Source organism: Solea senegalensis, linkage group LG20 (genome assembly GCF_019176455.1).
Source record: "Solea senegalensis isolate Sse05_10M linkage group LG20, IFAPA_SoseM_1, whole genome shotgun sequence".
NCBI lineage: Eukaryota > Metazoa > Chordata > Actinopteri > Pleuronectiformes > Soleidae > Solea > Solea senegalensis.
Genome location: NC_058039.1, coordinates 17,982,971 through 18,043,918, shown reverse-complemented (window position 1 = coordinate 18,043,918; position 60,948 = coordinate 17,982,971). Strand labels below are relative to the sequence as shown.

Here is a 60,948-nt window from a genome sequence, read left to right as displayed (position 1 = left end):
CACACTGAATCGTGTGCAGCCGACGAGGACGTAGTCGTGCTGGTGCAGCTGCATCCGCGTGTCAGACTGATCCGAGGTCAACTCAACCAAAACGTTTGCACAGGAGCTTCCTAACCAGCCGCATCTCTGCTTTGGGGGAATCCTTTAGTGTCACTGCCTTCTGCTGGTAGGATAAGGAACAACGTTTGCTCCCCCAGCCCCGCCCCCACCACCACAAGATTTACTACAGCTGAACCCTTTTCTATTGTCACTGCCTCCGATGACCTGGTCTGTTTCGTTGGATAAATATGACCGTTTCTTCCCTTCCTTTCCTCCCTGACCTCTTCCCTTTCCTTTCCCGTTTTTCTGTTGCATGAAAACCTCACGTGAGGATGTCATGTTTGTTGGATCTGAAATTGAAATATATGTGTTTCAAAGCTGCACCGTGTGGACTGCGTCCTCATTTCTGCTCGTCGGTGATGTGTATGTTGAGCCTTTAGGCCCACGTCTGACATCACTGCGGTCAAACCAATTATTTTTCCAGTTTCTCAAGACTCACACGAGGTGCGATCGACATACTGTACACCTGGCACGACGTGGTAGAGCGTGTTTGTAGTCACCTGTCAGTGTGTGTGTGTGTGTGTGTGTGTAACCAGTCATACCTGTTAGGTCACCATTGAAAATTATTATTATTTTTCCTCACTTCCACTTTGGTTTCACTTCAGAACACAAGGGCTGTAGTTTTTTTGAATAAAAACTTTTATTTACTATGGCAATAAATACAAAATCTTGGAGCACTAGTTTCACGTGAAACTAGACGATAAACACACTAAAAAATGCAAACGTGAGGTTCAGAGGAGAAAAAAACGGTGGATTCTGTGCTGTTGTGGTAACACTTTCATATCTACTGATCAATTAGGTTCAATCAAATAGCAATCATCAGCAATCAAATAAACCAGGGCCTAACTACAGCCAATTACTCATAAAGCTTTTTACTCAATCAACAGCTAGAGCTGCATGCTCACAAGTGAGGATTGGCCTCAACTTTCTGTTGTGAGCATGAAACCACAAAAACAGACACGCACGCACACATTCACATCACTGGTTTCACACACACACACACACACACTCACTGTAAATCTTATACATCCGGTTCACACACGCTGTTGTCCTTCAGACGTTCCGGCTAAATCCAGAAGCTGGACCTCTCCAGCGTACCTCTCTCCAGCAGCTGATGTTGCTCCGGTGCACTCTGCTGGCTGCTGGGCCTCGAGTCTCTGCCGGACCTCGAGTCTCTGCCGGACCTCGAGTCTCTGCCGGACCTCGAGTCTCCGCCGGACCTCGAGTCTCCGCCGGACCTCGAGTCTCCGCCGGACCTCTCCCTGTGCGGCGGGTGAAGAGGCCGTCTCTCAGCGGGCGGGAGACTCTGGTACAGACGTGGAGGATGCTGTGGAGGGGGAAGAGGTCTCTGCTGCTGCTGCCGCTGCTGCTGCTGCTGCTGCTGCTGCCTCGGAGGCGCGGCGCTTCGTTGCGGAGGTTCAGCGTAGCGTGTCGGGGGTGCGTTGCTGCGTCTCGGCGGTTCAGAATAGCGAGAGGGGGCAGCGCTCTCAATAGGCCGGACCACGTTGATCTACGTAAAAACAGACAATACTTAAGTGTTTTAAGGAAACACGGTGATAATGTAAATCTGAAAGAAGGAAATACAGCTACAGTGTTTATTTACAGTGTATAAAACAAATGTACAAATATAAATAGACTATATCCACAAACTAATTACACAAAACCAGCTGACACTTGTTTCTAGACTTCACTCACAAACTCCACATGAGACTGAGACAGAAAAGCCTTTTGTGTATATTTCGACCAAAAAGTCGTTCAAACTTCCTCCAAATCATCGCGGGGCCCCGCCCACTGCTCCGTTGTCTTCCAGAGACACGAGCTTCCCTGGAAGTGGCGTTTTTGCTGCATTTATCTTATCTTCTCGCTCAAAACCGTGTATCGTGTGCTATCTCATAAAGATCAACTGAGACGGAGCTTCTACTGGTGTGAATGTGAGGGAATGAACAAGAATAAAATAGCATCATGTGATCTGTGATAAACAGCTGATTGTGAACAAACAAGTCACACAGTTGGATCAAGTTCTAGACAACTTTAAGGGAAGAAATGTAAATAACTAACCATTTATTTTATGGTGGTCTCCTGAAAAGACAAAAGTCTGGTGGCGAGTTGGGCGTCCCCTGAATTCCGGAACAGAATAGAACAGACGGAGAGCTTGTAGAAGCTAAATCCACCACGCAGCTACTGTTGTTTACTTCTGCTTTTGCATTTATGTAACGTGATGACGATTTAAAGCGATCTATCGCTCATCTTTCATTCAGTGTCTTGCCCAAGGACACATCCGCATGTAGGTTAGCCCAACCGACATCTTTGAAGTTGAAAGAGGACTCGCTCTACCACCGAGCTAAACGCCGCTCCGAGTGCTCGCCGCCGTTTGTTGAGAAGTGTTTCGACGCAGACGTTTAGATCTCACGGAGTCAAACAGCAACATTGTGCTGGTAAACAGAGTCGTCTGCAAAGGTTGGAAGTTTGAGTGTAAACACAACAAAGTGAATTCTCCCGCTCAGTTTGACTCGCCCGTGTTAAGGATAAAAAAGTCATGTTACATCATTTCTGTTCACTGAAACCAGAGGCATAAAAATGATAATAATAATAATGATAATAACAGCCGCTCAGTGTCTCACCGCTCTGCCGTAGTCTTTGGGTGTTTTCCTGTTAGTGCAGCAGGACAGACCGAGGAATCTGACGCACACAGCAAAGCACTGGGCACAAAACACCATCTGGACGACGCAGGTCACGATCAGAGGCAGCCACAGGATCAGAGTGGTGCTCTGAGGAGGGAGAGAGAGACGCAGTTAGTCACCAGTCACCAGATGAACCATCCAAAACACAATTTAAGGCAAGAGTACTCAGCGGCCTCACACAGATGGAGATACGAGTGTGGGTAACGATGCCACACACAAACATATTCTTCTGTAGTGATGCAATAAACACAGCAGCAAACCATGGGAACACGGCGAGCAGCGTGTGTCAGAGTAAAAGGGAAAAAACAAAAAAACAACAGAGCTGCCTTTGATCGCTGTGGGAACCCCGCGGTGAGAAAAAGGCAAAGACACGCAACTGGGAGAGAATTTCACTGAAGCTCCAAAGATCCTCAGACGATGCAGGAGCTGCAGCAGTAACATGAAAGTCACTTGAAGCGAGTATAGATGATGATGGAGTGATGGAAACCCACAGGCAACAGATGGTGCTTGTGCAGGGGTCGCTACATATCAGGTGCAGACGTGACAGAAAGGCTCAGTCGCTCTGTCTGGTTCTGTGATATTCTGCTCGATCTCTGTAGACTTTAAGTGCACAGTGGACACTGGCAGCGTGACGACCTTTGTGTTTATATGCATTTTAGAGTCTAGGTGGATCCTGGTCATGCTCACACACACACACGGCAGCCATTAACTGACATGTCTGTTTATATTCTGAAGTCACGTTTCTGTATCTGTGAGATCCCAAATCCCTGAAACCGATTGATTTACAAAGGTCATTGTGCTTGTGGTCACATCGAATCAAAAGAGACACACACAGAGCTCAAGTTCCACCTTTACACACACACACACACACACACACACACACACACACACACACACACACACACACACACACACACACACACACACACACACACACACACACACACACACACACACACACACACACACACACACACACAGCTCAAGTTCCACCTTTACACACACACACACACGTTCGACATTCATGACTTGAGGGGACATTGCATTGACTTACATTCATTTCTTGGAGACTTACTCTAACCTTAACGTTATGGGGACTTGCTTTTTGTCCCCACAAGGAGGACAAGTCCCCATAATGTGACTGTGTAAACAGTTTAGGTCCCCACAACATTAGTAATACCTGGACACACGCACACGCACACACACACACACACACACTGCCTTACGCACGCGCGCCGCCGCGCACGCGACACACGCACACACGCACACACGCACACGCACACCCACACCCCCGTTTCACTCACATAGATACGGGTGGGGTCAAAAGGACACTCGTTGGTGATGCTGGAGTAGCCAATGGCGTCGGGGAAGCGGCAGTGAGTCAGGAGGCTCCGCCCACCGTGCATGATGGCCCTCACCACAGACACGCCGAGTCCAATGGCTGAAGCTGCCGCCACGAGCGATGCGACCAAACTGACGATGAAAAGCGTCCACGTCTGCGACAGAGAAGATTCATTCATGAGGAAATGGAAAATATTATGAAACATAGAAGTCTTTTTCCTTATCATCCAGGTTTCCTTCTTAGGCTTTGAAAACAACTGTAAACGTCTCACTGTCAAGTTTCAAAACATGTTAAAGTGCAGGATAATATCTACTCACTTACGCTTCAAAGTCTCCATAAAAAGAAAGTCTGATAAATACGTCAGAAAAAATATCTTTATTATTCTTATGTTGGTCACACAAAATAAGACATTTAAAGTTGTGTTGAACAATTCTTTGATTAATCCCACATACGCTAACCTGAAGAACCTTCTGTACATTTTAAATCCAGATTAAAGAAAACGACTTAACCGTTTGATTTATAGATAATCTCCTAACATAAAGGAGAATTTATTGGCAGTACAAATATAGATATCACTATATAAGAATCACTTTCTTTTAAATTGTTACACACATACAAAAAATATAGGTTTTCAGGGGTTTAAAAATGAACCAGTACGAATTATCATTCGGTTAAAAAGCCAAAAACATATTTATTTATAGTTATTTTGTTAGTTTAACAAAGCACAAATGATCACTGAGCTGAAACACAGATCTATGTCCAATTATATTTTAATAGAAGAGCAAATGTTTCTTTAGGTTTATATATATATATATATATATATATATATATATATATATATATATATATATATATATATATATATATATATATACATACATACACACTAGGGCTGAAAGATTTACTCCAATAATCGATTATTAAACACTTGCTTAATTCATCGTCAACTATTTCAATGCTCATTTAATCAGTTTGAGGGTTTTTTCATTATTAAATCAGTCCCCATCAGATACTGAATATACTCCCTGTACTATAAGTGTACTTGTATGCATGTGTAAATAATCAACTTTCTAATACAAATCATTAGTTTATGCAGCCTTACAATAAGCCTTTTATATGGACTTCAGGTAAGGGCCTTTATGGAGTTCTTTCTCGCCTTTTTGAAAGGAAGGCGTGAGCCGAGGAGGAAGAGGAGGAGGAGGAGGAGGAGGAGTCACCATGAGATGTCACTAACTCTTACACCTAAACGTTAAAAACACAACTATTTAAATGTGACCTCTGTTCATGATGCAGTGGGAGTGACTTTAACTGAACCTCAACTAAACTCAGCGTTCAAAGCTATCAGTGACGCACGATTGTGATTCACGATAAAAAACATTAAAGCTATTGTTTATGGAGTTTACAGAAGGCGAGAGCGTGGGCACACAGAGTCTACACAGCGTCGCCGCGTCGTGACGATTGGGCATTTAAATCGAAACCTGATAAGAGCAAAAAAGACAAGTTTCCCCAGAGATCAGCAGCTCCAGCCCAACACTTAATAATAATAATAATAATAATAATAATAATAATAATAATAATAATAATAAAAAAGAGGAGTGTTGAGATTACGTTATTCATCTCATATGAAGCATGAAATAAATGACAAAGAGACAGAGGAGGAGGGAACCTGCATCCTGTCTGCCCTGCCCTGCCAGATCCTCAGCTGCTCGCTGCAACAAAAGCCAAACTGGGAGTGGTTTCTGGCGGCAGGTTTTTTTACTTTATTCAGATGGCTGCCTCGTCAGTCTCGTCTGAGAAAGGTGACAGCTGACTGAATAAACAGAGGAAAAGCCATGCTGTATGACAGGTATGAGGGAGGGACCGGAGGGTTTTAATGAAAAGTGTAAGGCAGCTGGAAACAAGTGTCTGTGCAGGTAAACAGATTATTAACTGTCATATAAGAGAGTCGGGAGGGGATCGGCAAGATCACACGTTCACAACATTCAAAGGAAGTATCAGGAAAACACAAGCGATACCGACCAGAATTCTGCTCCTCTTGTTTTTGGACAGAACAATGGCCACGATGCCCACAACTATTCCCTGCAGAGACAAAGACAAACGCAGCTGAGAGACGAATACAAACCTGACAAAAAGACAATTCAAAGAAACTCAAAGTCCCGCTTCTGTCAACAGCTGCTGCGCTATCATCACAAGCACTTCAAATATGTATCTGTGTGGTTTTTCAAAGTTGTTTTTGTCGAGTCATGATGGAGAAGAAGCTTTAACTTCACACTCACTTCAGACGTTCACTTTGAAATACAAATATAGATATCACTATATAAGAATCACTTTCTTTTAAATTGTTACACACATACAAAAAATATAGGTTTTCAGGGGTTTAAAAATGAACCAGTACGAATTATCATTCGGTTAAAAAGCCAAAAAGATATTTATTTATAGTTATTTGTTAGTTTAACAAAGCACAAATGATCACTGAGCTGAAACACAGATCTATGTCCAATTATATTTTAATAGAAGAGCAAATGTTTCTTTAGGTTTATATATATGTATATATATATATATATATATATAAATATACATACACACTAGGGCTGAAAGATTTACTCCAATAATCGATTATTAAACACTTGCTTAATTCATCGTCAACTATTTCAATGCTCATTTAATCAGTTTGAGGGTTTTTTCATTATTAAATCAGCTTTTTCAGTTTCTTAAATGTGAATATGTTCTGGTTTCTTTGCTCCATGTCACAAAGAAATCATTAAAAGTCAACATTTTTGGTTTTATGGACAACACATTTGAGAACGTCATCATTTACAGGTTTGAAAAACAACATTTTTCAACATTTTCTGACATTTTCTGGACCAAACTAGAGCTGCAACTAATCGATTAATCTGGCGATTATTTTCTCGATTAGTCGTTTGGTCCATAAAATGTCAGAAAACCTTAAATAATGTTGATCGGTGTTTGTCCAACCTGGAAATAATGATGTTCTCAAATGGTCCACAAACCAAAATGATTAACATTTAATGATTTCTTTGTTATCCAGAGTAAAGAAATGAAGAAAATACTCACATTTAAGAAGCTTAAACAATCAGAAATCTTGTTTTAATCATGAAAAAAGCTTCAAACCGATTAATCGATTATCCAAAAAGATTAATAATCAAATCGTCGTTTAACTGTTTCAGCTCTAGACCACACTATTTATTTATTTTATATAATTCCAATCTGCACCATGACTGCAGCACCTGGGACACGCGTGTGTGTCAAATTCACTTAATTTGCGACGTCAAAAATGTTTGTTCTCATTGTGTCTAAGCAAACGCGACGACAGGCAGCTGGTTTCCTCACATTCAAACATCTGAAAACAAACAAACACAAATCAAACACGAGCCTCTGGTGTTTTATGACCATGGTGTTTTATGGTAAACAGTGATTCTAATTTTAATTCAAAATGAATGTTAACATTAAACAAAATGTCCATATCTTATCAAATCACTCCATTGTAAAAAGTATCGCGATGCAAATTCTTCTCGCCGTGTGCGGTGCATTGCTTTCATTCTAGGAATTCTTGTGCAGACACAGACTGACGATGGAAAACTTTCTAAAGTGTCGTCACAGACTCACCACCAGGCCAGAGGTGAGAGCCACTACATTGGAGATGGCATACTCCATGGCCCGCGCCTGCTTGTGGAGGTTGATGTGTCTGAGCACCACGCCGTGCACCAGAGCTCCCAACAGGAAGTTGACGTGGCCGATGAGGACCATGCACAGGCCCATCTTCATCAGGGCCTTCGGCTCCTCCAGCCTGGAACAACACACTCCTGATGGGAGCAGGAGGAAGAGGAGAAGAAGCGAGTGTTAAAAGGCGTAGGTAGTTACGTCATCCACGTGCTGCAGTTCACGTTGTATTGATCAGAGATGCACAACAGTGCGGTCACAAAGATGTCACCTGCATTAATGATTAGCTGCTGAGCACATAACTACAGGACAGGCGGTGCAAACTGGTCAAACTGACATGTTTTACTGGAAACAAGTGTTGCTTTGAAAAATAAAGCAAACTTCCAAACACTGAAATCCAGAGTATTGTCGAAATCTGAGCTCAATTTGACCCGACACGTACATACATACATATTTTTTTACATATACTTAGACGACAACGATCCAGCAAACAAGACACGACTGTCACAGAATCATTGTATCGTGATATTACTGGTATCGTGGACCATGTATCGCGTATCGTATCTGGTTCCAACCAAAACAGAGAACGTTCTCTAAAAGGTTGCATGAAGGTTGTGACAAAGTAATGTTCTGGGAACACAATGTGTAACCAGAAACTAACGTTAGGGTAACGTTAGGAAAACTTGTTCAACCACAAGAGAGCGTATGGGGGGAACCTTCAGGGAACTTCACCGCAACCAGAACGTTCTGGAAACCAAAAGAGAACTTTCTATAAAAAGGTTGTATGAAGGTTGTATAAAAGTTACATTAGGGGAACTTTCTGGGAACTTTTAGAGAACATTCTCTGAAGGTTGTTACAAAGTAACGTCCTGGAAACCAAATGTGCAACCAAAAGATATCTAGGGGAACGTTAGGTAAACTTTCCACCTTCAGGGAACATTCCCGCAAGCAAAAGGTAACGTTCCCAGAACGTTCTGGGAACCAAAGATTGTTAGCTGGGATGTCACTTAAACAAATACCTGCCAACACAGACTGAAACAACACACGTGAAAATAAGATGGATTTTAACAGTGTGGCACAAAGTGATGTTGGTGTTAAAAAAGAGTGAGAATTTACACATTATATCAATATTTAGAAAACTATCAAGACTAATAATCAAACAAATGTGTTATTATTGTTAGACACCATCACTTTGACAATTAAATCTACACAAAAACGGTTCAAATCACCCAAAACACCAAAGGAGCGAGCGTTCATCAACATCCACGGTGGTGGCTCACGAGCCTCAGCGCGCGCTACCACACCCGAACAAACAAACAAGCAAACAAACGTTGACACAAACACAGGTGTACAGGTTTCACACACTAAATAAACTCCTCAGGTGAGTCGGTTACCTGTGCCAGGCATGGCTGTCAAGTCACCATCCGTTTAAAGTCCACAGACGAGTCTTCAGCGTGGACTTTTTTTCCCTGCGCGTCCCGTCGTTGTTCTCCTCCGAGCTTGATAAACCTGTCAGTCACTCTCACACACACACACACACACACACACACACACAGGTGACAAACGCACTTCCGCTCACACACTTCAAAATAAACTCTCACCTTCTAAGGAGACGTTGTATGACACACGAGCTGCGGGGAAATCATAATAGTGTAACCACACAGATGAAAACATGAATAAAATGACGTCAAAAATTGGTCAAGAAATGACATTGTTTCTCTTAACGCGTGAGAGTCTTAGGCCTAAATATTACCGTTTACAACGTGGAAGCTTTGATGCTTTTATTTTGAAACTATGAGGGGATAATTTGCTGTTGTCTGTTGGCTTTACGATAACTTTTATGAGCGCAGGTGCACGTGCTGCTAACACGGAAGTGCATCATCCACCTGCAACTACAGCAGACACCAAAACAAAAGAAATCCACTTATATTATAATGATGAATGATAGCGAATTTATATAAATAAAGGTTCATTCATGTATTTTCTGTAAAGGTTATATTGAAAGAAACAATATGATAAGAAGCCTTATGATTAATGTTGTGCTTATTTTAGCCAATGCTTCTATTATGAAATCCAAAATGTGCATTCACTGATGAAGTAACTTATTTATTGATTCATTAATTGTATTGTTTATATAAATATAATTTTTATAGTTTATGGTTTTTCATTATTGTTTTATTTAATTAGTGAGTTATGTCACTGTACGTGTTTCAAACTACATTTTCTAAATTGTGTTGTCGTGTTGATTATATACACATTGTTTGTTTCACTGTTTTCAAAAGCCTTACAGTTTAAATAAAAAGATTTGAATACATATATGTACTAGTGCTTAAAAACAAAACAAAACCTTCTATGTGGTCACCCACTTTTTAGATACAATATAAATCGAGCAGAAAAGAGCAGATTTGTGCATAAGACTGTTTTCTGTAAAACCAGATAACCTGCCATTTCACACTATAATGTTAATAATATGCACAACAGGTCAGAAGCTGTACAGCATTAAAAAAAGGATCATGCAAAGTAGACTTTTGTTGTTACACAGTGCACAAGCACAGTTTCATTCAGTGACATCATTGACTTGTTTTCTGAAGGCTTTACTGCCACCAGGTGGAGAAATGGCGCCAGTAAATTTTCTGTGAAGAAAAACAAATGTTATTCTCAGTGCTTGTCTGAAATCTTTCAGGGAATAGAACGACAGCACATTTTCAAATTTTTCTTATGTTGACAATGGTTACAAATATATGAGCAGACCCTTCAATTTAAATGACCAAAGACATTTACGCTATCATTTTGTTTCGTTTTATAAACACACAATTGAGTTTCAGTAGGTTATCTGTTTGTTCTTTTTAAAAACCCTCTAGTTTTTGTTTTTAATATTGGAAAATGTTTTTTTCAATATTAGTTTTCGTTAACTATAATAACCTTGGTATCACATCTACTAGAGCTCCTTATTTACATTGTAAGGTTGCACCTTCATGGCCACACAGTGATGCAGCGGCTATCATTGTTGCCTCACAGCTGGAAGGTCACCGCAGACTCATCTTGGGAGATCTAACTCCCAACAATCACTGAACAGCAGTGGATGGAAAAATAAATGCACGTTTTCTTTTACAGTGTTTTTGAATATGGAACTTTAATGACAACCAGGGAGTGACAAACAACTCAGTCACACTAGTTAATCAAGTAGCGACATAATACAACAGTTTGACTGTCTGCTCTGGGTCTAACAGCTAAGGTGGAAAAGTAGACTGGCAGCCATCACAGTTCACGCGAGGGTGGACCCTTTTCGATGAAGTGTAGGCGGAGCCTCGACGTTTCAGATTCACCACTCGCGACGCAATCAGATACAGAACCTCACAAATGTTGAGCACAACACACGCAACAGACGCCCCGACCATGAAGTAGGTGAAGACGGTCTTCTCAGTGGGCCGGGACACAAAGCAGTCAACTAAATTAGGACAGGGACTGACGTCACACTGGACTCTCCTGGGCAGCTTGAAGCTATCGTAGATGTAGTGGAGCACGTAGAGAAACAGGATCTCAAAGGTGGTTTTGATGAACAGGCTCATCAGATACGTCCACCAGAGGCCGCCGTGCTTTTGGCCGGGGTTGTCATACAGCCGAGAGTCCTCGCCGTGCTTCCGCCGGTACTTGCGTTCCCGCTCTTCTCGGTAGGCCACGTGCAACACCACCATGAACGAAGGGCAGGTGACGAAGATGAGCTGGAGGGCCCACAGGCGAATGTGAGAGATGGGGAAGAAGTAATCGTAGCAGATGTTGGTGCAGCCAGGCTGGCGGGTGTTGCAGTCAAAGTGTCCCTGGTCGTCGCTCCAAACGCGCTCAGCGGCCACGACGTAGACCAACACGCGGAAGACGAACACCACCGAGAGCCAGATTCGACCAAAGGCAGTGGAGTACTTGTTGACTCCACTGAGAAGACCCTGAAGAAACTTCCAATCCATGAGTTCAGCTTCGTTTCAGGTCTTTTTGACCTGTGAGACGTTGAGAGGTCTGTCTTATACACGTTACAAACCACAGGACTAGAGGAGATTAAAGAGACCAAGGCAAAGTTAGTTCAACAACAAAAGATGTATCTAAAATCAACCATGTAGATTTATTTAAATTACCTCTCAAACTACCTTGAATCTTAACTACCTTACCTTAAGAGTTTTCACCTCAGTCCATCGCGTCCTCTCTTAGACTCGGGGGCAACTTCTCTCCTTCAGATGTTTTCCAATATTGACCGAGTAGAAGAATCTACTCCTGACCGTAATCTGGAGGTGTGGCTAGTTTTGGCATCCGCCCAGAGTTTCCCTCTGAACCTCCAGCCTCTTATGACAAACTCAGTTATCATCAGTTTATCTTCAAAGTGACACTTAGCAATTTAGCAGCTGTGGAGCAAAAAACAAGTTTCACCTAAATGAGTGAACAGAGACTCAGTGGTTAAGACCAGTTCTCTGTCTGCAAAAGAATTCATGGTTGCAAGTTCAACTCCAACCCTGGCAGGTTGTACTCAGTTCCCTTGTAAGTTGCTTTGGATAAACGCGTCTGCTAAATGACATGTACAAGTAAAAAAAAATGTAAAAAAATTACATAACGTGTGTGCAAATAACAAAGGTGACACGGCTTAAGGTGACTTCATATCAGTGCCATGAAGTGACGGCGACATGGAGATATGCTCCTTTGATTAATCAGGGCCACCACCTAACATTTATTTGTGCAAATGGTCCATTAGCGAACACCTGAGATACGAGGAGCCAGTGTCCCAACATCAGATTATCAAAAATATTCGTTTTTATCAGAATGTACAACAGGCACAGCCTTGTTAGCACACTGTACACTCAGTTTTATGATACGCGGCTTTACAAACCTGCACTTGTTCAGTCCTGACAGGAATGCAGGATTATTAATTACCATTAAGGTTGTCTGAATGTGGTGTAGGAGTGGTGAGTTTATCACCTTCTGTCAATAACGCTACTCCCATCGCATGATGATCATGTTTTTAATGATTATATTTGAAGATATAATCTAACATCTGAAAACATGTTGTTCATATTCAATCTACTCTCTACACATTTGTCTTCACAAAACACCTAAATAATGCACATGTCAGTTTAGGTAACACATTTTTTTTTAGGGATTAAAAATGGGACAACAGCAAATTCACAAAATACTCATTTATTTTAGAAAACACAGTACAATCATCTTCATCTTCATCTGTCTTTATTCCAGTGTTGTGTGTGCTTGACATTGTACATGCAGTTGCTGCCATGTCAACGTCTCTCAGGAGACGGCGATGCTGTACGCCGGGGCTGAGCTCGCTTTCTCCGATTTTCCGTCAAACATCTTGGCCGTCTCGGGGGCCGCTTCCTTGCGCAGCGAGTCTTCCTTCCCGTTTAGATGAGTTCTGGTCATCATTAAGGAGTTTTCCCTCGCGGAGGGAGACCCTCCTCCACAACACTCCCAGAACCTCTTCCCACACAGGTAGACGATCTCACAGAGAGTGAGGACGATGCACACAATGCTGGTCACCACCATGAAGACGGTGAAAATCCTCTTCTCTGTTGGCCTGGAGAAAAGGGGGTCAAACGTTAGAGGGAGTGCTGCGTTATTGCAGAACCATTGTGGTAAAGAAACACAGACGATCATTTAGAACGTCTTCTGTTCTTACCTGGCAATGAAGCAGTCCACCACATTCGGGCATGGGTCTTCACTACATTTGATGACTGGAGGGAAGAAAGTGGCCTCATAGATGTAGAAGACAAGGAAGACAAACAGAGTGTCCACCGCTACCTTGAACAGCAGGCTGAGGAAGTAGGTCCACCAGAGACCCCCTCGCTTCTTGCCCGTGTTGTGGTACAAAGGGGTGCAGTCTTCTCCGTGCTTCAGCCGGTGCTTGCGCTCGCGGTCTTCTCTGTAGGCCACGTGCAGAGTGACAAGGAGGGACGGGCAGGTGACAAAGATCAGCTGGAGAGCCCAGAGGCGAGTGTGGGACACGGGGAAGTAGTGGTCATAGCAGACGTTGTAGCAACCGGGCTGCCGGGTGTTGCAGTCGAAGTCCTTCTGCTCGTCGCCCCACACCTTCTCACAGGCCACCAGGAAAACCAAAAGCCTGAAAATGAAAACAATGGCCAGCCAGATACGACCTAATGCTGTCGAGTACTTGTTCACCCCGCTAAGGAGACCCTCGAGGAATCCCCAGTTCATGATGTTGTCTCAGATACTCGGCTGAACCCCCCACAAAGACTTAAAAAAAATATAAATATATAAACACCCCAGAATATGGGGCAGAATATATCAGCTGAGAGCTGGATAACAGACGGCTTGGACTCACTGATCTGAGCAAAGGCTCCTGAATATAGTTCTTATTACCGCTGCCTTCTTGGCACAGGTTAAAGGGGAGGGAGCAAAACTGGAGAAAGCAAACACAGAGAGAGCGAGACGCTACTTCACATGACTACAGTGTACACATGTTCATGGTTCTACAGGTTAAATGAATGAACATGACTTTGTTTGACAGTAAGTGCAAAGACAATTGGTAAACTCAAAGTGCCACTTGTCACTGATAAAATGATTTGTGTATTGTTTTGTATATCGTATCCAAGCATACTGTCCAGCACTCAGATGGGACTCCAGGACACTACAGGATCCAGTATTCCTTTGACTCTAGCTGACTGTGAAACAATAGAACCAGAGTTACTAAGCGATTACAATGAGGAAGGTCAGAGTTATACTTTATACTATAGAAATTGTACACCACTGAAAAGATGTCTATATTCTCATTCATACATGTCACAGTTCTCCAAAAGACATTGAATCTTACAGATATCTCATACAGTATTTCCTTTGCTGTCCTTATTCGACCATATATAACATTATTAACTAGGCTATTATGAGTTACATTGCATTCACTAAACCAGTCAATGTTACCAGTTTTTTACGGAAAATAAGCTTTCAATCAAAGCAAATGTCACATTATTATCACTTTTTTGTGTCCACAGTTGGAGTATCTGATTGCAATTATTTTGACTGAAATTGAAAAGTGACATGAGAGAATTTAAAATAACGACTGCAATATTTGTGATCTGTGAGATTATGTTCTTCTTTTAGTAGAATATGACGCATGTTTGTCAGAGCAGTTATTTTAATCTGAAAAGGTAATCTGACACACATTGAGGTTTTAACCAATATTACTGCATTTTGATCAAGTTTCAGTGAATTGTTCAGCCCTAATTTGACGTAAGTGCAGTCACTGCGAGAACTTGTGTGACGTCATGTTTAGACTGGTACGTGTTGTAATATCACTGTCTGTGACGGCGAGCAGGCTGCGCGCTGCTGCGTCAAGCCGCATCTATTTAGTCAAATCATTTCCTTTAGCGGACAAAATAAAAGAATAAATAACTGTTGAAAACCCATAGACTCCCTTCATAGCAGCCTAAAAACACACGAACATGTGTTGTTGGTGTTGTTTCTGCATAACTAACTCAAAAAGTCACCCTTGTGTTCACTGTGGCGAGTCTAAAGTGTTTAATTTGAGCAATGGGATTTTACAGTAGGTACAGTATAGCCGGAAATCACAGTCTCAGTTGTTGCTGGCTTGACTTGTGTCGGGGGTAATGGGTCATATATTGAGACATTTACATACACAATTCCTCTACTGCATAGAAACAGAAAGACAATATGACCCTGCAACGTTAACCCTCTCCCACGTCCGTGAACCGTCAGCTTCGGCCCGAGGAGTTAGTTTACTGAGCGGGGTCAAAGTGGAGCGACACTTTCCTCCACACTTTCCATCACCTTCCCTTCTCCGCACAGCCGGCGGCTGCGGTCTCTCCACGGCAGCGCGAGGTAAGGAGAGCGGCTCCGAGTGCCTGCGGTGGGACAATCCGGTGCTAGCTACCAGCTAACTCCGCTAGCCACGGAGCTAACTCGTTAGCAACTAGCAGGTTGCCAGACCCGTCAACCTTTACACGCGAGCGGTGTGTGCCGCGTTTATCTGCAGGGGTTTCGCACATAGTAGCTTATCTGACGTGCTGCCACAATGACGGCGTAACCTCTGTGGTCAAAGTTTCAGGTAAGTTTGTAAACCGAGGCAGACTGGACAGACTGTAGGGTTAAGTTACATGCTAGACTCGGCAGCTGTTCCCTGTGCCCTTCAAAATAAAAGCACATGTAGCCTACGTGGCTACTTCTACGGTCGTCAACAACGAAGATCACCTACTATCAATAATGAATCATGACTTATTAACTCGACTAACGTTGACTTGTAATTGTATCCTAAGTACGTGTAAACACATTTTAACCTCTTTTGGTAATGATTTTAATGTTTTTGCAAGGTTAATTATGTTGTTATAGCATCACAATATCATGTGACAATTATCACTTGTGATGTTTTAATCAGTGCACAAATACAGGTATATGGCCTTAATAGTTGGCCCCTTTTTTTAAAGGTTATGGATAGGAACCAAAATCAGTTAAGAGTATGGACAGAATGTGCCATTAATGTGTTTACATGTCATGAGCTTTCACACTAACTTTGCATAAGCTTCTTATAGCGTCATGCCCTTTCAAAAACCCCAAACGATACCTTTAATGCTATTAACTAGGCTAGTATGAGTTACATTGTACTAACTAAACCAGTTGGTGTTGAAGCTATTTTGACATGAAATTGCGATATGAGAGGGAATGGTAATTTCATATTTTCATTTTAATAACATTTTAAATGATAACGATTATATGTGTGATCTGTGAGAAGATACTTTCGTCTTGTTGTGAATATGATGACTGTTTTATGTCCAAATGTATGCTCTGAAGTAAAGTTAGGGGAAAAACGTTTTTTTTCTTTTATTGTGGATATTACATTGCAGCACTTCCGCCTTTTGTCTTTGACTCATTGTGTTGAACTTGACAACAAAAATAGTCGCTATGGATGTGGACGCCGCCGCCGCTGCTGCTCAGGGGAACCGAGGGGAGTTATCGGCATTAGCTTAGCTTAGCCACCGTAGCCAGCTAACAAGTAATGTGCCGTGTTGCGGGTTAGCCAACATGCTAATGAGAGCTCCGTGAGCGCAGCGCACACACTGCAGCAAATCACCCCCGTGTTTCTCTCCAGAGGTCCGGCCGAGCTGAAACTCTGAGCCCAGCCATGCGACAGTGGTGTGTCCCCGCTGCGACCCCACGCACTGAACCACTCCCGGGGCGCCTGTCTGTGTCACCACCTCCGTCAGGTAAGACAATACGCCCCGATATCAGGAGGGCATTTTTATATTTTAAATCTTATTTTGAAGCCGAACGCAACTTTGGTGTTGAATTAGTTGTGCGAAGTGAAAACACAGGCTGACTTTTGAAAGACTTCACTTCTGTTACTGTTAACAACACCTGAAGCTGAATTGTGTGTGTAAAAATCTACATGATCAACAAATGCACATGGTATCCACATTAGCACCCAGATAAATGATTGTCCTGGTGAATGAAGACCATTTATTATGAATAGCTGTGTATTGTGCTATGTTTGGTAGAAGTGCACACTTGATTGAAGAGTGGGTTGTAAATAAAAGACTTGTAATTAAAGTCACGTTGTCCCCGGTGTCTCACCTCTCTAACTAACCAAGGTCATGTCAAATATATAGATTCTCTAAGTGAGTTCAGAGCAGTGTTTACACTGTTGTAGGCGCGACACTTATTAGAGGATGTTAGAATTACGTTCCCCCACAGCTCTGCATCAGATAAGCGTGTATGTACAGAGAGGATAGATGGCCATGACTAAGCTGATAGGACCTGATGCTAGGCTATGTATCCCAGGGTGATCTTACTTTAATTCCACTTTGTACAAATGGAGCAAGGTTAGGCCGAAGTGCCTGTGCCAAGTGTTAAGACAGGTTGCCAAAATGTTTTAACGACCCAGGTTCTTCAGAGGAGAATGCAGTCTGTTTCTTTCCCGAAGTTAAGTTTTGTTAAGTCAGTCTTAACAACGTATTTGTTGTTGAAAAACAAATTATATAAAGTGTTGTATTCAAGATAAACGAACCCCAACAAAGGATGTGTTGTATTTTAATTCAGCTTTGAATGTGTGTGTGTGTGTGTGTATTCATCTATTAATAAATCTTTACTCGTGTGGCAGTTCTCGTGCACGATCTGAAACCTCCTGCAACATATTTAAGATGTATGAAAGGTGCAGAGAAAAGATAAATATAGCAGTGTCTGACTTGTTTATCTAGTGAGAAATCCACACAGCCGTGCACAGCTTTGGTGTATTAATAGAGCTGCAGTTGGTTCATATTCACTTTCAAAATTGGTCTTGTATTTCATTCAAAAAGCTAGTCTCGTGTTCACTTGCAAAATTCGCCCCCCCCCCCATTGTGTATTGCAGATGCTAGAATGGAGTGCTGTGAGGTCGAGCCACGCTACACCATCGAACAGATTGACCTCCTGCAGCGCCTGCGTTTGTCCGGCATGACCAAACCTCAGATCATCCACGCTCTGGAGTCCCTGGAGAGGCTGGACCCAGACCACCGCCAGTCACACTGCGATTCGCAGCCGGTCCCGTCCAATAACATCGCCCCCGCCGCCGCCGCTCCAGCTCCGTCCTCGTCGTCGTCTTCGTCCTCCTCGCTGTCCCTGGCCTCTGCCACCACGCAGACCTCCGGCCTTGACGGCGCGGCGTTGTCCCCCAGCCACAGCTACGAGGCCTCACCTCCGCCCCTGTACCCTCCCAGTGTGGCAGTACAGCGGTCGTTCAGTTATGACATGATGGGAGAGGAGGAGTGGGACCTGGAGGAGAAGGTGGAGGAGTACATGAGGTGAGAAGGGACACAAGTGTTGCTGACCGTAGTGTAGAGGGAGCCAGAGAGGAATTAGTGGTGGGTGAGAATGAGTTTAAACGCAAAGAGGAGACAAAGAAAGAGTATTTTAACATCAGATAATGACAGTCACTCTCCCCAGAGGAGCAGACTGGTTCACCAGATTTTTAGTGGAGTTAATTCAGGTCAGGTGTTTGGGGATGGCTGAGAAAAGAGAAGCAGCAGTGAATAAGGTTAGTCGGAGCAAAGGCGTCCGTTTTAACCACAGTGCTGCTCTTGCAGGAGAGACAGTAACCTGGTGAAAGAAGAGATCAAGACGTTCCTGAACAATCGCAGGATCTCTCAGGCGATCGTTGGCCAAGTCACAGGTAAATGTGCCCTCTCTGTTGTTTATACACAGTTACTACCATCGCGCTCGCCATCGCGGATAAAAACAACACACAGCATCCACCATCACCGTACTCAACCAACTCATTTATTATGTGTCGCCTTTCCATCCCTCTGTCTGTCCGCCTGTCTGTCTGTCGCTTGTTACACCGCTACAACAGTTATCATCATTCTTCAGACACATATTTCATGCTTTATTCTTAAAAAGGAAAGGTTAGCCCCCAAGCTAACTGACATGCAAAGTTATTATTCTGCACCTTCCTTGTTTTCTTCCAGTTTTCAAACTTAACTACCATAATGTTGCCTCCGTCTGTCTTGACATAAAACAAACATGAAAAAAATAAACCTTATTTCCTGCCCCTATAAGTACCTGTCTAAATATATTTCTCAGTTGGAACCTATCAATAGATTTGTAATCATTTGAATAGGTTAGGAGGAGTAATAGGCAGCTGGTGCTTCCACAGCGGCGGCTGTGCTTCTAACCTAATGCTGCACTTCACAAGTTCATTGTTTGCATCAGCAAAGTGATTTTTTTCCCTCCTTTGTCCTCCCCTGGAAAGACTTTGCATCAAATCACATGTCCTTAATTCAAGTATCGATATCGGGTTTCATTAGCTTAACAGGAGTATTCCACGGCTGGCTCGCGGCCGATCGCAATAGTGCGGATGCCGTGTTGGTGCAGCATGAAATAAATCAATGTCTTAAATGTGTCGAGAAAACATGTTGTACCTCATGTGCGCAGGGATCAGCCAGAGCTACATCTCCCAGTGGCTGCTGCAGCAGGGCCTGGAGATGAGCGACTCCAAACGCAGAGCTTTCTACCGCTGGTACCTGCTGGAGAGGAATAATCCAGGTGAGACACAGGGTGAGTTACAGTGGAGAACAGGATCATTATTATTATTATTATTATTATTATTATTATTATTATAATGGAGCTGATGATGTGTAAAATATGGACTGTCACAGGGATGATGGATGTATGGTGAGAGGAAGACTAATTATGAGAGTGCTGATGCGGGCCAGAAGGTTGAATGTCAAGTTATTGATAGTAGATAAGTGTAGTATAATGTTGGAAAGGAAGGCTCGCATTAAAACCTGATCATATTTCTTGTGTTTAATGAATGGGAAACCGCCGCTTGCTAACTTCCCCCCTTCCATCTGTGCACCCTTTTTTTTTTTTTTTAAATCTTCATCTCCCTGCATGGTAAACCCCCAAAACACACTCTTAGTACCTCACGCTAACGCCACCCCTGGCCTTCGAGGAGCTGCGAGGTCAAGGAAGGACACGAGGAGACGCGTGTCTACGATTTCAGAGGAAAGACGAATAATAAAAGCAGTCCTGTCACTGGAGATGCTAATCAATAAGATGGAAGCATCTGGTTTAGAAATGAAACTTAAGTGCGTGAATGTTGTTTGTCTGTACAGGCTAGAGTAGCAGCTGGGCTTGGTGTTGACCTCGCCGTGTCTTGGGGTACAGGTTTACGTCTACCTGCAAACATCTGGTGTAGGTTTAGATTGGACGAGTAGCTGCTGAAGGCCTCGTTAAGAGCTGGTATTAGCATGTTCAAGTGCAACTGCTCACACCTGACATCAAACTGTGTCCTGGCTGTGTCTTTTGTGACCGATAACTGCGGTGTCTGCGGTCGGCGTGTTTGTGTATGCGTGCGTTTGTGTGTGGTGGAGTGACGGAGAGAACGAGACAGAAGGAGACGAGCGAGAGTGAAAGCTTTAATCACGTCGTGATCAGTGTTGATATTGTGCTGATTAGTGTAAAATTAGAATGGAACCGCTGTGGATCAGACGGGGGTCGGTTTATCCGTCCTGAGGTCCTTAGACTGTCTCTGCGTGGTTTCTCTGATCATGTCTGAATGTGTTGAGGACAGAATGGTTTATGTCAAAACAGCAGGTGTCCTTGATAAAACCCTATCATGATATAATCACACAACAACTTCATGCTACCAGTTTTGTGAACTTGACAAAACCATCGACGGACCATCTGCTATCCCTGCTCTCTCCCTTCATCCTAGTCCTTTATTTCCCCCCCCACTCCCATGCAAAAGCTCTACCTCGGCTCCGGTGTAGTTCTCAGCCCTGATGCTGGAGGTACTCTGGTGCTGGTTTTCATTCCTACATGGCTAACAAACAGGCTTTTAACAATGATACTAACATTAACTACATTTCTCTGCAATAATATTCAAAGACAAAGCAGTTACATTGCTTTGTTTTCTGACAACGGCTCCTATTGACCTGCCCGTCACAAAACCATGTCAAAAACAGAATTGGCAAATGAAAAAAAAAAAAAAAATGTTTTGATGACTGAAAACTGCCAGACGGGTCTACAGGAGCGTGTCAGTAAATCCACTAAACTCTCAGTCTCCAACGACATGAGGCGAAACTGTCTATAATCTAATCCATGGCTGTGGCCTGCCTGACCATTGGTTTTGTCCTAACTGAAGGGCTGAGGTGGAGTGAAAGCCAGCACAGCGTGAGTCCCACACCCAGGGCCAGGGGAGGGGACAGAGACGGGACGGTAGCAGGGGCAAGTGGCAGCCTCCCCAACCCCAACACCAACCTCAACCCCAACCCTTTGTGGAGCAGACAGAGAGAGCTGCTGATGCACTTGCTGCCGTGGTACACTGCTGCTGCCGCAGCCGCCCAGGCCCAGCCAGGTAACCAGTCCCTCTCTGCCCGGGCCTCAGCAGCAGCACGCGGCGGGGAACGACGCCTGAAGCCACTCTGAGACTGTGAACTCACTCCCATGCTAATGAATGATTTTCTGAATGAATGAGTTCCTCCTGAAGAGATAAACGAGAAGAGATTACAGTAGATTATTTCTGTTGCAATTGAGTGGTGAAACTTACTGTATGTTGTAAGCAAACTTTGTTATAATCATTTTTTTTTTGCTGATACGGGCCAATTGCAGTGGGATCTGCGTCTTTTTTTGAGGATTATACACAGGCTAATCATATTTTTCAAAATGTATCCAGACAATGTTAGCTTTCACATCTGTGACTTGAGAAGTTCTGCGTTTGTTGTGTAGTCTCACCATTAAAAGTCACTTATGGCACAAAAGTCCACTACCCAGTCCCAGCACAGCTCGAGCCTTCCCTTAGCCACAGTTTCCCGGCACCTGGTACTTTTTTTGGTACCTGCTCTTGCGAGGTTCCAAGCGAGCTGAGCCGATACTATTAGAAGAGTCATGAGTGCAGCGGGCGACACTGGAATCAAAACGAACAATGCCGAACTGTAGATCAGTTATAAAAAAGACTTAAAAATCCTGAAAACATGTGTTGATCTCCAACATTTAGCACAGGAAATGTCTAAAATCTCAACATTGAACCGAGGAGTCTGGTGTATTTAGCGACAGCACTGCCGAAAGTCGTGTGTCAGATGGAGTCTGTGCTCCGGTCATGCAGGAAAGTACTGAACGATTCTGTCAACAAATCTTTGTAATTAACTGATTCTAATGATTCAATTACACCAAAAATAACTGTTTACAAGTCACTAATGAAGTCAAGGTAGTTTCATGCAGCCATGCTCTAACAACTCCACCCACATTGAGGAGGTTTATAGTAATGGAAAACCATACTAAACCGCGTAGAACTGAGCCGAGTCGTGCTGGAACTGTATAGTGTGAAAGCGTAGCATAATTCTTACGCAACAGTGGAATAAAAAACACTGGAAAGTCTCTCTGGTCTCCACCGTCTCATCTGCTGGTTCCTCTGCAAACAGAATCCCTCTGATTTCTTGTCCTTAGAAAAAAAAAACTCACTCAACTCAAGTGTCTTTGTCGCATGTGCTGCCACCTGCAGGTGCCACCTTGTCAATGCGCTCTCTGGTAAAGGAGGAGCCCGACTGGAGGACGGGGATCATGGCCGGCGACAGAGCGGGGATGGTGGGCGGTCCGTTAAGGCTGCGCAGAGGAAGCAGGTTCACGTGGAGGAAGGAGTGCCAATCCATCATGGAGAGGTGAGACTCGGAGGATGTTGTCCATCTTCAACCTTAAAGGAGAAAAAGCTCTTACTTACTTCTAGCTCTTATATGTACCCAAATGTTTAAATGCACTTTTGTAAGTCGCTTTGGATAAAAGCGTCTGCTAAATGACATGTAATGTAATGTAATAATGAAAATTGAATTTGGGAACTCAAGTCTTTGAGTACAAGTCCAGTTACTACTGATTTAGGGACATTTTGGTTTTGATTTGCAGTTTACAGTAAGTAAAACCTAACCCTAACCCTAAAAGTAAAATTAAGTAAAAATGCTGCCTAACGGTGACAGAACTGTTCTTTAGATTATTATTATTATTATTATTATTATTATTATTATTATTAATATTGTAGACTTTTTTAGGTGAGTCTTTTGTTGAGGGGCTGGCAACCATGTTACAAGTGAGAGCAAGTGTCTGGGAAACAACAACAGCATTGATAGTTTTGTCTGTTGATAATGATGATTAATCATTAAAGGGTGTTTTTGAGTTCTCTGGTTTGTCAGTGATCATCACGCCGCCTGTTCACACTGAATTTGCTGGGATGCGCACGTTGTTAGAGGAAAAGCAGCATCTCTTGTGGTTTAAGTGTCATAAATAATCGTCCCCGGGTTGAACGTCCTTTCGTGTCTCGCTGCCGCGACTCTTTGTGCCTTTTGTCGTGGTTTAGAAGCGTCTGATTTATGGTGCCGTTTTTTTTTGTGTTGTTTTATGAGGTGTAATATGTATCCCCCGCGTCTCTCAAACATCTTTTGTCCCCGGCAGTCGTTTCAGAGAGAGAGACAGCTGCTGCTGGCATTCCTGCACCCACTGGCGTGGCATTGATTTCTCTATTCCACGGCTGCTGTAAGTGGAGGGTGCAGACCGGGACACTCGCAGTGATGAGTCCACACAAGGCGCTCAGACAGCACTCACCAGCACTGCCCCCAGGATTACGCAATCCTGCTGCAGTGCTGATCCTTATGAGCTAGTTTCGACCCAAGGACGATACAGTAGAGGTGAAGGTGTGTGTGTGTGTGGGTGCTTGTGTATATATCTTTGTGAGGTCCATAAAAACATACAAACCCATCTCTGGGAGGATATTTTGTCAACTTTAAACGGCCTTTTCAGGGTTAAGACCTGGTCTTAGGGTAAGGTGGGGGTTAAGGTTAGGGTAAGGTGTCCTCACTAAGATATAAAACAAATGTGTGTGTGTGTGTGCGCGAGAGCGAGGGAGGATAGGGCATCTCGGAGGCTGAGGGAAACTGATCCCTGTGTGTTTTGTAACGCAACACGATGATTCCTCCTCGAGCATGGAGGGACATGAGCGAGGAGAATGTCAAGAGTTAGGGATAAAAGGATTTCTATCTGCTGATGTATATAGTTGTCTTTACTAAAGCGTGTTAACATTCACAAGCCTGAGAAGAGATTTAAGAAATTAAAGCATGAGTTGCCAAAATTAATCCACTTAATGCATCCATTAATCTCTTCCTTTACAGTAAGGCCCTCCCCCGGTGCTCCACTGTATAAATATAAAATAAATATTGTCCTTTCTGTCCTCTGGCTCAGTACGGCGACGACTAAAAGTGTGAAACTGTGCGACGAGCTCACTCTGCTCAGACCGGTGCCGTCTTCTCATGATGTGATTTATCGGTTTACAATAACTGTGCGTGTTCATCTTTTACAGTTTCTTCATCGAGAACCAGTATCCAGACGAAGCAAAGAGGGAGGAGATCGCCGGCGCCTGCAACTCTGTCATTCAAAAACCAGGTACCGTTTCTAATCGAAGACTTCTGTCGTTTGCGGCTCTTAAAATCTAAGGTTTAACACACTTTGGGGTTACAGGTAGTGATTAAATGGACTATTTCTAAAAATACTTAAAGTACAGTCCTTGAACTATATTTCTTATCTGATAATGTGACACATCAGTGGATTTTTCTTCTCTGTCATTAAAAAGGCTGTAAGCTGTCTGAGTTTGAGCGCGTGACAGCGTTGAAGGTCTACAACTGGTTTGCAAACCGCCGGAAGGAGATGAAGAGGAGAGCCAACATCGGTGAGGACCTGATATCCAGAGATGTTAGTTTCATGGATTCAGTTTTATCTCTGATCTGTGAACTCTGAGTAATCCACGTGCACAGTTATACTCCCACACGCCTCCTCTGTTCTCAAATCAATTTCAATTTCCTGTTTTAACACAATTCAGAGGCTGCCATTTTGGAAAGCCACGGAATCGAGGTGCCAAGTCCAAGCTGCCACTCAAACGGCGAGGACGGAGAGATGCAAGAGTTTGCTGACCAGGTGAGGCAATTGTAATTATGTGAGTGTTTGTGCTGTTTTCATTCAGTACAGAACGTTTGGTTCAGTTCTTGTTTTGATCCAAATGGAGTTTTTTGAAAAAAAAAAAGCCCACACACTATGCTGCCTTTCACTAAAGTCACGCTAGTCCTCATGGAGCCACTTCGACCCACACTGAAGAAGATATCGAAAAACACTTGGCTCCAAATTTGACCCGGGGCAAAAAAGCAGAGTAGACCTTGGACACGTCACCATCGTGTCCACTGAACATCTGCCGTGCTTTTGGACTGTGGGAGAAAGAACCAAAGTACCTGGAGAAAAAGATCGTGCAAACTCCAAACAGAAAGTTGTCGAACTGGGAATCGAACTGGTGACCACCTCGCTGTGAGGACCCGTGTTTGTGCACCTGTCACAGTTTCTGACCATAACACGTGGTTCTGCGACGTTTGTGTTGATGAAGCGCACGTCAGTGATACTGTACACACGGTGTTTTGGACCTAGATCTCTCTCTCTCTAAATCTAGAGTAGGAATTTAGAAATGGAAAATTGTTCTTTATGCAAAAAAAAGGACATTTATGGCGTCCCAGCACACCAGGTAGTGTTTTTAGTACCTTATCTGGCAGCTTAGCCGATAATACGCATGATGTCGCCATACTGCCGTCACAGGAAGAGTCACGAGCGCGACGTCCGACACAAGAATCAAACTGAACAATTCTGAACTGTAGATCAGTTAAAAACGACTAAAAAATCCTCAAAACGTGTGTTAATCTCCAACATTTAGCAAAGGAAATGTCTGAAATCTTTCAGTAAAATGAAAACAACTGCTTTACAAGTCACTCGCTTGTGTGTGTTACCGCTATAGCTACTACATTGTAATGGAAAACCACCCGAACCGCGTCGTGCCGAGGCGAGGCGAGGCAGTACTGTGCGGTGGAAAAGCCCCATTACATTAAACAAAGGACCTAAAACTCTATATCTACTTCATGTGCTTCCACAGGAAGACGCGTCCTCCCAGAGGAACCTCGAGCAACAGGAGTCGCTGGCGACGACAGAGGCGGCAGCTCTGCCGAGCCCCACCCCTCAGGCGCTGGAGCAGAAAGAGGAGGATTCGAAAAGGGAAACGGTGGACGAGGAGTGACCCGAGTGATTCGGCCGCCGCCGCCGTCTGGGATTTTTGAAATCGGAACGAGTCAAAAAAAAGGAAAACCATAAGCGTTATCGTCCGTCCTGCAGCCAGTGTAAGGTCCCCGAGGAGCGGTGACACCCAACAATCAAGAGGCAGACGGGTGCTGAAGCTCACTGAGGTGCCTCTGAGCGTAAGGAGGCCACTGTATTTATCAACAGTAATCCTAAAGCTTATATTAACGGCAATATACTGTATACATACTTATACATACGTATATATATACATATATATATATATATATAAATATATAGTGCATTCCAAGATGGTATTAAAAAGCCTAATAAATTCCTTTTGAGGGAGAATCATATAAAGGATACCTCGCCCATTTTAAGCTAAGCTTTTTTTTTGTTTAGTTTTCCGTTGCCTTTGCGACTTCTTTAAGCTTGTGTTGGATGGATGGTGCTGAGCCTGCAGGTCAGGTTGTGCTGGGTGGAGATCAAGTAAATGGCAGGAAAAGGACCGGGATGACGTGAATGTGTCTTTGACCCCGCCCCCGCCCTCCCCCGCCCTCACCTGGCTCATTAAAGACTCGAACCTCAATCAGTCGATTTGATGAAATCAGTCGACCAATCAACGTGTGCTGTTGCTATCGAAACTGTTTAAAAAAAACAAAAAGCCCTGAGGGACAACTGGAATCTCAGGTAATCCCAAACATAGTGGATAAAGACGTGTGAAGAATTGCACCAGGTTCCTTTGTGTGAGTGTCGTAGGCTTTTTTGTTTCACTCATCCTCAGCAGAGAGCGTTATTTATACTGTTTTATATTAGCAGCAGAACAAGCCTGCGACAGATCCAGTCCACCGTACGATCGTCGCAGCACAGCTCCTGTCATCGGTCTTCTTTGTTATACTGAACGCTGCTCTTTTTGTAGACGTCTCAAAATCGGTCTCAAACCTCAGCTCCGCCGGTGACGTGAAGCTACACGAGTCACGCAGGTGTTCTCCTCCTTTATTTTTGATTAGTATTATTATTATTGTTGTTGTTGTTGTTTTTATTATTTTAGTGTTTTCGAAACACTAAAACAAATGTGATCAAACACGTCGGCCCACGCGCTACACACACACACACACGCACCTTCTCTCCTATTGGAATAAGCTAAAAAACCTAAGCTGACGTTGTGTTCGTATGTCGTATGCAAAGCTGCACTTGAAAGTGGATTCGACCCGGACTCTAAACATGTACATACAGTAGCCCAGAAACTATAAACACGTCCACACGGGTGCGTTCCCTCCCCTCAGATTGTAGTAGCAGCCGATATTTGTCAAACTTGAAAATATGAATCGCTAACATTAATAACTCTGCATCTCTGTGTCGTCCTCTTATATCCGCCGGCCCAAGGCCTCGGGAGCGACGACGCCCTGACTGTTCATGAAATGGACACAGACTTTTGTTTTACTTGTTGTTCTCCGTTGCCCCCTGCTGGGCACTACTATGTTACCTCCTGTTGCCAAAGCTATGCCAAGGTAAAGATTGAGCTCCAGTAACATGGACACGATGGTCACAACACTATAGATAATACATATAGAGTATGTAATAGATGTTTTCTTTGCTCAGTACAACACTAGCCAACTCTAGTTTACCTCAGAATAACTGTGTGTCATGATTGTGTTACAGGCTGACTGTCGAGAAGAAAAACAAAGCAAACGTGCAGCCGTTCTTGTGACTGTTGACGATTATGGACAGTGTTATGTAGCATTTACTGCAGTGGGGGTTTTGCCTCGTATTGTTAACGTATACTCACCTCAGACAGGCGACTCGTCCGGCTCTGGACAGGAACTCCAGAGCTGCGCTCGGTCCCTGATTAAAACTGCTCCTCTCTCTATCTGCTTTTATCCGAGACAAACAATAACAATAAAATTAAATTGTTAACAACACGGTGTGTGAGTGTGTCTCCGTTTGTTTAGAACTTTCATTTAAGTACATTTATGTCTGGTGACATTTGGTGGATAATAGTGACTTACATTTAAAAAGGTATGAACATTAACAGTAATTTAACATTTGACTGAAAAACATGATACAGATTGTACTCCCACAACTTTAACCCTCAGAACACAGAGTATTTAGGCTGCTTTCTTTCCATTATTATGTTAAAACAAGAGGCTATAAGAATGCAATATATATATTATAAGTTTTTTTGCGTCAGTTTTTAGCCCCTCCCACTTCCAACTGCCCAGGTTTTTTTTCGCCAAGCGACTTTTCAACGACTTTGAGTCAACAACCCATCAGAAGTCTGAAAGTGTGAGCTATAAACACAACCACAGGATGTCCTTATAAGGAGTTATACGTTGCTGTGAGAGCACTAAGGGTTAAAGGGCTTCTTCAGGGCTAAGACCTAGTTTAAGGCACTTAGTTGTGATGTTTAAAGTTAAGGTAAGGGGTTAGTGCAGGGGGTCTGCAACCTCTGTTATGAAAAGAGCCTTTTTTGTTCCCTCTCCACCCAAATAAAATGAATGTGGAGCCACAAAAACCTGTTGGACCCATACAATTAAGGTAAGATACAGTTTTCTATACTGATATACTGTATTTCAAAGAGTGGGATTTTGTTGCACTTGTGAAATTTAAGACATCTGTTGACATTTCAAGCAACAATATTTGGATTTTATGTAGTTCCTTGTCTGGAATAACAGCCGGACTCCAAATGTGTTATTTCGTCATGCACGCATTACTTTATTTAAGTGAATTGGCTTTTTTTTTGTTGGCTTTGGGGAGGTTTTTCAATATCACATTTATGATATTCATAATCATAATAATAATAATAATAATAATAATACATTTTTAGTTGTATAGCTCTTTCTGTATATAAAAACATCCAAAGTGTAGAGAAATACACACAGTGCAGAGATTAAAAAATAACAAAATACAGCGCTGATAAAATAACGGACACACTAAAACATTTACTGACCCACTAAAACAACAGCAGTCTCAAAACAAACCGTTTAAGACCGACACACCACAGTGAACAAGTGGGAGGGCTACAGCAGAGGCCGTGAAGAGCTACATGTGGCTCTAGAGCCACAGGTTGCACACCCCTGGGCTAGGGAATACTTTATGTCTATGATGTGTCCTCACTAAGATATAACAACAGGTGTGTGTGTGTGTGTGTGTGTGTGTGGAGTTGTCAGAATGTAAAAAAATATAAAATTGTCTCCGGAAGAAACATGGTTGCTCTATTACCCGTGGACACTGACTGATGTAATGTTATGGCAACATGAATCCCTCGTAAAGCTGTTGATGTGCTCAAAGTTTGGCCTCGAGGCGAAAGGTTTGGATCTGCTCCAAATGTTTGTGTTTTCATTACCCAGGTGAGCTGTGTGTGTGTGTGTGTGTGTGTGTGTGCGTATGAGGCTTAATTGTGCCTTTTACAGGTTTGTACCACACTGGAATGCACAATTCATGAGTGAGCGAGCCGCTCCTGCTTCACCTGTGATTACGTCTGTCAACCACACGAGGGAGACATTGTTTGCTGCTGAGGTTTGAGCTCCAGCGCCTGATGGAGCTGGGACTATTTTATCGCTATATACTTCTACACGCACTTTTAAAGCAGAAACCTCCAAGAGTTGATACTCTTCACATGGTTTTGCCTCCTTTCATAGGTTTCAGAGGAAAAACGACAATGCGGTGAGTGAGTGAGTGAGTGAGTGAGTGAGTGTCAGCAGGTTCCAGTGATCACATTCATGCGTTTTACAGCTCTCTGTGTTTCATGCTGTTTGGCTGTTTGTAAACATCCACGTCGCAGTAAAACCTGCACCATCTGTTTGGTTTAACAACCTGCAGCAAATTCAGAGTAATCTACAAACAAGTGCATTTGAACTGAACGTGTGTGTGTGTGTGTGCGCTTGGTCGTTTGGACCTTTTCTCTGGCAGAAACGCTGACCTTGACGGGACCAGTTGTCCTCACAGAGTCTAAAAAATCTGCTCCTAATGAGGCAGAACTTCATTTGTGTATGAACTGCAGTTAGGTTAGGTCATTAACTAGTTAAGGTCAAGGTTAAACTGTAGCACTGTCATGTCCAAATGACTACAAGTCAAGTAAAAGCACTGGTATTAATCCATTAACCACTTGAATCTGATTAGTTTACATTGAAATGAAAGTTTTTTTTTAAGATTAAGTCATAAAATGATGAAGGAAACCTGCGTCACTGATAACACGAGTGCAGTAAATTCACTATTTCACTCTATTTGTGCGGGCTGTGTTTATGTTTTAGTTGTATAGTTCTAGTCCGTCCGTTCGTCCGTCCACCTCCTTCCAACACAATAACGCAGCTTGTAGCACACGGACACCCGGGTTGCCACAGTGTTTGAACACTCAGCAAACTCAGCTGTGGGTCTGAAACACTGAACCACATCAAACCTAAAAAAGCCCCACGACCCCTCTCAGAAAAAACAACCCTCTTTACCAGAGGAGAAAAAACACTGTGTGATGTATTAAAATATAAACACTGCTGAAGGCAGAGAAGAAGTTGAAGACTGAAGTCTGTGTGTCCAGGTTTATTTGAGGAGGACGTTGTACAAAACTATATTTTTACAAATGGCGGAGCGGCATTTTTAGATTTAATAACTGTCTAAACCCCCTCACCGAGCTGTGCATCACAGCCACTGATGCCACTGTTGACCATGTTCTAAGCAGTCAAACTGCTTAGCCTGTCGCTCTGTGTGTCTCTCTGTCCGTGGCTCCGCCTGAGACTCTCCACTGCCTCGTTTATGGTGTGGAAAAACTCTGGCACTCTGTGGAATCTGAACTTCCATGTGAAGCCAACGCTTTATCAGTTTAACGCTACATGGGAACATCATGTTCAATTGAGGAAGACTTGAAACTAAACTAAGACCATTAACTCCATAGACTTCCATTTATGTGAAGTTCCTTTCACCAGCAGCATACAGGTGAATCCTACTCTGTGGTCTCCATGACGTCTATGGACATTTCATTGACATCATTACATAACATTTACAAACCTTAATCATAACCAGAGGTGGAAAGTAATGAATTACATTTTCTGGTGTTACTGTAATTGAGTAGGTCTTTGTGTACTTTTTAAAGTCATTTTTAGTTAATTAAATTTTTATTTAAGTAGGTTTTTTGGAAGGACTGTGAACGACGAGGACGGGTGAATGACGAGGACAGGTGAACGACGAGGACGGGTGAATGATGAGGACATGAATGATGAGGACAGGTGAACGACAAGGACAGATGAATGGCGAGGACAAGTGAACGACAAGAACAGGTGAGCGATGAGGATGGGTGATGAGGTGAACGGCGAGGATGGGTGAACGGGATGGGTGAACGAGGATGGGTGATATGAGGACAGGTGAACGACAGGACAGATGAATGGCGAGGACAGGTGAGCGACAAGAACAGGTGAACGATGAGGCGGGTGAATGATGAGGGCGTGAATGATGAGGGCGGGTGAGCGAGGATGGGTGACGAGGACATAAATGATGAGGACAGGTGAACGACAAGGACAGATGAATGACGAGGACAGGTGAACGACAAGAACAGGTGAACGATGAGGACGGGTGAATGATGAGGACGTGAATGATGAGGACGGGTGAACGCGGATGGGTGAACGACGAGGACATAAATGATGAGGACAGGTGAACGACAAGGACAGATGAATGACGAGGACAGGTGAACGACAAGAACAGGTGAACGATGAGGACGGGTGAATGATGAGGACGTGAATGATGAGGGCGAATGGCGAGGATGGTGGCGAGGATGGGTGAACGCGAGGACATGAATGATGAGGACAGGTGAACGACAAGGACAGATGAATGACGAGGACAGGTGAACGACAAGAACAGGTGAGCGATGATGAGATGAGGGCGTGAATGATGAGGACGGGTGAACGAGGATGGGTGAGCGGCGAGGATGGGTGAGCGCGAGGACATAAATGATGAGGACAGGTGAACGACAAGGACAGATGAATGACGAGGACAGGTGAACGACAAGAACAGGTGAACGATGAGGACGGGTGAATGATGAGGACGTGAATGATGAGGACGGGTGAATGGCGAGGATGGGCGGGTGAGCGGCGAGGACATGAATGATGAGGACAGGTGAACGACAAGGACAGATGAATGACGAGGACAGGTGAACGACAAGAACAGGTGACGATGAACAGGTGAATGACAAGGACAGGTGAATGACGAGGACAGGTGAACGACGAGGACAGGTGAACGACGAGGACGGGTGATTGCCGTTAATTAAGGTCCCTGAGTGAGTGAGAATGTCAAAGAATTTGTAACCTTTGACCCATTTTGACTGATAAATTGTTCCCTTGTCCTTTTTGCACGACACAAGAAAGAACTCATTTTAAAGAAGCTACTTTTTTTAAATGTACTTAATTTACTTTGAGTACATTTTAAAACCAGTACTTTTCAGTTGTTTCAGTTGTGTAGAATATTTCTAATAACTCTTTCCACCTCTGATCACAACTACCTAATGCTTTCCACAGCTTCACGTAATCATAACTGTACCTGAACTGTCATGAGTTACATGAAGACATGTGGGTTTACTCTCCATAAGAAAGGAACGTCCTCACAATCACACACATATACTGTAAGTCCTCACGATCACACACACAGACAGTGGTATGTTTTGGCAGCATCAGGCTTTGAGAGCAGCGCATCTCTTCCATCATTCATTCCCTCACAACTGTTTCTCATCCTCTCTTTATTTTTCTCCCCCTGTGGAAAACTGAATTCATGACCCGTCACCTTTTTTGCTGACTGCATAGACCATCTGCTGCCTTGGTTAAATGATTTCCCAGCAATTTTTTTGTTGCCTCACAAAACACTTGATGACACAAGTGGCATGAATTGAATTTGTCACTGGCTGTTACTTTGTGACCGCGGACAGTTACAGTGATGTTGTGATTACGGCCATTTTCTCTCTGGTTATTCCGTCACTCGCTCTGTCAGAAAACTGACAATTTGGACTGTTTTTTCTCTGCTTTTCTTTTAAAAAGCAGAGAGAAATAAGTGTTTATTTCTACCTCTTGGCAAATCTATAAAAGTCCTCTTCTTGTCAGATTAAATTTCTTCACCTTTTTACAGAGACTTTCTTTTGTTGGGCGAGAGGAAGGAGGAGAGAAACGGAGGTGTTTCACAGACGAAGATAAAGGCAGGAAGTGAAAGGTTACCTTCAGCCTGGCAGCAGTGTGTGTGTGTGTGTGTGTGTGTGTGTGTTTTAAATAAGGCCACAGCAGCAGTCAAAGAGGCTGTTTGTCCTTGAAAGAATGACACTCGTGCACCGCTGGTCCTGACAGGGTCGCTGTTTGTGCCAGAAAGCGTCTTAAGAGGTAACAAACACAAGAACACGCCGTGCCCTGAATCTGTCACGGCCTCGGTCCCCTTTCCTCCAATCAGATAAGAATTTACACAAAGGGCTTGTGTCGCAGTCTCACAAACTCTGTTTTCCTCCCCCCTCCTCCCCCTCCTCCCGCCTCCCAACGTCTTCCTCTGATAAGTTGCGGCGTCGCTCGGCGGCACAGCCTCACAAATGAACATGAGCAGGTTCAAATAAAAAGAGCAAATTTGTCTCTCTGCTCCTCCTCAGAGGCTGCTGTCTGTCTGTCTGTCTGTCTGTCTGTCCGTCTGTGGCCTCGAAGCCCTCTTTTCATCATCACATCACCTCAGTGGGGTTGCGTATTTAAAAAAAAAAAAAACGCTTTCATGTTGAAAGAAATCAAAGCTTTTTGTTATCAAAATATCAAAAGACAGCGACACATGTATTTTTAACCTTGTGCATTTGATGCGTAGAAGACTTTATCCTTCATTTCTTAACACACTCACCATAGAGTTTGTTCTGTCCGACACAACCTCGGGTTTCTGCTGCTGCTGCTGCTGCTGCTGCTGCTGCTGCTGCTGCTGCTGCTGCTGCTGAGCCCTGGAGTTTCTTATCCATGCAGTCCTCACCACAACACTAAAAGAAAAAAAAAAAAAGGGTTTAGTTCGTGTCATGACCTCTTGTGACTGTGAGAAGACGCAGAAAGAGCAAGAAAACAACATCAGATCTGCTAAATTATAGTTATTTACTTTACATTCCTGAACAGAAAAATGATTGATTCATTTCTGACTTCTCAGAGAAGAAAACTCCAGTGAGCCGGCTCAAATGTAGCTATAAAAGAGGTGAATTCACTTTTGTGATTTGCCAAAATAAATAAGAAAAATCACAATTATAGATAGTTATACACGTAGAATCACAATAAATCCGAATGACCTTAGAACACAGAGCTTTTTTCCATTACAGAATGTGTAATATCGAGCGTCATATATCCTTTTTTACAGCACGCACCTGAGCAAAAATACTCAGCCACAGTTCAAAGTTCACTTGGCTCGTTTGTAATGAACAAAAACAAAAAAGTAAAACTCATTTTGTCACAATTATTGCAACTTTATATCAGTGTCACTGCTGAAAATGCGACATGAAATGAATCATAACTTTGACTCAACAACACATAAGAAGCCTGAATTAAAGCCTGAATATGTGACCTTTAAACCCTCCCCCACCCACCGGATGACCATATAAGGAGTTGTGTATTATTCCCATGGCAATTTATAGAGCTGTAACAATTACTCGATGAATCGGTTTGAAGCTTTTTCAAATGTGAATGATTTTCAATCATTAAAAAGTGAATCATTTTGGTTTATGGACAAAAACAAGACATTTCATTACATTACATGTCATTTAGCAATCAGCCAGGGGTGGAATCGAACTTGCGACCATGATGTCTTTCGCACACAGGGCACAGGTTTTAACCACTGAGCCACTCCACCCCCATTTCCAGGTTTGTGACGTGTCTGGACATTTTTATGGACCAAACGATTACTCGATTAATCATGAAATTAATCGACGATGATTCGACTGTGAAAATAATCGTTAGTTTGCAGCTTGGGCAATTTTCCATGGGTGCACCTGCGGCACAGATTTGTGCCGTGCGAGCACTGAGGGTTACAGCACTAGTAAGGAATCTCCATCGAGGATTTTCAGCCTTGGTGTCGTTGCAGCCTCACAAACGGAGAGAATTTGATTTCCGTGCAGAACACAAACGTAATCAGACGCTCACTGAGGAGTGCTTTCATCTCAAGTCTCCAGACACGCGCCGAGAAGAAATGGCAAATCACGTTTTTATCCCCCACACTTGGGTTGGACGGAAGTAGATCGCATATCTGACAGCGGTGGTGTGCCAAATGTCCAGATTCCGAGCCGTTACGGCTGACCAGACGGACGGACGGACGGACGGCACTCGCTCACATGATGTCACGTTCCAGACACCAACGCTGCTTCATAAGGGTTTAGAGAGAGAGGGAGAGAGAGGGAGAGAGAGGGGGAGAGAGGGGGAGAGGACACACGAGATGAAGCACCTGAGTGTGCACAGCTTCACAGGGTTACTCTGCCCCGTGACAGATAAGAGACTCCGTCTGTGCCACACACTCATCCCTCAGTGGGTAAAAAAAAAAAGATTTAAAAGGAAGATTTCCCTTGAATATTTCAAAAGCGGCAAACAGGATCAACAGCTTAGGCGGCTTTTCACTTCTCAGCAACTTCCTCGTGGTTACTGTTTATGGCTATTTATTATGCTCGTGTGTGTGTGTGTACCTTGTCTGGCACAAACTAATCTCGTCAGGACCGGTAGTCCCCATGGGGACCAAAACCAGGTCCTGAAGAAGCACTGGTTAGGTTTAGGGCAAACACATGTGATTTGAAATTGGGTTCTGATTAGGTTTAACTGCTTCATGCTTTGTCCAAATGAACAGGAGTCAGTGCAGTGTCCTCAGAAGAATAGCCGTGTAAAGTGGTGTGTGTGTGTGTGTGTAGGGAAGGGTGGTCTTGTGTAGGAATTTATTCTCGTGTGTATTGGAGTGTAAAAGATGCCAGAATGCTGTCTTTCACTTCACTGATGATGAGCAGCAGCCACATGAAGCAGGAAACTCTCTCTCTCTCTGTGTGTGAGAGACACACACACACACACACACACACACACTAACTCCTGCCTTTTTTATCATGTCACACACACTCATACATATAAAATACCCACTCAGTACATTATTATTTAAAAAAAAAGGGGGCCATTGCATCAGGCTCGCGCCGATGTCACTTTTACGGCCTCTGCACCGTCACACGAATGCAAATGAGACGCAGAACAAAAAGTAAAGAAAAGAAAAAGAAAAGAAAAACACAACGACCTGGAGATGAAAGCTCCGAAACTTCTGCTGCCAAAAACCCAGCGAGCACGAACAGATTCATTTCACTTCCTGTGATTCCTCCGTCACATCTTGACGTTTGCCTGCAGTTCCCCGTCTTTGTAAGAAAGCGATTGAAGTGATTTCCCCGACCCTCCACGTTTGCACCTAATGTTTTTTTCTGTAAGCATCGAGTTTCATCAGCAGCACCGGAGGCCGTAAACCCATCAATCAAATGAAAAAGGGAAAATACAGAAGAAGAGGAGGAAGAGGAGGAGGAGGAGGAGGAGGGCGGGAGGAAGAGAGCTGGAAGACGCAGAGCAGCATTGTGGCTGTTGACAGCTGCCGTAGTCACGGTCTCATATTCTCCAGCATGTCTTTAGCTGTGGCCTCGCCTTGAAAGCCTTTTGTAAAATTCATACGGAAACAACGGCATAAGTACAGGCTTCATGTGCTGAATGATAGTGTTTACAGGGTTCTGGTTCTGGCTCTGGTTCTTGTGCTGTTCTGGAGCCTCAGAACCTTTGGTGCTTTCTGGCAAACCAGATTAAGAGGAACCAAAGTGGGAGGATGTTACTCAATGACAACAAATATGGAGCTATATATATAGATATATATATACATATATACATATATCTATATATATATATTTATACACACATATATATATACATATATATATATATATATAGATATATTTATACACATATATATGTATATATATATATATATACATATATATATATATATATATATATATATATATATATATATTTATACACACATATATATATACATATATATATATAGATATATTTATACACATATATATGTATATATATATATATATATACATATATATATATATATACATACATATATATATATACACATACATATATATATGTATAGATATATATATATATATATAGATATATTTATACACATATATATATATATGTATATATATATATATGTGATCTACCCTTACACTTAAACAATAACACGACCCTGACTCTCTCAGGGTGCATTCACACATGCTCGGAAAGTGAATGCACAAGCGAACTCTGGTCCGCCTTAAAAAGTAAGTGGACTACAACACGGGGCATTGTGGGTAAACAAAACCAAAACATACGCATGTGTATAACGATAGCCGGGAGAAAATGTCTGAGCCCATTATTCGCATAAATGTTGGCATAAAACTAAATAAAAGAACCTGTTGAACAGAAGTTTTCTTGTTCTTCAGTAAGTCTTAATGCAGCGCCACCTCAGGCCAGGAGGGGAACATGTGATTTAAAGGGTTTGTTTGTCTGATGGTTGCAACCCCCAATTGAACCAATTCCCAAATCGCACCGAGTCTAGCAGAGACTATTACGTGTGAAACCTTAAACCCAGAATGAATGTTGGTAAAACCTGTGTTACCTGTCCTAATATTTCATGTCTGCTTAAAAAAACCCCACACACACATACAGAAAACATGCACACTCCACATAGAACCAGAGACACTCTTGTTGTGAGGCACCAGTACGAGAACAGTGCGTCTGTATCTTCTCTTGTTGTTTGTTTTGATTGAAATGGTGATGAAATTTGGTTGATTTCCTACTTTTACCAGAACAAGGTCCTTTCTGCATGGAGTTTGCATGTTCTCCTCGTTCGTGTGTGTGTGTGTGTGTGTGTGTGTGTGTGTGTGTGTGTGTGTGTGTTTTCTCCAGTTTCCTCCCGCAGTCCAAAAACATGCAGACAATCTAAATGAACCGTAGGTGTGAGAGTAGATGGTTGTTTGTCTCTATGTGTCCCTGTGACGGACGACCTGTCCATACAAAATCTGTCCAACACTAAACAAGTTGAGTGACAGAAGCAAATGACGCGCGCTGACAAATACGGACTCGTCAGGAAGAGCTGATTGTTTGGTTTAATTAACGAACCTCCGAGGATTAATAATGATTGAAACACAACATGTTTGTGACACTCTTCGCCGCTCATTTTAAAGTAATTACGCTTACAAATTGATGGCTTAGCCAGAAAGCAGTCATCATGCACTCTGGCAGCTTGTAGCGCGTTCCCACTCACGCTGCGCGCGTGAGGAGAAATGAATCACGGGTCGATCCAGTTCACCTCGCCTCAGCATTAGTCACTCGCATTTGTGTTACACATATCACTTGTAGAAGGGGAGAGAAAAAAAAATAAAGAGCTCATTTGTCCTCTGAATGTTTGGCCTTAACAGCAATGTGTGCGAATAATGACTCTAATTAGCACGACATCAGCTCACACGACTGACTGCTATTTAATGCTTTAAGGCTTTGGTGCAAACACACACTGTGTGAAAAGGAACTTTACCTAAGTGACATAGGGATGATGACGTTCGAGGACAATAGAATCCTAAAAAGCCCAAAGAACAAAAGTCATTATGAGTAAATAAGGTTCACGCAGTTAGTTAGTTAGTTTTAAATGGAATTACAGAGTGAATGGTGGAGTGATGGTTAAATTCCCCTTGAACGTTTCTTTAGGACAACGACTGAACAGTCTTTATATGTTAGCATGTTAGTAAATAAGAAAGACAGTCCATGGTGGAATAAGGAGATGAACTACAAACGATAGCTTGGCCTCATTTCTCAAAGAGGAGACTGAAACCAATATTGTCTGGGCTGCGAATAAATGATCGTTTTTTTTACGATGATCAGTTCACCAGACAAGAGCCGATCCATTTGTATTGATGAGCGGCAAATCTTTCCTAAGCTGGCGTCCTATTTGGCGTTTAATGAATGTTTTAAATGGACGACACGACAGTTTCAAATCAAAACAGCACTTTAAAATGAACGCAGTTCACAAAATAACGTGTATAATTTGTTTGTCACAGCTAGGAGGTGCTATTCCTTTGGTAAAATGGGGACCAATGCCGCTTTTCCACTACATGGTCCCGCCACGCCTAAACTTTCCATTACAATACATTCTCTACCTCCTCGATGTGGGCGGAGTCATCACAGCACGGCTGCATGAAAACACGAACACACGAAAACACACCTTGCAAAGCAGTGGTTTTCGGTGTAACTGAATCATTAGAATCGGTTCATTAAAAAAGATTTGTTCACTGAATCGTTCAGTTCTTCCTGCATGGCACATTCACTGAACTGAAATACCACTGAACGGGTTGTGTTTCAGCTCGCGATCGCCGGCTTACATGTTGGACTGTGCCCTCAATTATTTGTTTATTTGTATTTATTATTTATTGATGTTGGGAACCGACAAGCCACTTGTGCTACTGATGCTGAGTCCAATAACAGCCCTCCCGCTCTTTCCGTCTCTTTCCTTTCCCTTCGTTAAAGTTCGCAATGTGTCGCCGCTGTTTGACCTCGCTCTGCTAACATTTCAGGAGTGCTGTCGGTAAATACAAAATTGAGATTTTAGACATTTCCTTTGCTACATGTCGTAGATTAACGCAGGTTTTCAGGATTTTTTAAGTCTTTTTAATTGAGCTACAGTTCGGCATTGTTCGGTCTGATTCTTGTGTCGGACGTCGCACTCATGACTCTTCATCAGGTACTAAAAAAAGTACCAGGTACCAGGTACTAGCGCAAACCCATGTACTGGAAAAGCGCCACAAGTGTGGCAAGTTTAGTACAAAACACATCTTCCAATGTAATCACCGTATTAATAAAGTGTTCATAAAACATCTGTTTACAAAGAAACCGCCCCTCTGTGCAGCCTGCACATGTAAAGTTAGCTGCTATGCAACTCATAACAATGAAGTCTTAACTCAAAACTGCTGCTGCTGCTGAGTGCAGCCTTGTCATAGCAGCAGTGTATATACAGCAGCAGTGTATATACAGCAGAGGTGTATATACAGCAGCGGTGTAAAGCATTCAGAGGAGAAAGTAAAATCCTGCTGTTTGTTCTGCTTGTTAGTTGGGATGTGGGCAGCTCTAGTGTGCTGACCTGTGCTGACTCCTGCCTGGACGCACTGTACACACTGAGCCAGTCCTTTTCATGTCGGCTTCCTCCGGCAGAGTTTGCTGCGAGACGGCACCTTATGCCCCGACGTGCCCACAGCCCGAGATACATCCATGTCGAAATTCAGTTATCGCTGCTACCGGTGCTCGGTGTGTGCATTTGTGGGTGAGAGGGAAGGAGCAGCCGTGTACTGTACTCGTCTGACGTTTGACACTTTCTCCCGGGGACGCGGAAGACATTTTCATGAGTTTGTGTTTGTGTTTGTGCCAATCGCAAACTTTGCTCTCTGGCAAACAGATCATTTGAAACTTGTGAAGTGGAAGTGCATAACTTTTAGTGATTTCTTTTTGTTATGGATGTCATTATTTTGCATCTGTTTGGTCTTCGTGGACAGACTCAGTGTAAAACAGAAAACATGTGAAAACAGTCAAGCAGTAAAATCCCACCTGACTGAGGGAGTGTCTGAGTGTATACAGCAGCAGCACAGAGGCAGGCGGGGGGGTTTATTCTGTCACAACAGGTGTTTAAAGCAGTAGATGCTGTGTCCGTCTGTCCTAACAGTGCAGCATGAGACCTAAACTGAGATCGTGTGAACGTATTTGACAATAGTTTGACCATCAGGATGGTCCTGAGTGGGTTAAGCTTCAGCTGTGATCACATCTTCTCACTTCTCACTCTTCCTTCCCTCCTCTTTCCATTCCTCTGTCGTCCCACTTCACCTTGTAATATTCTAATTATTCTTGTCAACGTGCGTCTTTAGAGACTTCCTGTAGCAGGCAGCGCGCTCACTGAGAGAGCCTCCGCTGACCTTGGAGACAGTCGGAAACAATGATGGCTCATTTAAACCCAACGGGGACAGTCCTTGGTTGGAGCGTGGGAGGAAAGAAGGTGGGGGCCTGCGGAGGTTTGTCGGCTCGCTCCGGGAGTTGCTTTGTCTCCTCCACAGGTAATTAATATGCTTATTAACTCCTCGGCTCATATCGTAATCAAAACCACATCGAAAGAGAGTGGTGGGGGAGGAATATCTTAATGGAATCCACACTTTAACGTACAGGGTTGAGTGTGATGAAAGAAAGTGCTTAAAGTTTAGAGGTGACTGAATCACTGAATCGTATGATGGAGTGTGCATTTCTGCCTCTGGCAGCTGTGCGTGTGTGTGTGTGTGTGTGTGCATGGGGTCATTTGGGTAAACCGACATACGGGCAGTTGTAATTTCACAGCCTGTAAACGAGGACAAAGTTTGAGGACAAATATTTGATGCGCATGTCACTGCGCAGGCTAATGATGGGTACATACTGTATTTATATACTGTACTTATATACTGTGTGTGCACACTTAAATAGTAATTGCATTAATTTGGCCTTTAAAGTTTGACTAGAAATTGAAGCCTGCCCCACACTCGACAGTGTGACAGATCTGATCGTGGGCGTCTACTGATTTTAGGATGATTTCAACAGATTATCTGGACAAATTATCCTGTAGTGTGAGGGATTAGCGGACGTGATTTTAACGCCCTCAGACGCATCAGAGACTTCCCGATTTCAAATCATATTAAACATGTTTGATATTTACGACTGAACAGCGATTGTGGCGTGAACAATGAGAGCGAGTTGACCGGGAAACAGATGTCAGTTATTTGTCTTTGACTGCTTAAACACGAGGACTGTTTGGCTGTTTGAAGAGAAAAATCATAATATTATGAGAATAAAGTTGTAATATTATGATATTCTTATTTATCATTATCCAATGTATTACTATTATCATCATCATCATCATCAACAATAACAATAACAACAATAATCATAATAATGATAATAATAAATAGCAGCAGATATAACCAGCATTTCCTCCTCCAGTCCACAAAAGAGATGATTTTCTCCAAGTCTGTGTTTGTGATTCCTTCTTTCAAACAGACTCAGTTTCTTTCTCCTGATGCTAAAGATAATGTGGTGCTGATGTGCCAAAAAATATGAAGTATTTCTTTCTTTGTGAAGCCCAAAATGTAATAATAAATTTCACAAAAATGCTCCGCGTTCCTCATCTTGTCGCCGGTTACATAGTTGCATACTTTATTCTCATAATAGTAAGACTTTATTCCTGAAAGATTCTCAAAGTCTTCAGTTTGGCCCGAATGCTCTGTCGTGATACAATCATTGTGAACACTAATAACTACAATGTGTTTACCAAGAACTCATTCAATGGCATTTTAAATGAAGAAAAATCGAATCATTATACAGGATACGCAAAGAAAGATATCACATGGTGAGTTGAAAGTAATGAAATATCAGTGCGAGCAATTTAATCTCTTACGCACATTATTTATTTAATCATATTTATGACTGTATGTCTAATCTTCTATTCCACTGACTGTCATGCAATATTTATTTAAAAGGAGAATGTGTATTTCATTTTCCAGCAGCAACAGAGTACCTACAGGTGAAGGAAGACGATTGACGAGAACATTGCGAGAGCGTTGCAGCAAAAAAAAGAAGAAGAAGCTTCCTTTAAAATTCATCTATAGTCACCCCCTCGGCTGCTGAGATGGGTTGGCCTGTATGACCTCACTCCTGTAGGAAACTATGCAGGTAGTTGCGTGAGTCTGTTGAGAATGCAGAGTTTCACACGCCCGAGGCCACATCAGACCTCATCAGGCCAGCTGTCCGGATCCAGGTGTTGTCTGAATCCGGAGGCCTCACCTCTCTGCGCTCCGCTTCGCCCCCTCAGCTTAAGTGTGAGAGCGTTTCTATTCGAGCAAACGTGTGCGTGTGCGTGCGCTTTTACTAAAGGCCAAAGCAGACAGATCTGACTCGACACTCGAGAAGGACCTCGTAACCTCAAAGAGGAGGGCTCGAGCCTGCCAAACAATCACATTACCCCAAACCATGGGCGGGAAGTGGGCTGCACGGGATGTGAACTGACAAGAAACTTCCAGAGGGTTTGGATTGATGGCCTCTTTGTTGTTCACATAACAACATCCATCCAGATTTAAAAAAACAAAAAAACCAAACCTACATGTGATTTTGTTTATGCATGCCTGGTGAAGCGAGCGCAGAGGTGAGAAGCAATACAGCGTGTTTTAAATTAGCAGGTGTGAAATGATGTTTTGCTGTGGGGTCGGTCAGCGGGCTGAATGCAAAGCAGCGTGTACATAACTGACACACACACACACACACACACACACAGCTCAGGCTTCACTGTGCACCAGTGGGAAGACCAGCAGCACGAGTGAGTACATGGCTGTGGAACAAAGACGACAGACAAACGTGGACGACTTTGCAGAGAAAGCCAAATGTCACACGTGATGTGTTTCTTCACAGAGGACAGCGACAGAGAGTCAGAGTCAGAACGTGAACAGTTCCAGGAGAATGAACAGGACGATGTCTCGTCCACCTATTTACAATTTAACCCATGAGTAATTATTTTTAGCATGTACTCGTCCCTGCAATGTTCTCATTTGGATTACACAATAAGAGACTGGACTGTATCTGCTACGACTTCATTCACTATGTTTACATACAACAGTTTAATCGAGCTAAAGCTGTAGTCCGACGTAGTAAGACGTAGTAAGACGCGTCCCCACCGTCCATAAGCAAACCTGCACCCTTGCCATGTTGTCCGAGGAAAGACGGCACTGGCGCCGCATGATTTCTGGCAACAGTGCTGCAGTTTATACGTTGTCTCCTTCAACGTCCGGGGTCAAAGACCAGGGAGGATGATTTTGGGGCATGCGCAGAAGTCCGACTAAACATATGAATGAAATGCCTATGAATTTAGCATTATCCAGGTATGTTAGTCCGACTAAGACTAGCTCGACAAATGTGTTTACAGTACGTGACATTAAGAAAACAAAATTGTTGTCTTAGTCTGACTAAAACTGGACTTTCTCTCCAACTGAAAATGGGCCCAATACAAAACCTGGAGGAACTCCACTCAACAGAAAGGTGGAAGACGGTTGATTGATTAATTGCATTTTTCCGCATGTGCTGCGTGCGATGTTTCAGGGAGCGGTGGTGGCACAATTCATTTTCTTTCTCCTCATTTTGCAATCTAGTCAGAGATGAGTAGGGAACGTGCACACACTGACTCTCTCTCCCACTGGACGTGTCCCATTGAGATACAAGATCTCTTCTTCCAGGGAGTCCTGGTCAAGATAGCAGCATAGATGAGACCATTTCAGATCTAAAACTCACAACACAATATAAAAGTTAAAAGGAGATTATTAAAAAAAGAGAGATATTGTAATGTAAAATAACTCTTACTCCATGGAATTATTCACCTTTAACCTAATACCTGCATAGTTTTAGTTCAAAAACACTTTTAGTGGGTAATGGATTTGCTAATCTTTCTGTTCCTGGAGCCCAAGGCCATATTTGTCCTTATTTCTCCTTTCTCTGATGCCTTTCGTGTGCTAGTTCATGACGTGAGAACCGGCTATAAAACTATGTAACTTTCCGTGTTCCATCTTGACTCTTTCTCTCTTTGCAAGGAAGTAAACAACGCTTCAACAACCCAGTTTTATTTCCTCATCAGACATCTTGAGACAAATGTCCCCACGACGACTTGGTGTCAGAAGTGGGATTCGAACCCACGCCTCAAAGATATACAGGCCATACCAACAAGATCCTTAATCCGAACCACATAAAAGATGTTATGTAAAACACACACATCGCTGGCTATTGGAAACACGGTGTTTTTACACACACACACACACACACACACACGTGCACTGACTTCTGTTCATTTAGACAACATAGACAAAAGCATGATCCCATATCCTAACCACAATTCAAATCTGCCAAATTAGGGCCAGGTTTTGGACTCATGAGGACTCCTGGTCCTGATAAAGGTCAGTGCCAGAAAAGGTCCAAAAAGGTGACAAATACAAGTACACACAAACACACACACACACACATGGATCAAAGGGAAACCTGGAGGTATAGGATTCCTCTTTTTATTCTTCTATTTTACCTTAAAAAAATAGAGGCTTTGAAGAAGCCCCACGAACAGAGAAATATATAATTTACAATCATCAAAAACTGAATGTGGGTTTTTGGGCTGTGTTTTTATAATACCCTCAAGGTAAAAGTAGGTGAAGAGCCGGGGGAGATCTCATCACCCATGACATTTCTTTACAGATCTTAAAAGGCTCTGATCTCCATCTGCAGCCAGCCTTTGAAGGCCCTGAATACATTTCTAATTTTCCAGTGCCTCAAAGCAAGTGCTAAACCCCTTATTGCTGTCAGAGATTATTTCTAGTGTTTGGCCTTATTAGACAATAGTCTGCAGAGTGAGGCAGAGAGAGGCCACGGTTACAAATGAAATAGACCGTGCCACTAAACCTGGAGCAGAGTCAATGGGTTTTGCAGGAGGTTTTGAGGTTTTTTGGTATTGAGACGCTGAAGTGACAGTCAGATGATGACAGAAACTGGACACAAACAGAAAGGAGAGTGACATATTTTCTTTAAATGGTGATTAACAGCAAATTCAATTTCTGGATTCATTTGGATGGAAATGTTGTCATGGATTTTCCAAAGCTCACTACTCAACCCATTACCCATCATGATAGTCAGGCTGCCTGGATTTATTTTGGCTGTAGAAGTGAGTGAGTGAGTGCTTCTGCCCCTATATCTGGCAGTTATTCAACCATTTAGCTCCATTTCTCTGCTTTCCGGTATCTGGTATCCATCCATCTTCTACTCCGCTTTATCCTCCACATGAGGGGGTTGCTGTGCCAATCTCAGCTGACATAGGGTGAAAGGCGGGGTCACACTGTAGTAGCCACTCGTGAGTTAGACTTAGTTTAGGGTTAGTTTTAATGATGAGTGAAGGATTACTTGTTGTTAAATATTCTTGCTTCCTTCTGATGTTATTTTGTTCCATTAGATAAAGGGTACCATGGAAACTTTTGGCGCATTTCCACCAGCTCTACTCGCCTCGCCTCGAATCTCCACTACAAAAAAGTACCTACTTAACGGAGGAGTGGGCGGAGTCATCACTGACGGCTGAGTGAAACTGCGGTGACTTTGTTTTATACGTGACACACACACACACACACACACACACGAGTGACTAGTGACTTTACACCAGACTTCTGTAGTTGTTGGAGATTAACCCACATTTTAATGATCGTTAAGTAGCTTTAACTTACAATTCGGCACAGTTTGGCTTGATTTCTGTCCACACGTCTCCGGAGTTAACCCACATTTTTAGGATTGTTAAGTAGTTTTAAGTGATCTACAGTTCGGCTGTTGTGTGTGGGACGTCTGATACGTACTGGAAAATATCTAGCAGTTTGCAGGTGGATGTGTCCGTTAGAAGCTCTACTAGGTTTGGTGTAATAAGGTTTTTTAACCATCAGGACACGCTACATTACGTTGGTTACGTTGTATTACTGTTGAATCAATAGATCGTCCATCACAACCTGGAACATGACGGGAAAATTTCCATGTGTTGTTGATCCTAAAGAGCTTGGATAGATGTATGGCAAGTGGAAATAAATGTGCAAACCCTTCACACAACTCTTTCTTGCCTTGGTGATTGGTGAATTAAAACACTACCTACAAGAAAAGATTCTGGACAATCCTATGGTTGCTCAAAAGGTGAATTTTTAAAAGACTGTAGCAAGTTCACAACTGGACTTGCTTAAGTACATTTCACCTCCCATTCAAGAGGCGTCTTCAGTTCTGTCTGACCGATGGGATAGTTTCATATTTGTACTTTTCCACATGGGTTCACTAAGGAAAATATGTGGAAAATTTGACTATGAGGCAGGCAGGGAATTCAAAACAACACCCTGAGCAACTTTTGGTGTTCACCCGACGCTGGGTTATTTTCTGTTACCCAATTCTCTACAAACTAAACAGTGAGATTCAAAAAACAAACAAAATGTACTCAGAAGTAACCTTATGTATTCTGCCATTACAAGATGTAAAAAAAAGTAACTACCACAAAACCCTGCACCATTAATAACCGTGTCCATACAAGGAGATGGAGACTTGTATAGTCCATTTAAAATGTCTCCGCAACACAATAAAAGCTTCAAGTCTATATTAGGCACAGCATTGCAGTCTGAGAGCATAAATATCTCCCTCAGCCTCTTTATTGTTTGTTTACTGAAGACATAGGACCAGGGTTGAATGCAAACTGTCACCTGAGCGATGTCTCCGGGGGCAACGCTGAATATAAAAACCTAACGAGCCACGGGGCATGATGCGATGATAAATATGTGTCTATAAAGGCCTTATTGGCTTTTCATTTGGGTGTAATGAAAGTGTGAAGGAGAGAGGGAAGGCCCCTAAGTGTAAAGCATGTTCTACATAAATCACACCCAAGTGTCCACACACACACGAGAGAGCGAAAGAGAGAGGGAATAACTGCACTGATAGAAAATAAAGGATGAAATCCTTGAGCATTAGTAAACTGATTTGGTCGTTACTCTGCATCCCGCGCTCAGACGTCTCCCTTCTTATATTTTCAGCACAAATGACACTAATCATACAAACATAAAGTTCATTATATATATATATAATAAGAAAGAATAAAAGCACTCGGCTACAGATATTATAACATACAGTCTCCACAAGGACGTGTCCGTGTCAGATCATATCGAGTCTGCTGCTGAACAAGCTTGTGTCATGTAATGTGCGAAAGCATGTACAAACATGTTTTCGCACATTACATGACATCAATCTGTCACTGTGTGTGCCTGAAAACCTGCACTTAAAGCCGCACGCTGCCAACTTACAGACGCCGAGACGGGGAGGAGATGTGTAAAAATTGACCATTGGGTTTGTATGTATGAAAATTGTAAGTGAAAGAGCAGAAATGTCTGTTATGTGTCACTTGTGTTTTTTGTTTGGGACAGTTGTGTTACTTGTATGAACATGAACACCAGGTGTAACTTTTATTTTTTGGACAATCTAGCAGCCGACCAACATCCCTGCAATGTTCTCATTTGGATTAAACGATAAAAGTTGCTGCTGTACATATTATTTTTTAAACATATTGAGACTGGATTTTATCTGGTACAACTTCATTCAGCACGTTTACATGCAACAGTTTAATCGAGCTAAGGCCTTAGTCCGATTAAGACCCCACCGTCCATAAGTGTTGTCTTAAAGGAAGACGCCACTGGCAACAGTACTGCAGTTCACATGTTGTCTCCTTCTAAGTCTGGGTCAAAGACCAGGGAGGAAATTTTGGGGCATGCGCAGAAGTCCGACTAAACGTATGAATGAAACAACTATGAATTGCATTATCCAGGTATGTTAGTCCGACAAAGACTTGCTGGATTTTACTCGAACTAACGTGTTTACGTGACATGAAGAAAACCAAATTGGTGTTGTTAGTCTGACTAAAACTGGACTTTCTCTACAACAGAAAATGGGCCCAATTCCAAACCTGGAGGAACCCCACGCCACAGAGAGGTATCAGCTCAAAGAGCTGAGAAAGTGGATGATAGCTCATTTCACCTACATGTTGAAACTCTTTTCCAAGTGTATACTTGGAACTAAATGTACTTACAATATTCTCACTATACTCTGGTCTATATTTCTGAAGATAAATCACCAAAAGAGTAAAATAATGGGTCCTCATTTCAACAAGCATTACTTTAACGGGGAGAGAGTTGCTGCAGCATAAAATATTCTCACATTTTCTTACACTATTACAGAGGAACATAAATGATTCCCCCCAATTATTCGAAAAAATAACACAACCCGCTGTCATATTGCTTATTTATTGGCCTTCAGTGTTTTTTTTATTTTATTTTTTTTTCCTCCACTTTGGTACGAAGGTAAACTAAAGACTTTAGTAGTTGGGTCCGTGCCATTTTTTTCCCTCCTATTTTTGCAGTACCAGCAGAATACATAAGTGCCCTCACTAATGGCTTTTCCCAGAACTCGGGCATGTTGTGAGATCCTGTAAATGCAAAGTCTTTACTTTTTTCGGTTCACATGTACTGTAGACTGAGGGTTCGTCGAAATCCAAGCAATTGATCGCTATCCAAAATAATCAAACGTGCACCGTTGACGATTATAGGGAGAACATCTGGGGCATGGGATGAAAGGTAAATGTTTTCAGAGTGGAGTGGGTGATGAGGGACGGCGAGTGCATGAGTGAAGGAAGAGGGGGAAGAAGTGTGTGTGTGTTTGTGTGCTCGTAAGGCGGCGTTACAAACCTAAGCAGGTGTGACAGTTCTGAAAGCGTTCATGGGGGAAAAAAAGGTTTCCTTGGCCTTGTAGCAATGCTAAACTAAGCGTGACCCTCCGACTGAACGCAGCCTCTCTCTCTCTCTAAACCACCCAAGAACAGGACAACCCTCCACTGAAAATGTGTAAACTATAGTGTTTCACTTTCAAATACCTCCTCCTCTTTATTTCTACCCACCACTTTCATATTATTCTGTTAAAGATTGCTATACAAATGATATACAACATGATGTGATAGGAATACCCTGCAGAGTTCATTTGAAATTAGTATTTTTGCCTCCACAGTTGTTGCAATATTTGTATGAGCAGTCAAATATTGTTCAGTGTGGTGTGGAAATGTCACTTTCACTGCGCACGTCCACGTTAAATTATCACAACAATTAGACGATAAGCTCTACTGGTAACATTTCTCCAAAAAATAAATGCCATTACATTTTGTGCAGACATTGACGGTCCTCAGATAAGGCATGCGGAGTAAAATAATTATACGTTTATATTTATATCAGTTGAGCTGTATCAGCTCTACAGAGGCTACCATTTTGGACCATATGACGAGACCTAGAGGGTGGAGCCAAGACGTTTTGGTTGATTGGAAATAATTGGAAACACCTGGGCCCAGGTGTTCTCCAACCCATAAGACATGTCCTTCTCTTGTTTCTCTCTCTCTCTCAGCCTGACGGCACTGATTATGAATGGTTTGGTCACTCGGCACATTACTCAGCATACAGTACATGCCTTATTTACTGTTAGTTTATAAAATAAATGTACTTTCTATTTGACCCAAAGCTGTGTTTCCCTCCCTTATTCGTCGTGTCCAATAGCCCATAACGGACAAAGTAAACATCTTTAGAGTCTGAAGGCTACATCAACAACACAATCGGAAGGGAAGGGTGAAGTGAGGGATATTCAGATGCAACGTCACCATAAAATGTTCTCTGATACTGAAGTTTAAGCTAAGTCTAACGAGATGCTGCTCACACAACATGGTAAAGAGAGAAAGACGACAGAGCAACAGCCCCTGTGTATTTTTAAAAAAGATTAGACAAGAGAGTGATGTAAGAGTGAACCAGTGATGCAAGCATGGACTAAAATAGCCAATGACGTTTGACAAGAGAGGCAGTAGATACACCTTCGTTCGTGCATGTGCATAAATTCAATACTTTAAACTAAACTACTATTTTTTTAGATTTACACCTGGATCAACAAATAACATGTAATTTAGGGGTTTAGTTACACTTTAGGTACTGTGGCATCTACTGCATGAACAAGAGGAAAACGCCACCATCATCGTTGCAGACTTATTGTCTTGTTATAGTGCACTTTCTAAAAAAAAACATACATTCTGTGAAAACTGCTGTAAGGAGCCAATAACAGTTCAATTTGTTTGAATTTTAGTGGAGTTTCAGAGTTCCGTTTTCCTCTTAATGCTGTTTTACAGGCTTCTCTGCTTTCACACCGATTAATCTCTGGGGTTAACACCAACTCCTTGCCATTTTGGGGGAATCTTTTGGGCATGACAAATAGTCAGATGCAGAGATCTTGAATTGCAGATGCTCACATAAGCCTAAGCCCACTGTTTACCCCGCTTCCATCTGCCCCCTGTTTACCCCCAGCCGGTGGCTGTGTATGTTAGGGGACAGGGGAAGTCCACACAAGCAGACGGCAAGAGTGTGAGCTATTGGATTGGAACCCCTCCACCTGCCAAGAGAAGTAACTCTTCCTTTTATGAGCCAATTGAAATTCAGCTCACAGGCTATCCATTCTGTCAATGACAAGCAGAGTCAGGACAACCTTGCAACCCCCGACACTAATAACATTGTAATGGTCAGAGATAGATCATGCTGAATGCTGATAGTTAGAGTGGGTCTTCGGCCTCCCATAAGTGTTTATTACAGACAATTTTTGCCTTCATTTGTTTTGAGCAGATGCACGCCTCGGTACACCTGCGGTCAATCGTAATAGTTTTCACTCTGGCAGCAGCAGACTGACAAATGATCTGCAGTTTTTTGCTGTTTCCTCATCCGCGTGCACATAACATACACACACACACACACGGCTATACTGTATATGCTTATGAAACTCTCTTGCTTTGTATGCATTAGGCCGGCTCTGACCTCTGACCCCCGTGTGCTCCACTCGGTGACATGACAGGTTCATTAAGGCACCACCATCTGCATCAGAGAAATCCATCACCGAGAAGTCGGCGATGCAAAACGTTCTTTTCACTCACACGTAAGTGTTTATGGATCAATATTTGTGGAGAGGATGATGAGCCCGAGAATAGGCTTCTTCCTCCTGACTCTCAGGCATCAGTGAGAGAGTGAGTGTGGCCCTGCTTTTGTTATGATTCACACAGCCACTAAGTGGCAGTAGAGAGCCTGGAATGACAAAAATGGCCCTCAACTTCATAGTCAGGAGCTAAAAACCATTGAAACAAATTAAAAAAGATGTGTCATCATCCACCATTACTCTATCCACAAAATCTGGACATGACAATTTAGCACTCATGACAGTAAAGGACATCTATCTATCTATCTATCTATCTATCTATACTGTTAAGCCTTCTGGGCATGCCCCAAATATATATGATTTAACAGTCTCATTTTCAAATTAAAAGCCATGGCTAATTGCAACAACTCAGTTCAACAACAAAGTATAATAAAGCTGGTTAAAGCTGACCCTAGATGTGCCTCGGTAAGCTTGTGAAAAATAATAATAATAATAATACTAATAATAATGACCAGACCTGACCTCCATGCCAAGTTTCAAGCATTTCTATGCACGTTAATGACAGGAAAGCCACAGATCAGGACAACAAGTATCAGGACATTCGGTGGAATTAAATTTTGCCTCAGTTTTCACCTTAGGAGGCGCTATATAGAGCCCTGGAGCAACGGGACCCCAATATCTTATTATAGGCAGACCTGACCTCTTCAAGCAGTTTCAACCGTTTTATGCACTTTGACCCCCTCAAAAATGACCACAAAGAAGTTAGAACATATATACATATATATATATATATATATATATATATACATATATATAAATAAATATATATATATATATACATAAATATATATATATATACATATATATGTACACACACACACCACCAGTTATCATCATATAACTCACTGTAGTGGGGGTTATCATCTCCAGTGGAGGCGGTGCACGTCCACACAGTAGGCGGCGTCAGACCGTGTGAGCTCACTTCCGTCCGACTTGACTGGGATCAGTGTTCTCCGTCTTTTTGTTCTCCCATTTCATCCAGCACAGCACAGCTGCGAGCACGGAGCCAGCAGAGGCGCGGAGAGAGAGAGAGAAACAGACACGCAGAGAGACCACGAGCCCGCAAAGTAGCGGACGCATATTTTTTCCTGGTGCACAAACGCCCGGTTGCCACATGCGAAACGCAGTCTGCGAAGAGGATACGCCGCATTTGTTAGTTACATAACTGGACTACTTCTTTTCTTTTATTCTTGGGCTTTTGCCTCTTATTTTGTTGCACCGAAACTGACCCCCCCTCCCTCTCTAAACTCAAAATGGAGAACGACGACAAATACCTCCCTGAGCTGCTGGCGGAAAAGGACAGTCTGGACTTGTCGTTCACGCACGCCATGAAACTTTTGAACGCAGGTAAAGTAGTGCGGTGTGCGGTGTTGTGTGTGTGTGTGTGTGTTTATCCTCACCCTACAGTGGGGTATGTGTGTTGAGAGCGCCACGCGTGTGCGGAGCCGGGACGTGGACAAGCTCATTCACAGTTCGAGCTTTCACTGTTTCACTAAGTACAGATGTGTGTGTGTGTGTGTGTGTGTGTGAGAGAGACGTTCAACTAACGTCTGAAACGGCAGACTTGCGCCGTTGGAGTACGCACTTTCAAATATGCTCTTCACGCTAATTTCCGCTCCCCCTCACAGCTGCGGCGTGTCTCTGTTGTCTCTCCGGACACTCGTGTTGAGTTCACGGACTCAGTGAGTGAGTCCTCCAGTTTAGCGGTTGGAAAAAAAATGTTTTTATCCGGTTGTATCCGGCAGGCAGCGGCGTCGCGCGACCCGCCAGCCGAGAACCGGTCGCGAGTCATGGAAACTTCCAGATCCCGTTGAGTGTTGGGGGGTCTCGACCGGGAGAGAGATTTTGCTGCTGAAGTCAAGATATGACAGAATTATAGTTGTGCTGGAGCGTTTGGTGCTCGTTATTTTGTGTGGTCGTCAAGTTAGCTGCTAAAATGTGCTTTTATCCAACCATTTTATGTACATTTGTTAATGTAAATGTTCAGAAAACACGACGTAACATGTGATGTTTGAGAAAGCACATGGCAAAACATTAGGGCATCAAAGTGTAAAACTGAAGCACTCTCAGTGTAGTGAATATGTATTAGTTTTTACAGCAGAGAGTGTTAGATATTGTGATTTACAATTTGAATTACTTTCATTCTAAGTCAATCTTCAGTTCACTATTCACTGGGTAATGGATTTAAAACATGCTGGAGCACTGATGCATGAGATGCCATCAACATCATTTTCTTTACTACAGAAGTTGCAACTGAGTTAAAGTAACTCATTCCAATAAAGAAAATAAGACCTCGAGGCAGGCGACCTGATGTCAGTGTTTTAATTTGCCTTTGCAGATTGATAATGGCATTGTGTCATGACAGTTGTCGAGCCCAAATGTCCTTCCTCTGGTTGTTTTGAGTTTCTCTCTGCAAAGCTGCTTCCCGTGTAAGAACCTCAGACACCTGCTGAAGATTCAGCTGGCCTCTTTTTGGCAGGATATGCGATATCTTTGCCTCGTCTCTGAACCTCAGCGTTGGAATGACACGCAAAAGGTGTGCATGTGTTGTGTTCATTGTGGATTCCCCTCCTTAATGCATCCAGTCAGAGCCACCCCTCTTCTCTCAAGTCTGCAGCTGGTAGACTGTGGTGTGGCTGACGTGTTTGCACACAGCAGGCTCATGAGTTGTCATGATCAGGAGAGAGGAGGCGGTCTGAGATGGTGCTGTGTGCCTGGGAGGAAGGGTTGATGGATGGTGGTTGTGTAGTGCCAGCAGCTATGTCCAAAAGTGAATTAATTGGAATATAAATGCTAGAGTATGAATGGTCACACAATTGGAAAATGTCCTCCAGGTCTTCAGATACTAGATGATCTCCTCAAATGTCTTAAAACAAAATAGGGAAAAAAACATACAAAAGCTTTGTATTGTCAAAGCTGTTACTGGTATATGCTTGTAGCAAACAGTTATTGGATTATTAATGTGAACATTTCCACTCTTATTAACTATGTTGCCCAATAAAAGCCAAATGAAACCAATCGCATTTCATTCTTCTGAAAGCAATATTGATTGGTAGTTCTTCGGTTATTGTTGATTTGTTGGATTGTTGTTTGAAATAATTTCATAAACAGGAAAACTCAGGCTTAAAAAGTGAAGATGTGTTACTAGAATTTAACATTTCAGCCTATTTATACACCAACATCTTACTGTTTTCACCACGTATTTGGTTAAACATAAATCCACCTGGTAATTATGCCAACGATATGCTCTGTGGTTCCTGTGAGATTGCCTTGCCTGAAACGATTCCTCTCCCCTTCTAGAAATTGATAGAATCCAGAAAGGCGAGACTAAAAAGGAGGCAGAAGCATACCTGGACCTTTTCACAACAAAGAACATCAAACTTAAGGAGCGGGTGCTCATACCTGTCAAACAGTACCCGAAGGTGAGCTGACTTTGCCTCTGATATTCTGATTTTTTCTTTTTTTCTTTCGTTCCTCCTCTGTCCTGTTGTCAGTGTGAACTCCTCTTTATTAAATTTATCCTTCAGCCAAGTTTCAATTATAAAAAGCCACAGGGTTACTCGAGAGCCCCAAATGACTCCTCTCAACCTTGATCTTAAAGCCCCAGAGCATAATTACAACAGATACTAGCATGTCTTAAGGATCAAAATGTTAATATCACAATGGTCAGAATAGATCCATAGTCGAATAACTTTTAGGTTCATTTTTATTTTTTCATGTTAACACAAATTGAACAACCACACTTTTTTCTAAAAAGAGTCAAATCTATAGCTGCAACCCCCAGATCAATACGAGTATTGACACAACTGTCTGAGCTCCAGACTTGAGTTTAATTTGTGCGTCAGGAATAACAAAGCTAACGAGAGTGTTCTTCTCCGACTATAGAAGGCTCCTTTTACAGCTCCAGCAGGAATTCCGTTAATGCGTTTGGCAGTGACATCTAATTGTAGAGGACACATCATATACACAGTAATCACACTGTTGAAAGATTGAGGAGATACAGATTGCTGCTTTTGATCACAGGCTGGTTCTGGCTCAGTGCTTGGATAATTGTAGCAAATGGTAACCGGCGGTATCACAGCCCTCAAGGGCTCCTATCGACCTTCCTTGGTAAATCTACTTCTTACGGGCTGTGGTGTGCACAACAGGCCCTCTTCTCCGCCAGCGATCGCTCCTTCACTTTCTCTGCATTAAACTCGTCTCGCCCCTTTTTGATTGTAACGCCGGTGTTTTTTTTTTCTGCTTTGCTTTGTTATTAGTTCAATTTTGTGGGGAAGATTTTGGGACCTCAGGGTAACACAATCAAACGGCTACAAGAAGAGACCGGAGCCAAGATCTCTGTGCTGGGCAAAGGATCCATGAGAGACAAAACCAAGGTACGATACACACACACACACACACACACACACACACACACACACACACACACAAATACAGTGCTAAACGCCTGTGAGAGAGTACTTGAAGCCATAAGGCATCTGGTCTATACTTTAGGGGGGCAGCAGGCAATGAGCCCAGATAATGTCAACTGGCAGGACTTAATGTAAAGCCAAGGGCAGCTGTGTCCATACATCTGTTTCAGGAACCCGCAGGATCTTACACAGAACTTGTTCCCTGCCTGTTCACATTACACTATAAACAATGGAGTTAACACATCAATGCCCCTTTTTGAGGTGGTAGCTGTGCTGTCTTTGACTCTTTTTTTTTTTTTTTCCCAGGAGGAGGGGTTGAGGAAAGGCGGCGAGCCCAAGTACGCCCACTTGTCCATGGACCTGCATGTATTCATTGAGGTGTTTGCCCCCGTTCCCGAGGCTTACCTGCGCATGGCACACGCCATGGAGGAAGTCAAGAAGTTCCTGTTTCCCGTGAGTTTGCCTTTGCTGTTGGCTTGTTTGTTTGTCTGTTTGCTTCCTTCCCTTGAAATGTAACTACCAACCCGCCCCCCCAACTAATTCAATTAATTATTTAGCAGACATTTAAGGGAAATTATGAAAGGCTAAAGCAATGTCTTGAAGAGTTGACAGACAAAACAGTGCTTTGACTAACGTTCTAATGACATTTGTATTGTGCAGCTTACTGATGAGGTGCCAGCTTAATGCAACTCGAACAAGCCAATGATTATTTTTCAATTAATCTGTTGATTCTCTAATTTATTGTTTGATATGTAAAATGGTTTAATTGATGCAGTGCTATGTTAATGTTTTCAAGTACCTTGGAGGTTTTCTCCCCCGCCAATTGACTACATTATTAAATTGAATCTCTGCTGCTCTATCAGTCTATTATGGAGTAATTGTTTCAGTTGTACACACACTTTTTTTGTCTAAAAGTCAGTGCACAGATGGAATACTCGTCCAGAAAAGGGTTGAGTGGTGGCATAACTGAGGATGTCCGTTTCAGAATAGGCGAGCAACCACGCGTCGGTCGCTGTCATCTCAGCTCTCTCCTGACACGTAAAGCAATCGTCGGAAGAGGATGAATTGGGTTTGCTTTCACAGTGTCGGCGGGGTCACCCTTTGATATGGCTCGTCCGCAAGTCCGTCCCTCACTGTGTCTTCGCAGTATGATGTTCGTTCTTCAGGGAGTGACAGGAGTCGCTCCGGAGATGCACAGCTCCCAGACAGATATGTGGGCTTTATTGGTTTTATGCCGAGAGATTCTTAAGCGTGGGCCAGCGCCGTCTGCTGTCAAATCCAGCTGTAAGAAACCGTAGTGCTGGAACAATGGCTCCTGCCCAGGGGTTTTTTGAGATGCCTCACAGTTTTTAATTAGTGTGGAGGGTCCTTTTCAGAAGGAATAATAAGTTGGATGAGAGTCAGAGTGAATGCTGGTTTTTGCCATGTTATGTAAAAAGTAATCTGTCAGACTGGAAGTCCTTCATCTGAGAATGGGAAATATGTTGATGAATAAATCTCTGAGAAAATGGGTGGACATGATTTGCTGAGGAAATGTTTTATGCATCATCTGTACTTCTCAGGTATTCCAGTCATCTTTGACAATTCCTCCTCATCCCTTTTTTGTCTGCTAATGTAAATGCAGAAAGCAGGGGGCTTGCTTCTGTGTCAGTGATTTGCATAGCTTGTTATTTTTCAACACTTGCGAAAAAGAAAATATATCTTTTGAGAATGTAAGAAACCTCATTAATCTAAATACCTCATTGGATAAAGACATGTCACCTCAGTGGTTTGTTAAATGCAAGTGCAGTCGCGCTCGTCTTGGTCTGAGACGAATTTGTAATCAGTCAGATGTTTTTCTTCTGCTTTTTGCTCCATTGAAAAGAATTGAAAGCCATGTTGTGCGCAGCATGGTCTAGTGTTCCCCCCTCCCCGCTCCTTTCTCAACATTGTCAGTGCAATGTCACGATTCCAGTCCAGAGACTCATTTATATAAGAGTATTGATTGGGTCACAGTGTCGCTCTTGTGACTGGGTTCACAGAAAGGCGGCAGTTTGTGCTGCTCAGCACAGACGGCCGCACTCGCTCACCCACCCTCACTTAGTGTTTTGTAGACGGAATAAAGAAGCAACCTCTGATGCAGACCTGTCAGGAAGTGCAGGCAGAAGTGATTTACATTTTGTGCATGATGGAGAGGAGGCACATGGAGACGGCGAGCGTGGATGGATGGTTTCCAGCCTCCCACATTCATGACCCCTCCCTCCCCTCTCACACTCTGACTCACTGGCGCTGAGACTTTTTCTTCCACTCGCTCTGTTAACCATTAGGGGAAAGCTGAGCATCTCTGTGATTGTGCTCCACTCGTTCCCGCACACTTTTCCTCCCTCGCTTTTCACTTCTCCTGTGTAATGTGCTCTTGGTTTTTAACTTGTCCTCTTATTGTGTGCATGTGTTTAGGATATGATGGATGACATCTGCCAAGAGCAGTTCATGGAGATGAGCTACCTGAACGGAGGCCAGGAGCACGGAGCCCGAGGTCGCGGGGGCATGCCGGGCAGGGGCCGTGGAATCCCTCCTGCTGGAGCGCACAGGTGAGGAGACGCGCACACACACACACACACAGATATTCTTGTATAACAGTGGCTGGGTCGGTGAAGTAATAAAAAGATCTAGATCTGTTTCAATGAAAATGCTGAGTAAGATTAGAAGGACAGTTAGAATGGCTTTTCTGTAATTGTGTATATCAGAAGATGCCTTCATATACACTTCATATTCTATGTTGCCTATAAGCTTAGTGTTATAAGACAGCTGTCTGATGTAAAGTGGTCTTATTGGCTTGTTTTTGAAAAGGCACAGTGCAAAGGTTTTCCCTGATACCATTAAGACCTCAGGCTCCCTGATTCTAACGGCTTAAAAGCTTTACTCCCTAACCTACATTTCTCAGCCTGAAAATGTTGTTGCCGTTATTCTAAATGGTAAAAGTTAGCCTCTGAAACTGGATATGACTGGAAACAACAGGCCACATTTGTCAACGGTGCACGTTTTTGTAGCTTATTGATTTTTCTGTTGTTTTTCTGTCTTGATGAACATTCGAGCAAACGCATTAAATAACAATAAGTCAAAGGTTTACGCTGGCAGCACATCTAGTATTGTGTTTCTGCGTCAGAGATGGAGAAAATAAAGGTTATGTAATTATGTGTTTTCTCTTCCTGACAACAATCAGTGCTTTCACTGTCATGACTTCACTTTAAGCACCTTAGCTTCTACTCGCTCAATAATAAACGCGTTACTTAAATAGGACGCTAACGCATTCGTTAACAGATTTCACAACTACAGATTAGAGTAATGACCGCTGCTCTCGTCTTTAGGGGAAGAGGAATGCCTCCTCGTGGAGGTGCTGTGAGGGGAGGCGTGACCCGAGGTGGCCCAGCCAGAGGCGGCCCAGTGAGGGGTGGCCCGGGAGGTCGAGGAGGGCCCCCTGCAGCACCTGCCAGAGGAGCTGTGGCACCGCGTGCCAGGCCTCCAGCTGCCGGACCTCCCCAGAGGATGGCGCCCCCACCACACCAGCACTCCTCCACTGCAGCCTCTGAGAACTACGATGAATATGTAAGTGGGGAAGTCATTCATTGTTTTGGGCACCCACTTAGCTTTGAACTGCTCATCCAACATCAGTTTGCTTTAGTGCTATGGAAGCACTTTGGGGACATCTTGACATTCATGATTTACAGACAAGTCCCTCCTCAAATCTGACTCTGTTTCTCTGTTTCTCTGTTTCCTTCCCTCTTCAGGGCTACGACGAGAGCTACACAGACACGTCCTACGAGTCGTACGACAACTATTACAGTCAGCCGCAGGCGTGAGTCAACCAGACGTCTTTAACGGTTTTTTTTTTAGTTCCCTCTTAGTTGCTAGATTGACTGAGAAGAAGTGGAAACACTTTTCCACCTCTCTGCACTCTGGTATTTGACAGAGAAGCAGCCAGAACTCAGGTGTTCAGTGCTGGAGAGCGATAGCTTTAATCTTGAAGCCAATTTTCCTCTTAGCAAATGTTAAGATCAGCAGTTACTTGGCGGTTTTTCAAATAATAAAAGTGATTTTTTTTTTCTTCTTCTCCCCGTCTTTGACCAGAGAGCCAGAATACTATGACTATGGACACGGAGAGACCACAGACTCGTACGAGTCGTATGGTAAGGGCTCTGTTTTACTCTTAAACGCCATCAGCGCAGAGCTTGTCGGGGTGTCTGTGTTTTGAAGCCTGTGTTGTTTTTGTTTGTGTCTGTGTCCTCTGCAGGCCAGGACGACTGGAATGGGACCCAGCAACTAGGTCCAGGAAAAGCCCCTCCCACCTCCAGAGGGGCCAAGACGACTTACCGGGATCACCCATACCGACAGTACTGAAGCGGACTCGCCACCCTTAACGTGTCGCCCTGACTACCGCCTGTCTACCATGGCAGCTCTTGCTTTAAGCAGCCCGACAAAAGTAATTGTCCGTTTTG

At 43.1% G+C, this 60,948-nt stretch overlaps 5 protein-coding genes across 14 annotated transcripts in view; 2 read left to right on the top strand and 3 right to left on the bottom strand.

Moving 5' to 3' along the window:
- Positions 1-721: 721 nt before the first annotated feature.
- Positions 722-9,341, bottom strand: LOC122786462 (transmembrane protein 54-like). Of its 3 annotated transcripts, none has more exons than XM_044052795.1 (7): positions 9,198-9,341; positions 7,750-7,946; positions 6,142-6,201; positions 4,085-4,276; positions 2,721-2,867; positions 1,284-1,609; positions 722-1,247 (listed from the first exon to the last, which is right to left on the bottom strand). In XM_044052795.1, the coding sequence occupies exons 1-7, from the start codon at positions 9,208-9,210 to the stop codon at positions 1,166-1,168; spliced, it is 1,017 nt and encodes a 338-aa protein (XP_043908730.1). In that variant the 5' UTR covers positions 9,211-9,341; the 3' UTR covers positions 722-1,165. The 3 variants fall into 3 exon arrangements, with proteins under 3 accessions (XP_043908730.1, XP_043908729.1, XP_043908728.1); XM_044052794.1 differs by having other exon boundaries at positions 722-1,319; positions 1,356-1,609; positions 9,198-9,340; XM_044052793.1 differs by having other exon boundaries at positions 722-1,609; positions 9,198-9,340.
- A 1,582-nt stretch (positions 9,342-10,923) lies between these two features.
- On the bottom strand, positions 10,924-12,162 carry LOC122786463 (gap junction beta-3 protein-like). Its single transcript, XM_044052796.1, has 2 exons — positions 11,964-12,162; positions 10,924-11,843 (listed from the first exon to the last, which is right to left on the bottom strand). Exon 2 carries the CDS (start codon positions 11,763-11,765, stop codon positions 11,034-11,036), a length of 732 nt encoding a protein of 243 aa, XP_043908731.1. The 5' UTR covers positions 11,766-11,843; positions 11,964-12,162; the 3' UTR covers positions 10,924-11,033.
- A 709-nt stretch (positions 12,163-12,871) lies between these two features.
- LOC122786452 (gap junction beta-4 protein-like) lies at positions 12,872-15,423 on the bottom strand. The gene is made up of 2 exons (XM_044052771.1): positions 13,475-15,423; positions 12,872-13,372 (listed from the first exon to the last, which is right to left on the bottom strand). Exons 1-2 carry the CDS (start codon positions 14,008-14,010, stop codon positions 13,087-13,089), a joined length of 822 nt encoding a protein of 273 aa, XP_043908706.1. The 5' UTR covers positions 14,011-15,423; the 3' UTR covers positions 12,872-13,086.
- A 1,525-nt stretch (positions 15,424-16,948) lies between these two features.
- Positions 16,949-28,307, top strand: zgc:91944 (uncharacterized protein LOC436941 homolog). Of its 7 annotated transcripts, none has more exons than XM_044052766.1 (10): positions 16,949-17,030; positions 18,173-18,602; positions 18,885-18,970; positions 19,732-19,842; positions 21,446-21,658; positions 22,802-22,958; positions 24,641-24,723; positions 24,911-25,006; positions 25,157-25,251; positions 26,246-28,307. In XM_044052766.1, the coding sequence occupies exons 1-10, from the start codon at positions 16,949-16,951 to the stop codon at positions 26,384-26,386; spliced, it is 1,494 nt and encodes a 497-aa protein (XP_043908701.1). In that variant the 3' UTR covers positions 26,387-28,307. The 7 variants fall into 7 exon arrangements, with proteins under 7 accessions (XP_043908701.1, XP_043908699.1, XP_043908700.1 ...); XM_044052764.1 differs by having other exon boundaries at positions 24,911-25,029; XM_044052765.1 differs by having other exon boundaries at positions 19,732-19,854.
- Positions 28,308-53,262: 24,955 nt separating this feature from the next.
- The window catches only part of khdrbs1b (KH domain containing, RNA binding, signal transduction associated 1b), a 13,307-nt gene continuing 5,621 nt past the window's right edge, over positions 53,263-60,948 (top strand). Inside the window, exons 1-9 of one of the 2 annotated variants that reach the window (XR_006362442.1) lie at positions 53,263-53,408; positions 55,362-55,483; positions 56,321-56,437; positions 56,780-56,926; positions 58,910-59,043; positions 59,821-60,058; positions 60,241-60,308; positions 60,581-60,639; positions 60,744-60,932. Coding sequence is in view for 1 of the 2 variants with exons in the window: in XM_044052703.1 (XP_043908638.1) it covers positions 53,315-53,408; positions 55,362-55,483; positions 56,321-56,437; positions 56,780-56,926; positions 58,910-59,043; positions 59,821-60,058; positions 60,241-60,308; positions 60,581-60,639; positions 60,744-60,850 (1,086 nt within the window). In the remaining variant the exon portion in view is untranslated. Of the gene's footprint in view, positions 53,409-55,361; positions 55,484-56,320; positions 56,438-56,779; positions 56,927-58,909; positions 59,044-59,820; positions 60,059-60,240; positions 60,309-60,580; positions 60,640-60,743 lie in introns of both variants that reach the window. The other variant, XM_044052703.1, reaches the window with a different exon arrangement.

Coding starts and splice junctions, on each gene's coding strand:
- LOC122786462 (XM_044052793.1), bottom strand. Junction 4,277..6,141: donor ACAAGAGGAGCAGAATTCTG/GTCGGTATCGCT, acceptor TCTCTGTCGCAG/ACGTGGACGCTTTTCATCGT. Junction 1,610..2,720: donor CCAAAGACTACGGCAGAGCG/GTGAGACACTGA, acceptor GTTTTTACGTAG/ATCAACGTGGTCCGGCCTAT.
- zgc:91944 (XM_044052763.1), top strand. CDS start 16,949: ATGCGACAGTGGTGTGTCCCCGCTGCGACCCCACGCACTGAACCACTC. Junction 25,030..25,156: donor AGGACCTGATATCCAGAGAT/GTTAGTTTCATG, acceptor AACACAATTCAG/AGGCTGCCATTTTGGAAAGC. Junction 25,252..26,245: donor TGCAAGAGTTTGCTGACCAG/GTGAGGCAATTG, acceptor GTGCTTCCACAG/GAAGACGCGTCCTCCCAGAG.
- LOC122786463 (XM_044052796.1), bottom strand. CDS start 11,765: ATGGATTGGAAGTTTCTTCAGGGTCTTCTCAGTGGAGTCAACAAGTAC.
- LOC122786452 (XM_044052771.1), bottom strand. CDS start 14,010: ATGAACTGGGGATTCCTCGAGGGTCTCCTTAGCGGGGTGAACAAGTAC. Junction 13,373..13,474: donor GTGGACTGCTTCATTGCCAG/GTAAGAACAGAA, acceptor CCTTTTCTCCAG/GCCAACAGAGAAGAGGATTT.